This window comes from Leopardus geoffroyi, chromosome B1, assembly GCF_018350155.1.
Source record: "Leopardus geoffroyi isolate Oge1 chromosome B1, O.geoffroyi_Oge1_pat1.0, whole genome shotgun sequence".
In the NCBI taxonomy this organism is placed as follows: Eukaryota; Metazoa; Chordata; class Mammalia; order Carnivora; family Felidae; genus Leopardus; species Leopardus geoffroyi.
The window spans coordinates 72,383,842-72,455,930 of record NC_059327.1 but is presented as its reverse complement, the minus strand read 5'-3'; positions in this window follow the sequence as shown (position 1 = coordinate 72,455,930).

The window sequence follows — 72,089 nt, the reverse complement described above, 5'->3', positions numbered from 1 at the left end:
CCAGAAAAAAAAGTTGAGAAAAATACATATGTATAATATTAGACATTTGGAAGTAATCACCAGCAGAACTAAGGACAGAAAGATTAAATGAGCTAAAAGTTGTTTTCCTGGAGGAATGAGAAGGGGTACAAAGAATATGATTGGGGACTGCTTCTTTTGGTAAAAGCCCTTCTGTACAATTGGAGTTTCTAAACATGTGAATGTATTTTTTTTTTTTGTTAAAAATACTTATGTATTTTTTAAACCCCAAATTTAAAGTTTTAAAGTTCCCTGAGAACTGCATCATTTAACTTATCAGCTCAACCTTTGAACTGACCCCTTTCTTCAAAGTCCTTTCTTATTTGTAATATTTCTGTTTTATCATTATCCATTTTATTTTCTTTTTTAATTCAAACTCATTGAAGGCAGAGATTCTTCCTTATTTTCCTTACATACTCCAAGGGCCCAGTGTGGGTTATAAGTGCATTGTATAAGAGCTATTTCTAGATCAACACTAGTATAATCTTGAATGTCAAAAATATGAAAGGACAAGGATACCATTATGCCTACACAAAATCTGGACAAAAATAAGCTGTTCTGAGTGAGAATCTTGTCTGGATTTGAGTTTTAGACAGAGAAAATCTGAATTTGAGAGGTTTTCTGGGAATAGGAAAAATACAGTTTTTTGGAAAAAGTTGGTAGCTTTTCAGGATCCATAAGCTCTATGAACAGTATAATTTTGGTGAAAAAAAAAAAAAAAAGTAAATTCAAACTTCTTCCCTCCATCCCTAAGCTCATTTCTAACCTGTGGTATGAGGACTTCTATTTGGAGAGGGGACTTCTCAAGTTCTCTCATCTGTCTCTTTCTCCCCCTGTCCCTCTTTTTATTCCCTTTGTTGGTCCTCCAGAGTCAAAGATGAAGAGGGGAGACTAGTGAAGGAAGTGTAACTGTCTCTAATGTAATCAGTGCTGTAGGTAACTGGTTGTTGGTGCCTCTGTGGTAGTTACCAAATGCTGGCCCTCTCTTCCTTCCTGATACTCTGAGACTTTGTCTTTAATCTTTTCTCTATTTGAAGAAGTTCCTTCACTTAATCTTTAAGGGTTTGTCTGCTAGTGACAGATTATTTTAGATTTTCTCATTTGAGAATGTCTTCATTTTCTCTTCATTTTTAAACTTTATTTTTGAGAGAGAGACAGAGTGTGAGCAGGGGAGGAGCAGAGAGAGAGAGAGAGAGAGAGAGAAAGAGAGAGACAGACAGAATCTGAAGCAAGCTCCAGGCCCTAAGCTGTCAGCACAGAGCCTGCCGCAGGGCTCGAACCCATAAACCGCGAGATCATGACCTTAGCCGAAGTTGGACGCTCAACTGACTCAGCCACCCAGGTGCCCCAATTTTCTCTTCATTTTTAATTTATTTTTTTTTTTTCAACGTTTATTTATTTTTGGGACAGAGAGAGACAGAGCATGAACGGGGGAAGGGCAGAGAGAGAGGGAGACACAGAATCAGAAACAGGCTCCAGGCTCTGAGCCATCAACCCAGAGCCTGACGCGGGGCTCGAACTCACGGATCGCGAGATCGTGACCCGGCTGAAGTCGGACGCTCAACCGACTGCGCCACCCAGGCGCCCCTTCTCTTCATTTTTAAAGGATGCTTTCCCTGTATAGAATTGGCAGTTACCAGATCTTTTCCTTCAGTATTTGGAAAGATAATATACCACTCTGGCCTCCATGGTTTCAAATGAGAAATCTGCTGTCATTTTTTTCCCAATTTTTTATTTTTATAAGCAATGTATAGTTTCTCTCTGGATGCTTTTAATGTTTTGTTTTGTTTCTAGTTTCTAGAAATTTAATTATGTCTTTCCTGGCATGGATGTCTTTGGATTTACCCTGTTAATAGATTGCTCAACTTCTTGAATCAGTAGGCTTCTGCCTTTCACCAAATTTGGTAAGTTTTCAGCCACTATTTCTTAGAATACTCTTTCAGTCTTCTTCTCTTTTACTGGGACTGCAATGATGCAAATGTTAGGAATTCTTGTTATTGTTACACAGATACCTGATGCTCAGTTTCTTTTTCTCAGTCTGTTTTCTCTTTGTTGTTGAGATTGGGTGGTCTACTGATCTGTCCTCAAGTTCACTAATTCCATCTTCTGTCATCTCCATTCTACTTTTTAAATTTTTTTAAGGTAATTTATTTATTTTTGAGAGAAAGAGAGAGCATGAACATGAGTGGGAGAGGGGCAGAGAAAGAGAGAGAGAGAGAAAGAGAGAGAGAATCCCAAGCAGACTCTGCACTCTCAGCACAAAGTCCAATGTGGGGCTCGAACCACATTATGACCTGAGCCGAAGTAGGATGCTTAACCGACTGAGCCACCCAGGTGCCCCAAGCAAGCTTTTATTTCTATTATTTATCTTTCATATCTACATTTTTAAAAATTCTTTAAAAATAACTTCTATTTTTTTGAGATATTCCAGCTTTTTCAATTTTCTTAAGAGAATTGCTTGTTGAAGTGTTTTTATGACTGCTCCTTTACAGTCCTTGTCAGATAATTCCAACATCTGATTCATGTTGGTGCTGACGTTAAGTGATTGTATCTTCTCATTTAAGTTCTGTTTTTCCTGGTTCTTGGTATAATGGGTGATTTCCAGTTGCATCCTGGACACTTTGTTCATTATGTCAGGAGACCTGGTTTCTATTTCAGTCCTTTATTTTTTGTCAGTCAACCCTATTTAGGTCTTCACTCAAGTTCTGGACTACTATTGTGGACTGTCGTTCCAATGACAGTTTAATTTTCACAGTGTCATTGTTCTTGTCTTTGTCTGGTGATGCAGTGCCTCCTACAGGTCCCTGTGAGTGCTGCCTGAGGGGGTGAAAGGAGTTTCTTTAGACTGGGCACTCAGTGTCACTGGGTGGAGGAGAGGCTATTTAGGTTCATGAATACGAAGAGGCTTCCTAGGCCAGGAACCTATTGTGGCTAAATTCCTTTTTCCAGAACAAAGAGAAACAGGGAAAGATATTTTCTCACAAGGTGATAAGTGCAGAAGAAGCTGTGAGAGCTCTTTATCTCTTGGCAAGGAAATATTCCAGGCCCAAGGACTATTCTTATATAGTCTAGTGAGGAGCAGAAAACTGCACCTCCCAACAGTAGGAAACACAGCACCACATTAAAATACCATGACTAGTAAGTTCCAGAGAAACTGTACTGAAAGAGTGTGAGGGTTTAAGTCCACCTCATATGCTTATTAAGATTTTAAGGGGCACCTGGGTGGCTCAGATAAGCATCTGACTCTTGATTTCCACTCAGGTCATGATCTCACAGTTCATGGGATCGAGCCCTATGTTAGGCTCTGCACTGAAAGCATGGGGCCTGCTTGGGATTCTCTCCCTCTCTCTCTGCCCCTTACCCACTCATGCTCTCTCTCTCTCAAATTAAATAAAATTAAAAAAAAAAAAGATTTTAAGTAGTTGAAAGTTTCCCTAAAGAATGAAGAAGTACTTTCCTTTGGCAACGTTCTTGGATTTTTATTAAGAACATCTTACATTTCATGTTTAATTTTAAAAACTAGTAATAAGAAAAAAATTTCTGAAAATTTTTAAAACAAACAAAAATGAAAAAAATTACTTATGGCTGCTTGCAAATATAACTACATTTATATTTGTATATCCTCTGACATTTATTGTTTTCAGAAGAATTTTGAAATCCACAATCATTTTTAAGGTGGATTGTAGATTTATTTATTTTTTTCCAGCTTTATTGAGGTATAATTGAGAAATAAAAATTGTATTTGTATTAAGATATATATTGTATTGTGGTATATATAAGGTGTATATAAGGTGTATATAAGGTATTGTATTAAGGTATATAATGGGATGACTTGATATATGCATACACAGTGAAATAAATACCACAATAAAATTAACACATCTATCACATAATTATTCTTTGTGTGTGGTGAGAACAGTTAAGATTTACTCTCTTAGGAAATTTCAAGTATATAATTTGGTATCATTAACTATAGTCATCATGCTGTACATTAGATCCCTAGAACTTATTCATCTTATAACTAAAATGTTTGAACACTTTGGGGACCCTGGGTGACTCAGTCAGTTGAGAATCTGACTTCGGCTCAGATCATGATGTCACAATTTGCAAGTTGGAGCCCTGCGTCGGGCTCTGGGCCTGCCAGCTCGGAGCCTGGAGCCTGTTTCGGATTCTGTGTCTTCCTCTCTCTCTCTGCCGCTCCTCCACTCGTGCTCTCTCTCTCTCTCAAAAATGAACATTAAAAAAATTAAAATGTTTGAACACTTTGAACAACATCTCTCCAAATTCCTAAGCCCCTAGCCCCTGGCAACTACCATTTTACTGTCTACTTCTATAGGTTCAACTTTTTTAGATTCCATATATAAGTGAGATCACATAGTGTTTGTCTGTCTGTATATGGTTTATTGCACTTAGCAAAATATCCTCCAGATTTACCTACGTTGTCACAAATGTCAAGGTTTCCTTTTTCTATGGCTAATTGCTATACTATTGTGTGTGCGTGTGTGCGTGTGTGTGTGTGTGTGTGTGTGTGTTTACCACAGCTTCAGTGTCCATTCATCTGTCCATGGTGAGCCTGTTACCAGGTACTCAGGTGTGTGTAGATTCTATCTGATCCCTGGGCTGACAACACTGCCTCCAGGACCCTTGTCAGTAGGGCTGGTGCTGGGACAAGGGCCCCATTGAAGGCTCACAGTTGGATCTGCACATAGCAGGTCTGCTGCCAGGTGTGTGGATAATGGGACTCCTGCCAGATCCCTGGGAGAGTTCCTGCCGGGCCACTGGGAGGGTCCCTGGGCAGGTCAGACTAACCTCAGACTGCAGCTGTGAGGAACTAGAACTGAATCAAAGGACTGTTTCAGGGTCTGAAACAGACAGATGGTGCTGCTGACAGGATGAAGCCCAAACAGGTCTATTGCCCAGTCTACAGGGGGTTGGAACTGTTTCTGAGTCTGAAATTGGGATCGCAGTTGGTGAGCCCACCACCTAGACATGGATCTGCCTTCTCAAAATTGTCCTCCTTGGTTGTGTGCTCCTGTGGAGTTTTGTAACCTCCTGTCTGGAAACCAAGGCTCCCATAAATTCACTTTTATCCATGGAGGCCATGGGGGAATATGAGCGAGGGACTTCCTATTCAGCCATCTTGTGGACATCATTCTCAAAGTATATAGTCATTAGCTATAACCTTTTGTAGAACTTTGTCCTTGAATTTACATATGCACATGTATTCTTACAAAAACATAAACATGCTTATGCTATGTTTATTATTCAACTACTATGGGGATGGGGTCAAGTGGAAAAGAGAGGTAGACTTCCAAACGTCATTCTTGCTTAGGGGGTCGTAGAAGCAGTGTGTTAGTGGAATTGGCAGTTGTAGCATAGCTTCCAATTCATACAGCTTCTTGGCTGTTGTAGGAGCAGCAACTGTCTTGGTGGTGTGGCTCCCAGAAGCAGTGAGGTTTCATGGACATACCCTGCAGTCCTCCCACCAGTCCTAGAAGTGATTCCATAAACTGTTAATTCCCTGCAACCATTTTCCTTCATTAAACTGATTAGATTGTTTCCTACTCTTCTGTTGTGGTTGGACTCAGACTTATATACTTCTCTTCTTGCTGACATCCCTCGTGTCTTTGAGTGATTTTATTTTCTTGGACCCATCACCTTATTTTGGAGTAGGGCAAGAAGAATCCTTTTTTCTCCTCTGGTAAGGAGGAGGAAAAAGCCACACTACTTCCCCAAGGGTTGCTCTCTATGAAGGACTCTCTTCTCTTCCTCTTCCCTAGTCTTTTGCTTACAAGGATAAGGATAATGTTTGGGTGTGGCAGAATCAGTTCAGATGTCACTAAATAACTGGAAGGGCTGTCTGGCCCTCAATTATTTGTGGCCCCTTCTATCATAGGAGTACTTTACACCCTCAAGTTTTCATCTTTGGGCCCCCGTTTGCAGTGATAAGGCAATGATGAAACCCCTCCACACAACATCTGTTCCAGAGGCTATTGAAGAAATATTGACCAGGAAGTATTGTTAGCTGGGGCTCCTTTTTTTGCAGTAGAGGTGGAGAGACTGCACTGGTTTGAACTAAGTTCACAGGACAAGGTGAGAATTTGAGGGTGGAAGGCTTAAAGAGAGGGCTGTGGCAAACAAACAAACAAACAAAAACAAACAAACAAAAAACCCCACAAAACAAACAACCTTTTCAGGCCCCTAGCTTGAATGTGGCATCATTTCCTGGGATGGCGACTGTGGGAGGAATTGTAGTGGGACAAAGGTCACAATATGGTTTTGGACAAGTGTGAGATGTCTCTTGGGATGTGCAGATAGAGGTAACAATAGGAGAGCTGGTGCAGGAAGAGAGGCTGTGCTGGAGATGTAATGTGGCAGTTGTAGGGTTTGAAACTCGGTAGACAAGATTGTCCAGAGAGAAGAATAGAAGAAAGTGAAGGGAGAAAGTAGTTCCTTTTATTGCTGGTTTTATTTTATTTATTAATTTTTTTTAATGTTTATTTATTTTTGAGAGAGAGAGAGAGAGACAGAGAGACAGAGACAGAGCACGAGCAGGGGAGGGGGGAGAGAGAGAGGGAGACCCAGGATCTGAGCTGTCAGCACAGAGCCTGATGCAGGGCTTGAACCCATGAACCGTGAGATCATGACCTGAGCCAAAGTTGGACACTTAGCCAACTGAGCCACCCAGGCTCAGTTAAAAAAAAAAAAAAGTTTTTTCCTTTAAATAGTGTAAGTTTATCATGTTAGCATAGTGATGGGAAGCAGTAGTGAGGGAGAGGTCGAAGAAGAAGTGTTAGCCCCTTGATTGGCCAAAGGGCGCTTTAAAAAATTATTTATTTTATTATTATTATTGTTTATATTAAGCAGAAGGGAAGAAAGAAGCTTGGCTATAGATGCAGCTAAATTTGTAGCCACAATTATAGAACGTTGAAGGGGTTCCCATCTTAAGACTCAGGAGGAGTCAAATGTCTTTTTGGTGCCTAAGAATAATCAGTGTCACTGGTTTCCGCAGCTATGAAACAAGCAGAGTTCATATTTGTATGACTTTATGAGCAGAAATTTTATCAATTGTCTGTTTTTCTTTCTTTTTATTTTTAAAATATTTTTATTTATTTTGAGAAAGAGAGAGACAGACAAGAGAGTGAGCAGGGGAGGGGCAGAGAGAGAGGGAGACACAGAATCTGAAGCGGGCTCCAGGCTCTGAGCTGTCAGCACAGAGCCAGACGCGGGGTTCGAGCTCACGGACTGGGAGATCATGACCTGAACTGAAATTGATGCTTAACTGACTGAGCCACTCAGTCTCCCCAATTGTCCTTTTTTTTTTTTTTTTTTTTTCCTAAATTATCCCTTAGCCGTCTATATTTCCTGGGGGGAGGTGAGGAGGACTAGTATAAGTGAATCAAAGGGAAAAAAAAATCAAAGGTTGAAAAGCCTAGTAGGACATAACACTTTGAAACTAAACTTTCAGGATCAACCATGTACCTTTTCTGAAGGAGACAAAAGGATACACCCAATAGTAATAACCAGCAGGTTTTATTTTAAATAGGACCTAACATTCATTGAAGGAAAACTTAACCTTTCACAACCCTTTATTAATTTTTTTTTCTAAAGCCGCGCATTCTAAGAATACTGCTATTTTCTGGGCAGCTAACTACTGCACTTCTTTTACTGTAGAGCCCACGCCTAAGATTGAGATATAAAAGATCCGCTCCTCTGAAATTGTTAGAAGCCACAGCAAAAGGACTGGGGCACTGACCAAAAGGAGATGAGTCATTCGTAGGAAAGCATTTTTCTCAGGGACGTAGGGCCCAGAGGCTGAAGGCGCACAGGCAAGACTGGCGATGTACTTGCAAATTAACTGCGTGAAAGCCTCAGTCACTGTCATCATTCTCGGCACGTTCAGGCCCATGGAGTAAAACAGCATTTCAGTACTGATGTATCTGCTGCCATTTGAGCCACTTTGCAGTAGATTTAAAAAGATGAGGGATGCAATATTAACGGTAAAGAGAAGGGGAGGGGTGGGCAGGAACAAGGAAGATGACTTCACATTTCGCTGTATATTTCCAAACCACATTTCCTCTAAAGAGATTCTTGTTCATATTCTTATCCTGTGGTCAAATGAGCCCCATCCAAACACTCAGGCAGCATCTGGCTATGGGGGTCTAATCCTGACGAGTGTGCAATGCTTTCAAGAAAAGAAGACTTAAATAAGTGAAATGACTCAAGAAAAGTTCCAGGCAATAACTGAGTAAGTATTAAATTGTGAGGAAGTGACAAATGCTGCTGGAATTCAGTAAAAACAATGAAGCACAGTGGGTTTGGGCAAGAAGGAGAGGTTGTGGAAAGGATATGTCTTGAAGAAGGTGGCAGGGGTGAGAGGGTTAGAAAGGAGGAGAGAAGCATGCAGGAGGAGTGTTGTGACCAGGGTTCCCGGAGCAGGCTTCGGGAAGCATCGATGGTCATGATGCTGATGGAGATGTGATGTGGAGAAAGAGAATGAGGGATGAGTAGGATCTGAGGCAACACTGAAATGAGCGCCAGCCCAGGGGAGCCAGCTCCCTGGTCTAACCATGTCCTTTATGATGGATTAGTTCAGTAATTAACAAGTATAATTCAGTTCCTTCTTACTGGTTCGTTGTTACTTCGTTTCCTTTATTAACGAAAAATAGAGAAATTCTAGAATGCTGTCTGGTTCAATGTACCCGCATGCTAAGGCAGGCTGTTGATCAGGGCCTTTCTCTGAAAGCAGGTAACACAGACAAAGAGGAAAAAAGGTGAGACAATAAAAGATGTGCCCTTGTGAGCGATGGGGTGGCTACTATGCCCAGGGCTGACTGAGCTGGGGATCTGGGGTCACGTTGGGTGATGCGAGCCTCTCAGTTTACTCATTAGTTCTTAGACCGAACAGGAGAATTATGTCTCAGGGCTTTGATAAGTCATGTTCTTTTGGGGCACTGTAGTTCTGAGGATTTAATCAGCGATAGGTGGTGAGTGAGGCAGTGCTCTCCAGAGAGCTGCTGATAGTTTGCCTGCATTTACTAATTTCTCAGGGACACTCCGCTTCAATGAACTCAGGACCACAAATTGATCAGCTCCATCTGCTGGCATGATTTGCCCTCCTAGCAAAGCCAAGCCAACCTGTCTATTTCCTTACTTAAAAAAATTTTTTTTTTCCATGCACTTGCTTGAACATTTCTTTCACTATAATTGCTACGTATTCTTATTTTTGTAGTATTATATACATGGCTATAAGTCATCTCAAATCTTTTTTTGAAGGAAATAAAATATAATAATAGTTTTTTCTTTGGCTTACATAAGAAATTATGAGGGGAGAAAACCCCTCAGAGAAGCCATCTAGGATACTTACCTGTTATGAGGTAGGATTAAACTAACCCCTACAGTCTGTTTTTAAAGACTTTCTGAGAGAAGTAACTTGTATCTCTGTGATACATTTTCATATTTTCCATGGCTCAATGTCAGGAATTCCTTTATGTTTAACCTAAATTCATAGGTTACATTTTTTTTAAGTTTTTAAAGTGTATTTATTGAGAGAGAGAGAGAGAGAGAAAGAGAGCAAGTGGGGGAGGGGCAGAGAGAGGGAGAGAGAGAATCCCAAGCAGGCTCCGGACTGTCAGCACAGAACCTGATGTAGGGCTTGAACCCACAAACCATGGGATCATGACCTGAACTGCAATCAAGAGTCAGATGCTCAATAGACTGAGATACCCAGGCGCCACCATAGGTTACATTTTAATAAGAGTTTCTCTTTTACTCACCTTAGGGGTGTTCACTCCTTCTTGTTTCAGCTCTTAGTTGTCCCTTCCAACCTCAAAGTCATGCATGGGAGATGCACCCACCCCATCTGGTAGGTCCCTGGGGGCCTAGGCCCTGGGTGTGGTAGGCACAAGCCTTCAAGAGAAGGTTCAGTGATTGGTGTGTGTGTGTGTGTGTGTGTGTGTGTGTGTGTGTGTGTGGACTCATACCTGAGGACCAGGAGTTCTGCTCACCAGATGCTTGGCAGCTGGCCAGGAGGGGTCCTGACATTTGGGCGGGTAGGCAGTTTGAGGCCGGTGGGCCTCTGCTGAGGTGTCACCAGGCCACCACAGTACTAGAGTGAGCTCCATAGGACTTTTGGATCTTGGCGCGTTTCCCTTTCAGAGTCATGTGTTCCAGCCTGGCATCTGCTATGAGATCAGTCAGGGAGGGTGTCAGGACATGCTCCCACCTCCTACTCTTTCCCTCCAGCCCCCTTGGTGTTTTCACACCATTCGCCTCTGGACTTTTATCCTCAATCATGCAAAGCACACAAGACATGGCGACCCTCTGTCTACAGTAGAGCAGGACTGCTTCTTAGAAACACAGGACTAATTTCTTAGAAACTCTCCAGTAGGTGAGAAGAACAGCTTTCATTACGTGTTGGTGAGTCACTCCTTCTCAAGGAAGGAGAGAATAATTTTCCTGGAGAAGCAAAATGACAACAGATACCTCCCCCAAATAGGGCTTTTATATTTTGACTCCCAAGGAAAATGAGCGGAACTGAATAGCATTCTGATTTATTTATTTATTTATTTATTTATTTATTTATTTATTTAATAGCATTCTGATTTAGTTGTCACAGCACATCAGAAGCTTGGTGATGATTATTAAAATCATAAAATGGCCTCCTTCTATTTTCTGGCCACAATAAGAACAACCCTTTTATTCTTTCAAAAATTAATTATTTTCCAAACCTTGTCATCTTTATTATTTTCCTTGTGTCTTTCCCCAAATCTTCATATCTTTCTTTAAAATCAGGTCCTACTACTACTCGGTGCTCGGTGAAGGCTCTGTTTGATGCAAAGTCATATCAGGGTCTTAAGTGACACTTTGGTAGCCACTTGTCCTATGCAGATTTTAGTTTTGGAATTGTTATAATTATACTGCTTTGCTAAGTCATGCTCGCTTTACTCCACGTTATCTGGATAGCCAACCTTTGGCAAAGCAGCTTCTGGCGAACCCTGAGACAGAGGTCGTGGAACAGTTCACGTCTTAGAGAAACTACCTCCCAGATGCTTGGCCTCTATGCTGCTGCCTTGGGTCAGTTTGATGGCTTTTTAGTTTCTATCCTGGGACTCCACCTGTTTTAGTCCAAATATATATTAGGTGTAAGTTACATTAACTCTGTCTTGAAGATGGCATAGTCAGATAGAGGTTCATCTGTCTCCCATGACAAGAAGTCTGAGGTTGTTGCCCGGTAGCATTGGTTCAGCTGCTCATCAGCATCACCGGGGTCCTAGCTCTGCCCTTCTTACTTCTGCTACCTTTCATTCTCATATTTTTGGTCTCATGATGCCAAATGGGATCTACAGCTCCACACATGGTATCAGTGATATATGTGCGTGGGGTGGAGGAAGAGCTGAAAGCCCTCAGCACCCTCTTCTCTCGCCTAGAAATCTGAAGCTATACTTCATTGGCCACATCTTTGGCCACCCCTACCGGCACAGGAGAGTAGGAAAGAGATGAGGTTTTCTGGCCTTGATGGCAGAGAGGAGCACAAGAGAAAAGGGCTGGAAATGGCTGTTTGATCACCTAACCACCAGTGCTGCAAATCACACAAGAAAGAGGCATTCCAAAGTTGTTATTTAGGGTGGTCCCTGTACAGGAGCTTTGCCAACTTGTTGTTGGGGAATTCCTCAAATTAGGGGAGGTAAGTTCTGTCTTCACTACTGCAGATGAAAATACCAGAAACCCACTTTCCCAGCCTTCCTTGAACTAAAGTGGGAATCTGAGAAGGAGAGGTGGGGTGGGGGAGAAGCCCACGTCCAGTTGTACTTGAAGCCAGTCTTACCCCCATCCCTCTCCAAAACCATTCAGTTGTATGGGTCGGTATACATAGGTCATCACACTTTTTTCCTGAAGACAATTTGGGTTGAGGTTTCTGTCGCTTGAAAGCAAAAGCATCCGAGTTAATACATACTTAGAGTAAAATTCTTCTGGTATGAAATAATAAAACTACTTCACTGGTATAATTTTTGTTTCTAAAAACTTCGTCAGCTTGCTTAGACCAGTTAAAGCCACAAATCCTTGTTCTTTCTTCTTCTCATTACCCCCTCTTCCCACTCCACTGTAGCATGGTGTCTGTGTTGTCTTAAGGACCTTTATTCCATAAGATAAATCATAATGGACACAAATTCCACTTGCAATAAAGCTATTCAAAACTCTTCTTTCCCCATCCCCCATACAACATATATTCCCTTGGGAATATATATTCCCATATATTTACATTGTTTCAGAGAATATTTGGAGGTTGTAGTAGCCAGCTTCTAAGGCAGCCCCCACTCATCTTACCTCCTGATATTCATACCCTTCCGTGCTTCTGTCTCACATTGAACCAGGTTGGTCTGGTACAGCATATACCCTGATACGTTGCTAGTGGTGATCCACTGATTTGTCCTAAAGATTTTGGCAGTCAGCGCACAAAGAAGGAGACACAATTAGTATGATCCAGAAAGAGACTACTTCAATAGTCCTTAAAAAGAACATTGTGCAATATCATGAACAGATGTTTCAAAAACAATGTTTTCAGTAGAAATAAATTTGCTCCTATTTAGACTTATAGTGTCTAATAATCACGTCGGTTGTAAGAAATAGAATGTTTTCCTTCAAAAATGGAATAGGCTTAATTCTAGACCCAGCAAAGATGGGTTCAAGTATAAAGAACTCACCAGTATGAAGAAATTAATGAGAGTCGGAGCTCACAATTCAGACTCATCTTCAATGAGCTTTTTAAATTTTTTTTTTTCAACGTTTATTTATTTTTGGGACAGAGAGAGACAGAGCATGAACGGGGGAGGGGCAGAGAGAGAGGGAGACACAGAATCGGAAACAGGCTCCAGGCTCTGAGCCATCAGCCCAGAGCCTGACGCGGGGCTCGAACTCACGGACCGCGAGATTGTGACCTGGCTGAAGTCGGACGCTTAACCGACTGCGCCACCCAGGCGCCCCTTCAATGAGCTTTTTAAAAAATGGATTTTTTTTAAAGTTTATTTATTTATTTTGAGAGAGACAGAAGGAAAGAAGGGGCCAGGGGAGGAGCAGAGACGGAGGGGGACAGAGGATCCGAAGTGGGCTTTGTGCTGACAGCAGAGAGCCCAACATGGGGTTTGAACTCATGAGCTGTGAGATCATAACCTGAGCTGAAGTTAGATGCTTAACTGACTGAGCCACCCAGGCTCCCTTAAAAACTGAATTTTTAATTAATTGTTTTACATGAGAGTGCATTTAAAAGACTCACTGAGAAGTGGGATCTATGATCATTAAACAGTTGGATTTGGCTTATAAATCCCTGGAAAATAAACCTCCCAAATGTTCTTGAATCTGCTTTCATTTGTATATAAGACAGCTAGAAAAATACAACACTATCATGTTGTAAAAAAGACAACTAATCACATCCTGTGTGGATTTCTTAGATCTAAGTCTTTTTAAGGGTAATATACATTAGCACATAACTTTGGGGCACTATAATCAGGAGAGTGAACCCACAACAATGTGGATAAATTAATTCAGTGTTGTGCTGCAGTTGGCTTGTACCAGCTCCCTTCCCGACTCTGTGATCAGTGACTGCATGCTGGGAGCTTGAAATCAGTCAGTTGTTATAACTTCTCCAGCACACTGCTGGATGAATTTCTCAAATAGAGTGTTGAGCAAATGAAGCAAAACAGTATATATGGTGTGATCCATTTATAAATAAACTACAAAAATTGGCCAAACTAATCTACGCTTGTAGTGGCCAGGAGAGAGAAAGGGTGGTGAATGAAAGGGGCGTGAGGTGGGCCCTGGAGGTGTTTGTGAGATTTTATTGCTTGACTTGGGTGCTGGGATCATGGATGTATTCAGTTTTTGAAAATTCATAAGTATGTACCCTTCTGAATTGTACATGTTTCCATATGTACATTATCCTTCAATAAAGAGTTAAAAATAACAAAAAAGTAAGCAAGCCATTAGACTAAAAATGAGTCTTTAAACAAGATAAAGAGTTATAAAACAAAAACAAAAGACAAAGATGTATAATAGAAGGCAACAAAATCTGCAAAAAGCAAAACTCTTTCTGTAGGAATTGGGTGTCCTGGTATTTGACACATTGTATGTGTCATTGCATAGGTGTGGAATCAATGGACATTTCTCTTAAAATCCTCCTCCAGTCAACTCTGCAAATACATTATTTCAAACATTGTTATATAAACTCTTTTTTAATTAAAAAAATTTTTTTTGATGTTTATTTATTTTTGAAAGAGAGAGGCAGGCAGAGCATAGGCAGGAGAGGGGCAGATAGAGAGGGAGACACAGAATCCAAAGCGGGCTTCAGGCTCTGAGCTGTCAGCACAGAGCCTGATGTGGGGCTCGAACTCATGAGCTGTGAGATCATGACCTGAGCCGAAGTCAGACGCTTAACTGACTGAGCCACCCAGGAGCCCCATTAATTGTTTTTATCAACATAAAAATGTTTCCTAGTTAAGTATTTAAAAAGTTTCAATTCTCGGGATGCCTGGGTGGCTCAGTCAGTTAAGTGTCCGACTTTGGCTCATGTCATGATCTCATGGTTTGTGAGTTTGAGCCCCGCATCGGGCTGTGTGCTGAGAGCTCAGAGCCTGGACCCTGCTTCCATTTCTGTGTCTCCCTCTCTCTCTACCCCTCCCTGCTCAAGCTCTGTCTCTCCTTCAAAAATCAATAAACATTAAAAAAAAATTTTTTTTTAAGTATCAATTCTCTTTGTGCATACATTTTTTTTTGCAATCATACTTAACTTTGCAGCAAGTAACATGAGACAGGCAACAGGAATGATGAGATATCTGGAAATAATTTTATACAATGCATCAAGGAATGAAAGAGAAATTCCCTATTTATAAGTGAAAAAGGCTCAAAGAGCCTCTTCTTGTAGATTTACTTAGTCCATAGTGATACTTCTGCAAGTGACTGCTTATGGTGGGTGTTGCTGACGGGCAGATTCGACTTTTTATTCCCACCAAGCGTCTCTTATTTGGTTCCATGAAAGTTTGATAATTCAGTTCCATTGCAAGAGTAGCTTTTGTGGTTTCCTTGCAGAAAACCCTCTAGAATTCATCTGTTAATATTGGTAGCAGCTCTTCTATTATTAGACAAACAAAACAAAATAAAATTTTTTTATTTATGCCATAAAGTATCATGTAATAGCATATTATACAATATGATAAAATATATTCTTTTTCATCTATTTCTCTAAACTTCCTAAGATCTTACTACAATGAAAAAGGTGGTATCAGTAAGGAGTGGGTTGGACTCTATTAAATATCTTCAGGAAACCCTCTGTAAATGTTTCTTTCAACTAAGCTTCTGATAAATACTTGGATAGCAGCTCATGTCTATTGCTCTTTATTTGGATACCATAGGATTTTTTTTTTTTTTTTTACAATTGTAACTACTTATTAAGGACTTTTAAGTGGATAACTAAAAGAAGTTAATAGCTGAAAATATCTTTGAGGGCATCTGAACCTACTCACTTATTTATTTATTTTATTGAAGTATAAATAGACATAAAAATCCAATTAGATTCAGGTGTACATCACAGTGAGTCAATATTTTTATACATTACAAAATGATCCCCATATTTAGTCGTTATGATCTATTGCTATATGAAATTATTTTAATATTTTTTACTATATTCTCTATGCTGTACATTACATACCTAAGATTTATTTACAGTTGACCCTTGAAAAACACAGGTATGAACTACAGAAGTCCATGTTTACATGGATTTAAAAATAAACACAGCATGGAACTCTAAATGTATTTTCTGTTCCTTATGATTTTCTTAATAAGATTTTCTTTTCTTTAGCTTACTTTATTGTAAGAATAGAATATATAGGGGCACTTAGTTGGCCCAGTTGATTAAACGGCTGACTCTTGATTTCGGCTCAGGTCGTGATCTTGTGGTTCATGAGGCTGAGCCCTGCTTTGGGCTCTGCGCTGATGGAGCATAGTTTGCTTAGGATTCTGTCTCCTTCTCTCTGTCTCTCCCTTGCTTGCTCTCTCTCTCTCTCTCTCTCTCAAAATAAATAAATAAACATTAAAACAAATGATAGAGTATATAATACATGTAACATACAAAAATATGTGTTTTTTAATGCTTATTTACTTTTGAGAGAGAGAGAGAGAGCGAGTGGGGGAGGGACAGAGAGAGACAGAAACACAGAATCCGAAGCAGGCTCCGGGCTCGGACACTTAACCGACGGAGCCACCCAGGCGCCCCTACAAAATATGTGTTAATCAACTGTTTATGTTATCAGTAAGCCTTCTGGTTAGCAGTAGGCTGTGAGTAGTTAAGTTTTGGGGGACTCAAAAGTTACAAGCAGATTTCTGATTGCATGGAGAGGTCAGAGCTCCTTACTCCCACATTATTCAAAGGTCAACTATGTTTTATAAGTAGAGGTTTATAGCTCTTAGCCCCATTCACTTATGTCCCCAGCCCCTCTACCCTCTGGCAGCCCTCGGTTTGCTTCCTGTGTCTCTGAGTCTGTTTCTGTTGTGTTTTGTTTGTTCATCTGTTTTGTTTCTATTAGATTCCACATATAAGTGGAATCATATGGCATTTGTCTTTCTCTGTCTGACTTATTTCACTTATCATGATGCCCTCTAGGTTCATCTATGCTGTTGCAAATGACAAGATCTCATTCTTTTTTATGGCTGAGTAGGAAGCCATCTGATTTAACACTGAGAAACACTGGAGGTCAGACTGGCATCTAACTGGGAATTTTAAAGCACATGACAAAGCTCAAAATCTTATCTTAATAGGAAAGTGGCCCCTAAGTGCTGTGATAATAAAGCTAAATTCATGTACTCTCCATTTGAGAGTTCCAATATTTTCTCTATTGCTTCACTGATTTAAGTGATATGTGAGGAAGATACAATACAAAAACAACCCTTTATTAGGCGAGATTTAATTTCTTTCTAGGCTCAATATCCGTAAAGTGGAGATAATAATGAAAGCAAAGGAAAATTATGAGCTTAAATTAAAATATATCAGTAATGTGTGTTTGTATCTTGCAAGAGAGAGACTATCACCTCAGGGAAATGTCATTGTATTTTCATTGCTCCTGACTGGCATTTATTTGAATTTCATTCAGTTAAAAAATGTGTACAGAGTCTCTACTCTATTAAGCCCTCACATACTAAGGAGGGTATAAGAATAGTTGAGGTATAATTCCTGTGGCCAATAAGTTTCCAACAATTTGTGGGAGACAAGTGCACACATGAGAAATGAACATATATACCATACAATGGGTCTCCTGCAACAAGTGTACTATTGGAATTTAGCTGGTACAGGCATACCTCAGAGGTACTGTGGGTTTGGTTCCAGGCAACTGCAATAAATTGAATATCACAATAAAGCAAGTAAAATGAACTTTCTGGTTTTCCAGGGCATATAAAAGTTGTTTATGCTATACCATAGTCTATTAAGTGTACCATAACATTATATCTAAAAGGTAATAATGTACTTACCTTAATTTTAAAAAATAATTTATTGCTAAAAAATGCCAACCATCATCTGCGCTTTCAAGAAGCCCTAATCTTTTTGCTGGTGAATGATCTAACGTTGATGTTGATGGCTGCTGACTGATTAGGGTGGTGGTGGCTGAAATCCGGGGTGGCAATTTCTTAAAATAAGACAATGATAAAGTTTTCCATATCAATTGACTCATCCTTTCATGAACAATTTCTCTGTAGCATGTGACACTGTTTGATAGCATTTCACCCACAGGAGAACTTTCAAAATTGGATTCAATCCTCTCACATCCTGTTGCTGCTTTTTCAACCAAGCTTATATAATATTCTATATCCTTTGTTGTCATTTCAATAATATTAGCAGTCTCTTCACCAGGAATAGATTCCATTTCAAGAAATCACTTTCTTTGCTCATCTGTAAGGAGCAACTCCTCATCTGTTAAAATTTTATCCTGAAATTGTAGCAATTCAATCACGTCTCCAGGTTCCACTCCTGATTTTAATTTTCTTGCTATTTTCACCACATTGGCAGTTATTTCCTCCACTGAAGTCTTCAACCCCTCAACGTTATCCATGAAGGTTGGAATAAACTTTTTCCAAACACCTGTTAATATTGATATTTTGACCTCTTCCCATGAATTATACACGTTCTTAATGTGATATAGAATGATGAATTCTTTCCTGAAGGTTTTCAATTTATTTTGCCTAGATCCATCAAAAGAGTCACTGTCTTTGGCAGCTATAGCCTTATGGAATGAATTTCTTAAATAATAAGACCTGAAAGTTGAAATTACTTCTTTTATTTTTTATTTTTTTTGAGAGAGAGAGAGAGATAGAGAATGAGTGGGGAAGGGGCAGAGAGAGAGGGAGACAGAATCCCAGACAGGCTTCCTGCAATCAGCACAGAGCCCAATGTGGGGCTTGAACTCACAAACCGTGAGATCATGACCTGAGCTGAAACCAAGAGTCAGATGCTTAACTGACTGAGCCACCCAGGCAAAATCTTGATCTATGTGCTGCAGAATGGAGGTTGAGTTAGCAGGTATGAAAACAACATGAATCTCATCCATTTCCACCAGAGCTCTTGGGTGACCAGGTGCATTGTCAATGAGCAGGAATATTTTGAAAAGAATCTTTTTTTCTGAGTAGTAAGTCTCAACAGCTTAGAATATACAATAAACCATGTTGTAAACAGATGGACTGCCATCTGGACTTTGTTGTTCCATTTATAGAGCACAGGCAGAATAGATTTTAGCATAATTCTCAAGCCCCTAGGATTCCTGAAACGGCCAATAAGCAGAGGCTTCAGCTTAAAGTCACCAGCTGTTATTTGCCCCTAACAAGAGAGTCAACCTGTCCTTTGAATCTTTGAAGCCAGGCATTGACTTCTCCTCTGTAGCTACGACAATCCTAGATGACCTTTCCTTCCAGTAGAAGGCTGTTTCATCTACACTGGAAATCTGTTGGTTGGTGTAGCCACCTTCATGAATTATCTCAGCTGGACCTTCTGGAGAACTTGCTGCAGCTTCTCCATCAGCACTTGCTGCTTCATCTTGAACTTTGATGTTATGGAGACGGCTTCTTTCCTTAAACCTCATGAACCAACCTTTCCTAGCTTCAAACTTTTCTTCTGCAGCTTCTTGTCTCAGCCTTCATAGAAATGGAGAGAATTAGGGCCATGCTCTGGATTAGGCTTTTGTTTAAGGGAATGTTGTGGCTGGTTTGATCTTCTATTCAAACCACTCAAACTTTCTCCATATCAGCAATAAGGCTGATTTGCTTTCTTAGCATTCATGTGCTCACTGGCACAGCCCCTTTAATTTCTTTCAAGAACTTTTCCTTTGCACTGAAAACTTGACTAACTGGTACAAAAGCTTTCCACCTATCTTGGCTTTTGACATGTTTTCCTTGCCAAGCTTAATTATTTTTAGCTTTTGCTTTAAAGTGAGAGGGATACAACTCCTTCTTTTACTTGAACACTGAGAAGGCTTTAAAGAGTTCCTGGTTGGCCTAATTTTAATATTGTTGTCTCTTGGGGAATAGGGTGGTTTGGAGAGAGAGAGAGACAGAGAGACAGAGAGAGATGGGGGAACAGGCAGTTGGCAGAACTGTCGGAACACATACAACATTTATCAGTTAAGTTCACTGTTTTATATGGGTGTGGTCCCTGGCATCCCCAAAACAATTACAATGGTAACATCAAAGATCACTGATCACAGATCACCATAACACAGATAATAATGATGAAAAAGTTTGAAATATTGTGCGAATTACCAAAATGTGACACAGAGACGTGAAGTGAGCAAATGCTGTTGGAAAAATGGCTCTGATAGTCTTGCTTGACAGAGGGTTGCCACAAACCTTCAATTAGTAAAAACAAAACTAACAAAACAAACAAACACACAAAACCCAGTTTCTGTGAAATGCAGTAAAATGAAGCACAAGCAAACCATAAAAAGATGAGGAAGAGGCTCCTGGTCAGATATTTTTGGAAACACTATGTTGATTAAGTTAAAATTAACTAGATGCTTACATCAAGGATTTTCATAACATATAACATGCTAATGTTAATCATGAATTTCCAAGAAGGAGAGAGGGAATGTTGTATCCCAGACTTTTGTATCTTAGAAACCTTGGGTCAGAGAACATCTTGGTGGAAAATGTACGTTGATAAATGTCACAACTCAGGCTACAGAAGCAAAATGCAGAGAAGATAACAGAATTTGGATTTAGAAGACCTCTATTGAAATACTGGCTTTTCTGCTTTCTAGCTTTCTGAATTTGAAAAACATTATTGCTGGGATTTAGTAAAAGAATAAAGCTATTTTTGGTTTTATTTTTTCAGTGGTGCATTGGAGCTGGCTCAAAAGTTTTCAAGAATTTTTTACCTAGTTACTCAACATAGACATAATTAAAAGTAGTATATATGATATGTGTGTATAGAAACTTAAATTAATGATATGATTATAAAATGTATATAAAATTATAAAAGGTAATAAATATTCAAAATTCATCACTTTCTGGTTATTTTATTATATCTATTATATTTTACTATTTATTATATTTACATTTATTACCATATTGATGCAATGAAAATCCTATATAATTATGTGCTTCTGTACATCTCTTCCCAGCTCCATGTTCACTGATATCACAGCTTGAAATTAGCCAGGGTGGGCTATTTATACCATGGAAACATACAAATGCTACAAATCGGCCCCCTTTCCTCTCTGGTTGTTAGACAATGGCCAGCCCACCACTAGTTTAGTGACAATTAAATATGATATTGTGTCTTAACCTCCTTAAAAAATGCCTTAGTTGTGGGATAATTGGAAATAGTGTAACAGGATGCTGTGAGGTACCTCAGTATACAGTATAGGGTACACGGAAAACAGCTAAATTAAGGCCCTGTTGAGAATAAAATTATAAACTTTCAAAGTCAGCTTGGAAAAGAACCAGATCTTGACTGAGATGCCAGCTCTGCATGAGGTGTTAAAGAGGCTCTGACCCAGGAGGGTGCCTGGGAATTAGGGGAGAGCACCTTTTGTGAGGAGAGAAGAGCTCTTAAAGAAAAGCTATCTGTCCCTCTTACCACTCTCTGGGGCAAGATGATACTTGGTCAATAGACACCTTTGGTGGACTTGCAAATTTTGTGTGTGTAGAAAGAAGGTGCTGTTGCTGTCTGTACTAATTTCCTATTGCTGCTGTTACAAATTAAGACACAAACTCTGTGTCTTAAAGCAATACAAATTTATCATCTTACGGTTTTGGAGGTCAGAAGTCCAAATGGATCTTAGAGACTAAAATCAAGAGTTCAACAGAACTATATTCCTTCTTGAGAATTTAGAGGAGAATTCATTTCCTTACCTTTCTCCTTACCATTCCTTACCTCTCCAGAATGTAGAAACTGTCTACCTGCCTTGAGTTCTGCTCTTTATTTCATCCTCAGAGTGTGTAACTCCAGCCCCTGCTTTCATTGTCATACTTCATCTCACAGCTTTGACCCTCTTGCCTCCATCTTATAGGAGTCCTTGTGATTCACTGTATCTACTGCGATAATTCAGGATAATCTTCTCATTTTAAAATCTTTAACTTAATCACATCTGCTAAGTCTCTTTTGCTGTGAAGACTGGCATACTCACAGATTCTGAAGATAAAGATGTGAACATCCTTTGGGGATGCATTATTCTCTCTACAACAAAATTATACTATGAAGTGGATGTTCTCTTAGCTACCAGTCTTGTCTCCTTGTTCATGTGGTCCCAGAATTGCAGAAAGGGCAGCATGGTCAGGCAGAGATTACCCTTTCAAATTCCTAGTTCTCAAACAATGCAGATTACAGAGCCTACCTGCTCCCGCAGCTCCAGATTTGGGGTAATAAGGAATGAATGAGACCAAACTGTAGGTTCACTGGAACCAACACATGTGAGGCAATGTAGTTCAAATGCTAGAGGAATGTGGCAAGGGGGTGCTGGTAGGGATAGCTTGAAAATGTAGCTGATTCTTGCAAGGGCCCATTGATTCTATGGGATTGCATACCATGTCAGCAAGGTTTTGTTGGGCTTCCACTGATCCACATAAGTCTGGAGATAATAAGCCAGGTCAGTGGTGATTATCAACAGAATGAGAACCCCTAACCACCACTGACATAAAGTTGTTTATGACCCATAAAGAGAAGCATAGTCAATCCAAGAATCAAATGACCATGAAAGGAAAAGGCTTTTCCCACTCCCCTCCCCAAAACCAGAGTAATACACGTGAGAAAGAAAGGAGTATGAAAAAGTAGATCATTTTATACTCCTTCTCACTCTACTCCAAATTCGATCCTCCATAGGTGAGGTGAAGGAGGAGGGGATATGCAGTCAGATTGACTTAGATGTGGGATTAAAGCTTAAAAATGATCAGTACTGAGTCTTAGTAACTAAAATGCAATAGCCAGTACTAAACAGAAAGTGAAAAGTTGTAGAAGCAGGGGCGCCCGTGTGGCTCAGTTGGTTAAGTGTCTGACTTCAGTTTAGGTCATGATCTCACGGTTCAGTTCCTTCCTGAGGGAAGGACCCTTCCTCCCCCCCCCCCCCCATTAGGTTCTGTGCTGACAGCTCAGAGCCTGGAGCCTGCTTCAGATTCTGTGTCTCCATCTCTCTCTGCCCCTCCCCCACTCATGCTCTGTCTTCCTCTCTCTCAAAGAATAAATAAACATTAAAGAAAATTTATAGAGGCCGACTGGGATCTCATAAATAGAGTTTGGTATTTGGCAGAAGTTGAGGGGTAGGCAGAGCACAGTTGCTGTCAGTTGTTTGAAAAATAACATCTTAAACATATACCCCAATGTGGTGAGATTCCTCACTTAAACTGGTCACGGAAGAAGTCATTGTTATTGCTGTGCTCAACCGCCAGTGGGGTCATGTAGCTAGTAGACGCCGCTCAGAGTGGAGAAGCAATAAATAGACCGAAAAGCAGAGCAGTATCTGGGGAAATAGCACTGAAAGGAAGAGGCCCATGGGAATGGGCAGGATTTGGTTGGACAGAGCATTTATCTGCTTTTACTCTCCTAAAATATGAAACATTTGAAAGGATAGAGGAAAATATGAAAATTGTTTGAACTGAGAAAATGAAATGGGTTAGTGTTAGAACCTGGGCTAATTGTCCCACAACCTAGGAATCATACAAGGAACAGCCTTCCAAACGTTCTGTGACCGATGACAGCTGGGCTGTTCACCCTGGTACTAACTGATGCATCTTGGCACCACGTGAGCCATTAGGCTGTTGATAGTGAGCAGGCTGAGCTCATGCATTCTCATCACTCATGCAACAACCTGTCACAGTGTAGGGATGAACAGATAGTGTGCACAAGAAAATGGCCTTTTTTCTTTCCTAAGATGTGCATTCCAGCCGGAAATGCCAAAATTGAGAATAAGGAATAGCTATGGTTCATAAAGAAAAATAAATGGGTCCTGAAAAAGTCATACTTTAATATTTTACCAGTAGTAGTCTATTTTTCTAAATCGGCTCTGCATAGTATAACTCATCTCAGAGTAAATGACAGGGTGGAGAGATAAGCGGATGTCCCCTCTGCAGTACCTTCGCCAGGACGTGGAGGTTTGGTCAGCATTTTCCTCCTTGTGAGTCCAGGCAGGAATATTCCCTCTACAAACAGGAGACATTTTGAAGCATTTTGATCAATTTCAGTATCTGACCAACTGAAATAGCACTTTGGTGAACTGATGGTATGTAAACAGTGGCCAGGAAGAACCCTCAAGAGTGGCAAGGGGCTCTCAGGTTGCACTAGGGTCAGGTGTTGCCCAGAGAAATTCGGGCAGTCAGGATGCTGGCCTCTGTAAGCAGTGGAGGATTGTATCATTCAGCTGGTCATGCCTGTTACTGGATGGTTTTCAAATTTCAGACACTTCAAAATGGTAAGACAAGGAATTTTAGAATTTACATTTCACATTCTTTTCCTTGGGAAGATGAGGGTAAAATTATAAAAATTAGAGAACACAAATCACTATTTTCATACTGACAAAAAATCCTACTAGCTAAAAATCTCTCATATATGGGGGCGCCTGCGTGTCTCAGGTGGTTAAGCATTGGAATTTGGATTTCGGCTCCGGTCACGATCTCACAGTTCATGAGAGTGAACCCTATGCTGGGCTCTGCACTGACAGATCTCTGTTTGGAATCTCTCTCTGCCACTTCCCTGTTCTCTCTCTCAAAATAAATAAATAAAATTTAATAAAATAAAGTAAAATTCTCTCATATATGACATTTAACACTAATTTAACAATGCATTTTTAATGAATTCCAGGTCTTAAATTTCCAGCCATCTGTTGTTCATTTCTACCTCCAAAGTCTACAGACACATCAGACTAAATGTATCTAGAATTAAACTAGCTCCCTTCTCAAGACTAGTCTTGGCTTTTTATGTTCTGTAGTTCAACTAGAATTAGTCTCTCCTCTCTCTCTCCCCCATGTCTTTCTCTCTCTCCCTCTCTTTCTCTTTCTATGATACACACACATGCACATACATGTACACACCTATTCAAACTCATGCACACACACCAAGATAGGTTAAATGATGTAATTTCAATAGCTGACCCCAGAATTTATCTTAGGACTGAAACTGTTTCTGTTTATGTTAATGTAATGATAGGCTTCCTCGTGTCTGGGGAAGATTGTTCTTCAAGGGAATGATTCACAAGACCATGAAACAGAAAAGAACTAAATTTCTCTGCATATGAAGTGGAGGGAATTTGGAAATAGTGTATATCAGAGAAGATAGGAAAGCCAAGGAACACAGCAAAACTTTTATCTTTGGAGAAAGTTGGTGAGAAGTTTCTGGTGGTGTGAGTGGTAACTATTAAGAACAGGGATTTTAAAAGTAAGATCATGTTTCTCATATAAATATATCAGTTTATATGAAACATTTTATTTTACTTCTTTTTAAAATTGTATGTTATTGTGGAGAGAATATTTAACATGACATTCACCTTCTTAAATTTTTAATTGTACAGTAGGTTATTGTTGACTGTAAGTACAAAGTTGTACAGCAGATCTCTAGAGCAAGATTGAAACTTTATGCCCACTGATTAGTAACTCTCCACGTCCCCTTCCCCCCAGTTCCTGCCAACCACCATTCTGCTCTTTGACTTTATGAATTTGACTATTTTAAATATCTCAGGTAAATGGATCATGCAGTGTTTGTCTTTCCGTGATGGGCTTATTTCACTTAGCATAATATCCTCAAGATTTATCCATGTTGTCATATATCATAGAACTTTTTTTAAAAATTTTTTTAAACATTTATTTATTTTTGAGACAGAGAGAGACAGAGCATGAACAGGGGAGGGTCAGAGAGAGGGAGACACAGAATCTGAAACAGGCTCCAGGCTCTGAGCTGTCAGCACAGAGCCCGACGTGGGGCTCGAACTCACGGACCTGAAATCATGACCTGAGCTGAAGTCGGCTGCTTAACTGACTGAGCCACACGGGCGCCCCAGAACTTTCTTTTTAAATGCTGAATAGTATTTATTTATGTTTTTGTGTGTGTGTGTGTGTGTGGTTCGATACAAATTTTAGGATTGTTTCTTTCTCTTTTGTAAAAACATCATTGGGATTTTGATAAGGATTGTACTGTATCTGTGGATTGCTTAAGTAGTATGGACATTTTAACAATATTACATCTTCCAATCCTTGAACATGGAATGTCTTTTCATTTATTTATGACTTGTTTAATTTCTTTCATTAATGTTTTGTAGTTTTCAGTATATAAGCCTTTCATCTCTTTAAGTTTATTCCTAAATATTTTATTCCTTTTTACTGCTATTGTGAATAGGATTGTGTTCCTAATTTTTATTTTTTTATTTTTTAGATAGTTTGTTTTTAGTGTTTAGAAACTCAGCTGGATCTTTTAATGTTGATTTTGTATCATGCACCTTTACTGAATTAATTTTTTCTAACTTTTTTTTTTTAAATGGAGACTTGAGAGTTTTCTATATATAAGATCGTGTCATCTGTAGACAGGGACAATTTTACTTCCTTTTCAGTTTATGCATTTCTTCCTTCCTTCCATCCTTCCTTCCTTCCTTCCTTCCCTCCCTGCCTGCCTGCCTGCCTATTTGCTCTGGCTAGGACTTCCAGTACAGCTGCGAATGGGCACCGTTTTCTTGTTCCTGATCTTAGAGGAAAAGCTTTCAATTTTTCTCCATTGACATGATGTTATCTGTGGGTTTGTCATATATGGCCTTAATTATGTTTGAGTACACTCCTTTTATATCTAGTTTGTTGAGCATTTTTACCATGAAAGGGTGTTGAATTTTGTCACATTCTTTTTCTGAATTTATTGAGATAATCACATAGATTTTATCCTTCATTCTGTTAATGTAATGTGTCATATTAATTGATTTTTGTATATTGAATCATCCTTGCATTCCAGGGATGAATCAGACTTGGTCATGGTGTCTGACCTTTTAATGTACTGTTAAATTCAGTTTGCTAATATTTTGTTGAGGGTTTTAGCATATGTGTTCATTAGGGATATTGAACTGTAGTTCCCTTATTTTTGTGATGTCTATGTGTGGCTTTGGTATAGGATAATGATGGTCACATCAAATAAGTTTGGAACTATTCCTTCTCTCCAATATTTTGGAAGAGTTTGAGAATGATTAGCATTAATTTTTCTTTAAACTTTGGTAGAATTTGCCAGTGAAGTGTTCTAGTCCCAAGCTTTTCTTTCTTGGGAGGATTTTCAGTACTGAGTCAATCTCCACGCTGGTTATAGATCTGCTCAGACCTATATTTCTGTTTCCTCAGATATAAATTAATATGTTACATACTTCTACATATTTACCTATTTCTTACAGTTTGTTAGTGTAAAATTGTTTTTATAGTCTTTTATGATCCTTTTTATTTATGTGTAATTATAATTATATTTATTTCATTTCTGATTTATTTACTTGTGTCTTCTCTTTTCTTAGTCTTTTCTTTTCTTAGTCTGGCTTAATTTGCTATTTTTTCTAGTTCCTTGAAGTGTGAAGTTGTGTTATTTACTTGAGATCTTTCTTCTTTTTTGAATGTACATTTTTATTGCTATGAATTTCCTACTTTCTTCAGCTTTTGCTACATTCCATAAGTTTTGGTAAGTTGTGCTATTATTGTTCTTGAGATATTTTTTAATTTTTATTTTGATTTCTTTTAACCCAATGTTTATTCAAATTTATGTCCTTTAATTTCCACATATTTATGAAATTACCAGTTTTCTTTCTGTTGTTGATTTCTAGTTTCATTCTTGTAAAAAATATTTTTTAATGTTTATTTATTTTTGCGCGTGCATGAGAGAGACAGAGAGAGACAGAGTGCAGTGGGGGAGGGGGAGAGAGAGGGAGACACAAGATCTGAAGTAGGCTCCAGGCTCTGAGCTGTCAGCACTGAGCCGGACTCAGGTCTCGAACTCACAAACTGTGAGATCATGACCTGAGCCAAACTCAGACGCTCAACCGACTGAGCCATCCAGGCACCCTACTAGTTTCATTCTTGTGATCAGAAAATATAGTTAGTATAATATCATTGTTCTTAAGTTTGTTAAGACTTGTTTCGTGACCTAATTTTTCTACCTTAAGAGTTCCCCGGGGCGCCTGGGTGGCTCAGTTGGTTAAGCGTCCAACCTCGGCTCAGTTCATGATATCATGGTGTGTGAGTTTGAGCCCTGCATTGGTCTTCGTGTTGACAGTGCTGAGTCTGCTTGGGATTCTCTCTCTCTCTCTCTCTCTCTCACTCCCTAAAAATAAATAAATAAACTAAAAAAAAAAAAAAAAGAGTTACCAAAAAAAAGGAGAGAGAGAGTAACAATATCAAAAAATAATTAACCAAAAATTCATCCCTTTTCCTCTTATAAAACAAGAATCTAATTATACCTTTAATTTACTTGCAGTCTTTTATTTTCTGGCATGATTTTTTTTTTTTTTTTTGGTAAAAAATTCTTTCTTCATACTATTATTTTTTTTAATTATTATTTTTTTTAAACTTTTATTTATTTTTGAGACAGAGACAGAGCATGAACGGGGGAGGGTCAGAGAGAGGGAGACACAGAATCCAAAACAGGCTCCAGGCTCTGAGCTGTCAGCACAGAGCCTGACGCGGGGCTCGAACTCACAGAGCGCAAGATCATGACCTGAGCCGAAGTCGGACGCTTAGCCGACTGAGCCACCCAGGCGCCCCTCTTCATACTATTATTTTGATCCTTTTTCAGTAACTCTTAAAGTAGAAAAGTCCGTCTGCACAGGTATTTCCCAAGGCCAGGGAGCTTCTTCAGCCTCAGCTTCTATCGTCACTCCCAACCACCTATCCCTGCGCTTCCACTCTGGCTTCCAGTTATGCAGAGTGACTTTTAGCATACTGAGCCCTTCAAAGCTTACTGTCACAGAACTTCTCCAATACCCTCTATCCCTTCATTCTGGCTAAATTTTCTTTCCTTTTCTTTCTTTCTTTTTTGTTCTAAATTGCCTTTATGATGTTTATCAACCTCGGATATTGAATATATATATATATATATATATATATATATATATATATGATATTGCACATATCGTGTCTATGTATGTGTATATATATAGTTTGTCTTCCTTAACTATAAAGTGGCTCCAAGAGATCAGTGACTTTGTTTTATTTACTGCTGTATCTTCAGAACATAGAACAGCATCTGATAAATAACAATGCCCAATTAATATTTATTGAACGAGGGGTGCCTGGGTGGCTCAGTTGGTTGAGCATCTGACTCTTGATTTTGGCTCAGGTTGTGATCCCAGGTTCATGGGATGGAGTCCCACATTTGGCTCTGTGCTGAGTGTGAGGCCTGCTAGAGATTCTCTCTCTCTCTCCCTCTGCCCCTCTCCCTGACTTTATGCTCTCTTTCTCTCTAAAATAAAATAAAATAAAATAAAATAAAACAATAAATATTTATTGAATGAATGAATAATTGAATGGAACTTTGGAGCTCTCTGTGTTTTATTCCATATGTCTGAAATATCCTCCGCAGACCCTCCTTCACCTGGTTTACTACTATGAATCTTTAAGGTGTACTTTTCTTTTTTTTTTTTTCAACGTTTATTATTTTTTTGGGGGACAGAGAGAGAGGGAGACACAGAATCGGAAACAGGCTCCAGGCTCTGAGCCATCAGCCCAGAGCCTGACGCGGGGCTCAAACTCACGGACCGCGAGATCGTGACCTGGCTGAAGTCGGACGCTTAACCGACTGCACCACCCAGGCGCCCCTAAGGTGTACTTTTCAACATCACTTATTCATAAACCCTTTCCTGCTTTTTTTCTTCCAGCTTTACCTTTATTCCACAATTGATTGTTTGCTTGTATCTTCTTTTATTCCATGAAGACAGTGATAATGTCAACCCTGTTCACCTTAGTGTCCCCATTGCTAAACAGCATCTGGCACATAGTAGGTATCATATACATCTTTGTTCTTTTTGTTAGTTACTTTCTATTCTTCAAACATCACATGCATTTTTAACCTAAATTTCTATGTATGCTACTTCTTAGGCATAAAATACTGTTTCTTCAATTGATTTCTGTCACGTATTTTTAAGAATAATTTTTTGCCCATGATTCTCAAACTGTGCACCAAGGTACCTCGAGACACCATAGATTGTTCACAGGGAGCACTGCAGGATACTTAAATTAAAAAAAAAAATTAATTTTATTCACTTTTGAGAGAGAGAGAGAGAGAGAGTGAGAGAGAGCAGGCATGAGTGGGGGAGGGGTAGAGCGAGAGGGAGACACAGAATCCGAAGCAGGCTCCAGGTTCCCACCTGTTAGCACAGAGCCCAAAACAGAGCTCAACCCCACAGATGATGAGATCATGACCTGAGCCGAAGTCGGACGCTCAACTGACTGAGCCACCCAGGCGCCCAAGGATATTTTAAATTTTTGACAGAAATACAGCAGCATCGGTAGATGCCACATGAACTACTAGCATAAGGTAGTCCATAGTTCCACGTTACATTGTGCTACATTCCTTTCAGTGACACTATGTCTTTGTGGAGCTATGATTTAGTGGTTTCTGTGATAAAAAGCAAATACCATGTGAAATTTAAGGTGGAACAGAAAATGTGAATGTTAGTGTCTGTTGCTATTCCAAGTGTTGAGAGGTTGCACAGCACCCATCAGGCTCACTAATCTCCTAATAGGTAATGATGGCTGAGACTGAAATAAAAAAAAACTACTTTCCCCTTTCAAATTGTACGTATTATATTTTACACAGCTGCTAAGCTTTAGGACATAAAATCTTATTAAGCTGTTTGGATCTAAGTAACTCATATATATATTTTTTGGCCTGGGTAAGGAGGGTATAAGAAATTACTGAGATACTAAGGGCACCGTGAACCAAGAAAATTTGAAAACCTCCGTATTATCTGAAATCAGTATTCCAATTTCAACCTTTTAAGACAAATTCACAAAATCGAGTTCATTTGAATTTACTTCTCCAAATTGCCAGACATCTGTAGAGTTCATCCTTTTTTAAGTCTATAGCAATGCATGATGAGGTCTCTTTTCCTCTCATCCCTTTTCTATTGCAACCCTGCTCCCCCAGCTCTATCTCCTGCATCTCCCCTTCTCTCTTTGGTCTACATGAGTTTCCTTCTATACTGATTAGTGTGGCTGAGTAAAACAAATGCTGAGTCTGAGTCATTTCCCATTTACTAGTGAAGGGATTAATTGAGATGCATTTTCCCATGTGTTGATTAGAGCTGAGGCCACTATTAAATTAAGGAAAGGGTGCGTTTATCGCCTCCCCCTGGTGAGCTCTACCCTTTTATCTGCCATATTTCTGATGAATATATCATCACTGAATACTTCATTTTGATACAAAATGAAGAACAGGTCTTCAAAGAATTAGCTTGTTAGGGTCAATGAACAGAAATTTTAGTTCTTGCTTGACAGAAATTATTTCATTGAACTTAATCATTTGATCGCAATCATCCTCTTAGCACATTTCCAACAAGAGAACAATCGCCGTGTGTTTTCTTTTCTCTATATTCAAAGTGATACTTAATTAAGGTAAAGAAAACACTTTCCAGGGCACTCCTTACCATTGTTAGCTGCCTTTTTCCTCAAAGAACTCTAATTTGGATCCCTTTGTTTCTTCTATCCCTTCAAAATCTATAGTAGAAGCATCATCCACAGTCTTTGCCTGAACCCACTGGTCATCTGCACGCTTGTGTTATACCTAACTGTACCACAACACACTCACACATCATTCTCTCTCTGCCCATTGTGGTTGCCACCACATCCTCTAAATCTCTTAGAAAAAGAAAATAAAATAATAGGATACATTGAATAAAAAAGTTTTCTTTTTTCCACAAGACACCAGAGCGTCCTGGTAGACCAGTTTAGGAAGGAATCAAGAAGTGAACATGGGATTGTGTGGGAAACAGTCCAGGGAAGATACAGATAGGAACAATTCATAGGAAGCTAGTTTCACCATCATTCCACTCTGAGATTGGATTGAAAGGGGTTGGTTGTATTGTATGTTTCCAAATGGAAATGGTCTCTGGTTTTGTATAATGGCATCTTTTCTCTAGCTTGCAATGGTCTACTATTCTCCAAAAGTTCAGATTTTCGTTGTTCCCTTGTTTTTTGTTTTTTTTTTTTTTTGTTTTTGGAAGCCAGCCATTTGTTTACCTGACATATCTGGTCAGCAACTTATAATGACCATATCATCTTACTCATATTGAGAAACTTAAAAAATCATAAGATTAAGAAAGTGTTGCCCTTTCAGGAAAGTTGTATAATGGATTTCAGAAGAGTTTTTGCGAGTTAACTATTGCTCTTTTGGTCTGCTGAGTATTCATTTCCCCCAATGGCTGAGATGCCAAATGAATGGGCATTACATGTATTTGTTATACAGTTGACCCTTGAATAACACAGGTTTGAACTGCGTGGATCTACTTATACACAGATTTTTTTTTTTTTGATGAATACAGTATAGTACTGTAAATGTTTTTTTCCATTCCTTATGATTTTCTTTTGTGTGTGTTCCTTATGATTTTCTTAATAACATTTGCCTTTCTTTAGCTTACTTTCTTGTAAGAGTATATATGCATAACATATGAGATATGTGTTAATGTGACTGTTTATGTTGCCAGTAAAACTTTCGGTCAGAGTAGGCTATTAGTTTTGGGGGAGTTAAAAGTTATACACTTAAATGTAGATCCTTGACTGTGTGTGTGAGGGGGGTGTCAGTGTCCCTAACCCCCTCATTTTTCAAGGTTCAATTGCAATTTTGTTTTAACAAATAACTAGAAATTTACAATTGGATGAGTAGTCCCCAATGTTAACGTGGTTATGTTTTTGTGGCATATATTGGCTTTTCTTCTTATCTATTTTTTTTTGCCCATAGCATTCATCTTATTCTATGCCCATTATTCAAGAAGACTTTATCTCAACAGACCTGGTGTATAGGCCTTTTGTTTGCCTATCTGCAGAAACACAAGTGACCAGTATATTTTGAAGAGACACTGATGTGTTGTTGGAATTTTTCTCCTCTCCCTTTATCTCAACCTTTTCTTGTCTGTACCTTCGGGCTTATTTGCATCTGGCTCTCTGGTAATGTTAAATAACATTATTCTTATGGCCAATACATGAGAAAAGAATTGATCAGTGTTGACTTCTGTTACTTTCATTTTTTTCCATTCCAAAATAATTATTGGCTCAATGGTCTCCAAATTTCTTACCTTCTTTCTTTCCTTTCTTTCCTTCTTTCTTCAGGTTTTGCATGCCTTTCTTCTCCTTGATATCCTTTCTTTCCTTCTCCTCTTCTCCCTCCCTCCTGCCCTCCCTCTCCCCTTCTTTCTCTTTTTTTTCTTTCTCTTTTTTTCTTCGTACTTGACTATCACACTGAGCAACATCGTAATATTATTACTTTATAGTCATGATACACTTAAAAGCAATTTTCAGTTCTGTGTAACCAATTACCCAATTCTTCCTAATTGTTAGCCTTTTAATTTCTGGCATGGAATACTAGCAATGTGTTTGGAACTGAGGAAATCAGAGAGATTTTGGAGATTTTAGGTAATCTACACTAATGTATAAACTCATTCTTATGCTGATCCAGAAGTTTGGAGGTAACATATCTCTCATGTCAAACAACAAAGTTAAGAGAATAATACCAACATTGCAATCAAGTTCCACAATAGATTTTGATATAAATTATTTTGTTTTGGTTTAATTATTGTTTAATATTTTATGTAATTATGTGAACTTATTTTAGACTAAGACTTTTCTAGTTTTGTTTCATGAATATGTATCAGGTACCTTTTCTTAGCATTGAACATTTGCAGAAAATAAGTGTGTAATTTGTTCCTGTGCTGCCACAGTTGCAAAATTCCTGTCATAAAAGAGACTATATTGGCACTTTTGCCAAAATCTTAGCCACTTAGAAGTCAAAAGGGTGTGGAAATTGATAGCAGCTGACAGGCATGGTTTATGTAATGGAAGTTTTTACAAATAAGTTTTGTTTTTTTAATGACAGTTCTTCACCGAATAGAGACAGTATAAATCTGACTTATTTTTAATTTAAATGTGAGTTGTTAAGAAATGGTTGGGATAGAAAGGTGAAAGTGATACTTAATTATTATTTATGCTTTGAAATTCAGCTTCATTTTTTACTTATTTATTTTTTTCTTTTTAGACTGCATTCTCTCAATAATATCCCAAAATGTCCATGGCCCTTGGACATATACTTTAGGGCAAGCATCGTATTTGAGAGCTAGTTAAGAGAGATATATTTAAAAGCAAGACCCAACAAAGGGCACTGTGCCAGATATTGAGGACCTGTAAATCAAGGCTGTGGGGTTTGATGTTGTTAAGATGTGGTCAGGAAAATATGAGAGGTCAAATAGCTCTGGGCGAGGTAAGGTGAGGACGTGAGTGTTTATTTCTGTAAGTTTGGGCTACCTTAATATGATATTACCTTGGACTGGATGAAATCTGGTGAACTGCTCCATCAAACACCCTGGTTATGCTCTGCCTGCTTACAACTTTTGATTTTAGCTTTCCCCTTCCTAATCAAGAATCCATTTCCATAGAAACACAAATAGGAAGAGCATCATGAAAGCAATTTGTCTGCTTCTGCTTCCATTTAAATGGAAATGGAATTTGCAGGAGTTAAAAAAAAAAGAGCTTTAATAAGTAATATTTTCAAATGCATCCTTCCGATTTAACCCTCTCAACTTATAAGGTAGTTACTGACGGCTGAAATTTTGAAGCATAACAAGGCAATTTTATACCGGGAGGAAATTAAGGCCTGCACTTAAGTTAACAAAGTCTTCTGATCTTGACATGCATGCAGCTGTCAACTATTACTCCAAAATCTGTGCTACTTTTTCTATCCCAGGGGTATTTCTTATCGCTTCCTTCTTAGAAAGACCATAATGGTGGGAGAGTTACCATGGGAGGAAATAACTTTGGGTTCTGAGTTTTTGTTGTTTGTTTTTTTTAGTTTATTTATTTGTTTTGAAAGAGAATGAGAGAGAGAGTGCTAGCATGAATGAGGAGGGGGCAGAGAGAGAAGGAGAGAGAGAGAAATCTCAAGCAGACCCTGTGCTAAGCCTGACACAGGGCTTGATCCCATGACTGTGAGATCATGACCTGGGCTGAAATGGAGAGTCAGACGCTTAACTGACTGAGCCACCCAGGTGTCCCTGGGTTCTGAGTTTTAATTTTGTCTATTTCTAAGTGTCCCATAGAACTTTTCTACTATTTCTGCCCTGGGCAGAAATATATTTTTAAATATTATATTACGGATAATAATTATTATTGAATTATAAACTATTATTATAAAATTACTTATTAATAGTAAATGCTATATATTTTAAATATTAACTCAGCACAAGCCATAGGCAAGATAGACATAAGGTGAAAATGTAAGAATTTCATATTTTATGAGGAAATTTTCACATTCTGGTTTGCACAGTGCTGAATAAACAAAATATTTGTTGCTAATCCATACGGTAAAAAAAAAAATGATTTGCAATATGAATTAAGATCAGTTCTTGTTAAAAATCATTTAGTTCATTTTTCGTTTTTAAAAACATACCTTCTAAGCATTTGAAATTATTTCCAAGCTTTTATTTGAAAAGTACCTGGTGTATATTTTTAAGCTACAGAATTATAAGAAATTAATTTATGGAAAAAATAGGCAAAAATCAATATTGACCATGACTTATCCCAGTAGTTCTTTTGACTTTAGTTGGATGAATCAAATAGATTGCTGACTATAGTCATTTGAAGTGTCAGCATTTCCAAAAAGCCAGAATTCTATTTCATAGATGATGTGGGAGCGGTGGTGTGGGGAGGGAGAGATGACAGGGTTTGGGGGAAAACAAATAGAATTATAGCTTTCTAAGGTAATGGAGAAAGCTATTTGAGGAACAGTCAGTCAAAAAACATTCTTTTCTTCTTAAAAGGCACAGTGAAAGTAAAAGGCCCTGTTCCCCTGTCGCCCACAACACTGAGGTAGAGAGGAGAAAGCATTTGAGAAGAAAACTGCCACCAGGCACTTGGGAGGACACACAGTGAAGGGTAAAGGAGCTGCCTCACCTTGAACCTCACACTGCAGTCACCTGGGCGGTTGCTGGAACAAAGAGCTGAATTCAGTGAAAGGTTGTTGTAAAGTCTCTACCTTATGAAGGTGTAGTCTGAGCCTGTGAGGTCTTTGAGATTTGGATTTCTCTCCTAACCCAAAGGAAGGGTCTGATTCTAGACACTGAAAAGTACATTGTTTTTTGTGTTTTTTTTTTTTTCAAAAATTTTAAAATGTTTTCATTTATTTTTGAGGGAGAGACGGAGAGAGACAGAGAGAGACTGAGCACAAGCAGCGGAGAGGAAGAGAGAGAGGGAGACACAGAATCTGAAGCAGGCTTCAAGCTCTGAGCTGTCAGCACAGAGCCCGACATGGGGCTCAAACTCGTGAACCACAAGATCATGTCCTGAGCCCAAATCAGACGTCAAACCGACTGAGCCATCCAGGTGCCCCTGAAAAGTACATTGTTAAAGGATACAAAGCACAAGAAGCCCAGAGAAGAAAAGGACAATGGCATTTCTATTAACTAAAGGCTACATTTTAATAATATCTTAGAAATTTAAATTATTATTTATTACTTAATATATCGATAGCCATGTTTTGTTTATGGTTGTCTATATTTATTTATGCTTCTGTTAGCATTTTTACCTCAGGGTAACATGACAAAATTTCAACATAAGTATTTGCACCCCATTCATTAAATTCCATGTCAAGAAATTCTTTCTGGATTTTGCCCCAGTATTCATTTATTCCCCACAAGAAGGTGTATGAAGAGAGCGAGAGAGCACTGCATTGGTCATGGCTCTGTCCCAGAGCGTACAGTAGTGCCTGGCACATGACAAGAACCTCCTATCTGTGGAATGAATGAACAGGGTAGGTATTGTTAAGGAGACAATCTCAAACCAGGTATCCAGTATTTATGGACAACATGTTGGTTTCCACAGTGGGCGTAATAGATGAGCATGAATCCCTTAATGCTGTCTGCATAAGCTTTTTTAGATTAGCTCTATAGCACCTAGAAGATTCAGGGTGCAAAAGACATGGGCTTCAATATCACATCGACATGCCCATTAATTGTGTAACTTTGGTAAAATTATTTAATCTCCTTGAGCCACATGTTTTTAATTTGAAAATATGGAACCAACTTCAGTGACTTCCTGTAAGGATTACATGGCATGGTATATTGGTTGACCCAGGCCGGCAGCTGATATTCAACACAGACTAGCTGGAGCAAAAAATTGCTAAATCATTCTCATCTTAAGTTGTGTTAGTTTCCAATGTCACCATTTTCACTGATGTTGCTTCGTTATCAAGTGATTTAATAATACAGCTCCAGGGGCACCTGGGTGGCTGTCGGTTAAGCATCCAGATCTTGATTTCAGCTTAGGTCACGATCTCACTGTTCTTGAGTTCGAGACCACATCAGGCTCTGCACTGACAACGTGGAGCCTGCTTGGGATTCTCTTTCTCCCTCTCTCTCTCTCTCTCTCTCTGTCTCTCTGCCCCTCCCCTGCTCTCTCTCTCTCTCTCTCCCTCAAAATAAATAAATAAAATAATACAACTTCATTCTTCCTCTGCCATCTTAGTCCCTAAATTCCCCTTCTGAAGCTTTGTCTGACCAGGTTCATTCCTTCCTTAGACCCACAATGCTTGTTTGTGTTTACTTCCATGCCCTGCTCAAGCTACTTCTCTAGCTGTAATGCATTCCTTCTCTTCTACACCTACTCACTCACTATGTGTGATAGTTCATTTTATGCACCAACGTGACTGGCCACTGAGGCCCAGAGTAGACGTTATTTCCGGGCAGGTCTGTGAGGGTGTTTCTGGATGAGATTACCAATTGAACCAGTGAATTCGGCAAAATAGATTGCTCTGCCCATTGTGGGTGGGCATCATCCAATCCACTGAAGGCCTGAATAGAATAAATGGCAGAAGAAGGAGGTATTAGTCCCTTTTCTCTGATCTCATTGCTTGAGCTGGGACATCTCATCTCATCTTGTCTGAGTCTCAGGCTGGGATTTAAACCATCAGCCCCTCTGGTTCTCAGGGCTTTCGGGTTCTGACTGACTTATACCACTGGTTTTCCTGGGTCTCTGGCTTGCAGACAGAAAGAAGATCATGGGACTTCTCAGCCTCCATAATTATGTGAGCCAATCCCTCATAACCTCTCTCTCTATTTATTAATAAATAAATAAACAAATAAATAAATAAAAATTTTATATAAAATATGTAAAATACCCCACTGGTTCTGCTTCCTTAGAGAACCCTGATTAATACAGTATCTTTAAGATTTACCTTGTCCATGAAGATTCCTTAACTGCTTGTTTCACAATAATCTCTTCTGACTCTGGCTTCCTATGTAGTCTTTCCTTTGCTCTGACACTTAGCCCTCTGCTCTTTTTCACTGTTCTCTACTTACTGAGTGTGTAAATATCTTGGCTCTGAGGGTGTAAACACTTTGGGTGCAAGGGCCATGACTAACATTCAGCACAGTGTCTGGCACATAGTAGGTGCTTAATAGATGAATATTTGAATTTATGAGCTTGAATCTATTGGATATTTTTCTCCCTCAATAACAAGAACTGTTCGGGTCACATAGCAGGTGATCAGATGCTGAAGAGCATACAAGAATCTTACCTTGGTTGGCCTGGTTACATCAGTTGGCTGGAGCAGGTCGTGCATTTATGACCTCTCAAACAAATTCTCTATTTTCCTTCGAACTGGAATTGGATTGCAATGCGATTTTCCTCTACTATTTCCAGCAGACTTTGGAGTGCCTTATTTCAGTGAGTGGATGAATTGCTCCACTCCCAAAGAGAGCCGAAGCCCCCAGGAGCAGCCATTTTTCTTCCAAAGCATTTATCTGCCCTCAGTCATCATGGGATTAACAGAACACAGTGAAAAGATTATTTTTTATTCACACCCTGAGATGTCTCTGTTGAGACTACCACACATAGTTTGATAAATGACAATGGAAAATATGAAATGCTGCCCTTTTGGACAGAGTCTTTTTACAGAAAGGCAGTGGGAGGAACTGACATGGTAGGCAGCATTTTGCTGTGGTGACAAGTGTTTGGTCAACCCCCCACAGGAATGCCCCAAAGCATGGAGGCATCCATCCAGAAAAGCTAAAGTCATCATCTTTGGAAAAACGTTTTCTTTTTATATGGATAGTTTTTATCTGATTATAGCCTTACAGTTTGATGCCATCATATTTCACTATGTTTTGTGCCTCCCTTTTTTGCCTTCTGTCCTCGTTGGGACCTATTTCTCCAGCTTTTAACTTAGATACGTTAGTGTTAAGTTGCCATTCAAAGAGAACTGTCAGTGCATTAAATTATCCATTCAGAGGGTGTATATGTTTCGTATCCCAAGTTACCTCCAGTCAATTCGTAAGAACTGCCGGGTATGCTGGGTTGGGAACAGGAAAAGATGTCATGATTAATCAGAAGTATCTGCCTTGAAAGAGGGAGAGGCATCTTGATCCTCTGGAAAAGCATTTTTCTCTCATGCCAAAGACTAGTCACTAACTTTACTGAAACTCTCAAAACCCATTATTTTTCCCTTGCATCTTACAACATAGGTAGAATGCACCAAATAAATAGAAACTAAAAGTGAGCATATTATTCTAAAAACATTTATATATCCTTAATGGCAAAGAACAATTCTAACAGTATTGGAAGTATAGAATGAAAAGTGAAATTCTCTCTTCGCTGTCCTTTCACATACTGACTTCTGGAACCTCTCTTTAACGCCCATGTTAACCACTCTTTATATATCCTTCCAGAAAAATGCTGAAGTAAGATTGAACTAGAAAATTATTTTTTAAACCTCTTACAAGTTGCCAGAAGCGATGAAAACAAATAATTTGGTTTCAACCCTCAGAAAGCGTACAATCTAGCTGATAAAAACAACATGTTGAATGGGTTTGGAGGGAAACCTATAGAGAGTAGGGAAGCAGCATTTGAACTGACAGGAGTCTGAAGTCACTCCAGTGACCAAGTTCCTATGGTAACTCTGTCTTCACCCATGGATGTACTGACTTCCACAAGGAAACTTCCTGGTTTCTACCAGAGGTGAATGAGGAGAAGCCAAGGCCGCCTGGCACAGGAGGCTGGAAGCCTGGGAACACAGGGGCAGCTGGGAGGATGGGAAGACATGTTACTCTGCTCTGGGACTAAAGGGAAAGACTTGATTCCTCAGAGGTTTCTGAGAAGTCTGTTTGGGAACAATTAGCTGAGATATGAGGCCCTCAGATTTGAAATACATCTGTGGAGCCCCTGGAATATTCATGGAAAACATCCTTTTAACTTTGGCAGGTTAGCAGGCTCTGCAGGAGCCCCCTTCTCCCATCATGTGAAATTGGCGTCCTCCTTCCAGAGTCCAGTGGCCAAGATTTCTGCTGGTTTCTGGTGATGGCTGGTAGTTGTGCTCTGATTTTGTATTATTCTGAGAAGCTTTTAGGTGTTGGCATGCCCAACTTTGTTCTGTTTTAGGCCAAGACACCTCCAGTCTTTACTTCCTCAGAGAAGCTACCTTATAGTGGAGGAGACAGTTGTTTGCCCGTTTGACAGGCAGTCACCGCTAGGATCTTCACTGACTTTGTAAAGCTCAGAGGTATCATCGCATATGAATACCAGCAATGATAAGAGCACTGATCTTAGCCCTTTATCAGGGAGTTTTCCTCTTTCCTTTTATTTCCACTTAATCACTGGACAGGTCTAAAATTCTACCTCCTAAGAACAGTCTTTTTAGAATTAAGGAAGAGAAAGCACCTTCTGTAAGCACTTGTACGAGCCTGGTGTTGGCACGTCCTCATGTTCTGAGAAGAGCTACCTTTAATGCCAGCTCAGCAAAGCCCACCGGAGGAGTTTAACCTTACCTGGACTGCAGGCAAAATCTTCAGAAGTTCCTCAAGGGTGGTTATGTGGGGGCGACCTGACTTGGTGGAGACCAGGGGTGCAGGCAGTGAAAGGACTCACCTAAGACAGAACACAGGAGATAGAAGCTTGAATACACTACAAGGGAGCAATGGGCAGGACGGTAGAGGAGAGACTGTCTACCAGGAGGTGGTGGGTGGGGGACTATAGTTAAGGTGGGGAGTGAGGAGGTAGAGGAATGCATGGAATTTTCCTTTTTTGGTCCCTGTGCCCAGTTGGAAGTCGCCCATTGGTCAGCTAGGGTCTGTGGCTATTTTGAGGCTGGTGGCTTCAGAAGCCTGTTTGCATTTGGCCTGGTGGTCACTCTAGGCCCTTTTACCTTAATCTGGTTTCCATTGCTCAAGCCTTCTACCTAAAAGTGGCCTCTACAGTTTAGTATAAATAAAATTTACAGTGTCCTCATGTTAAATTCTATTTGCTTAGATATTTTGTTAGCAGAAATGTATGTTGAAGTCCTACTATGAAAATTAGTCAATATTGAAATAGAAACATTTGTTTATCTTACAGATCTTCTACTCTGAAGCACCCTCCTAAAGCCCCATTACTAGGAAGTTCTAGCTCTGCTCAGTAAGGTCCTGTCACCTTCCTAAGTGGATGCTTTGAAAGTAGAATACTTACTGTCTCTTCAGAGTGGAGCTGGGATCCAATGGAGGTGAAAAAGAGGGACGCCTAAAAGATCAAATCTTCCTGGGTACCCATTAGAGAACACTCTATGCCTAGAGAGAAGACCACAGATATAAAAGCTTAAAAAATGTTTTGCACTATGCTCTGGGTTTCTGTGTATTCACAACCATCTAGGGGCAAGTTGGTGTTATTTATGTTAGTGTGGCATTCCACAGGTGTTGTACATAAATACAGTTTCAGGATCATGACCTATGTGTATATCTAACCACCTTCTTGTTTTATAGGCATTTCCATTTCGTATATTCAAAACTGAACTCAGGATCTTTCCTACGTCCTCAAATACACCGTACTCCTACCTGACTCCGGGCCTTTGCACATGACATTTTACCTCTTTATTTTGCCCCTAGCCAATTCTGAGAAATTGTTCAGATCTCAGATCAAAGGTCATTTCCTAAGGAAGTCTCTCTCTGACATTGCTGACTAAGCCAGATCATCTTGCTAAAGCTCTCATAGCTCCATGTACATTTCCTACATAGTCCTTATCACAGTTTTTTACATATATTCATAATGTGATTATTTGATTAATGTCTGCTTGTATCAAGAAAAAAAATATGGTAAATACTTTGGGGGGTAGGATCATGTCTGCTCTAGTCCAACAAAAAATATTGGCTATACCACTCATTAATTGCTACAGTTCTTTCAGATCATGGCTTCTCTATAGGCTTGATCCTGTGCTATGCCTCTTTCTGCTAGTGCCTAGGTGGATGTTGCTGCATAGGATGATATAAGAAGCTGAATTAAATGAATTTCTATTCAAGTAAATGAATCTTTGTCATTCCTTGCAAATTTATAAAAACAAAAGGGTAAAACTTTGTTTAGATGGATTGAAAACTCTGTTAGTTTTTCTGTGATTTTCCCAATGACCTCCATAGGCTTATAGTCACTTTGTCTGATCTAGACACATGTATAATGTCTCATCCCATGATGAACCAAATTGTTCTTTATTATATTCTCCATCCTCTGCCTTACTGAGCCATCCTGCAAGCATGTAACACTGTTCAGAAGTGCAGTTGAGTGGAAATGCTTCTGAAGATCGATAAAAATTTACAACCATGACTATGACATGATTTGAAAAGAGTATATTACTGTTTGAAGGTCACTGTATTATTTTGGTCAATGTCATTTCTATGAAATTTAGGTTTTCACAGCATTACAAATTTCATAAAACAATAATCTGCTTAGTTTCTTTTGTAAGCTGGGGACACAAGAAAGTAGTCATGAGCCCTCAGCTTACTCAAATGATTTATTATTACTTCTGAGTCTAGCAAAAAAGACTGTCAATTCTTATATATTTCGTTTTGATTAATTATATTAATTATATTGCTGGCGATCACTTACCTAAGGCTATGCCATTTTTAAAAAATTACACTTCGGCTACCTGTGTAATGAGGGAGAAGAACACTTAACATTTTTCAGGCTTGTCTGATTGTTGTTTGTTGAATATATAAATATGTGGTTGGTCTTTCTTTGAGTAGAAAGACTTCTGTAGGATTATTCACCTAGTTTATGATATCTACTCCCTGATGCTGATAGTAGCTTGATTATCAAGTCAGAGTATAATGCTTAGATTATTTGTGAAATAGTTTTAGAAGTCATTCAGTGAAACAATTCTCGATAAAGAAGGATCTTGACAGAGGCCTGAGTTGTCAGAGAAGGGCAGACATGAAACAGCTCTAATGATTATTCATGTGCATCTTCTGAGCAACATTTATTAAGTTTGGTTTTATGTGGTTCAAAGTAGTTTGACAATTTGACCTCTCATTATTGTTTTGTTTTCTATTCCCAGAGTATGTCTGTGTGCAGAGAAATCATAATGCTGGGCTGTCTGTCTAAGGGTAATCACATGCACCAGAAGAACAAGAACACTGAATCAATAGAAGTCTTGATAATAGTTTCTCACCATTCCATCCCCTCTGCAGAGCTATGTGATTCTTTTGACGTACTATTCAAGGTACATGATTTTCTCAGGTCCCTTGAAGATGACTTCATAGTGTGAAGCTATAATGCACTAAGAAGTAAGGGAACAATTGATTTCCATGACTTTAAGACTTCAAAATTGGGAGGAAATAAATGAAATAAAAGATAGTTTGCTTAAACTTTCCCTCCCCAGATTCAATTTTAGCCTCAATCTGAAAATAAAGTCCAGATCAATAAACTTTAGGTCAGTAACATTCTTGATGGCGTCCTGGGACTATGCTCTGAGTCTTAAAAATCCTGATGAGAATCATTTATTCTCATTAGGGTTCATAATATAACTAAAATATCAGGGTTCTAAAAAATGTGCCAGGATTCTGAGCTTTGGGCTAATGTAGCATTGGTGATCTCTTGTTCATTTCATGTACTTTTATGTATTTTTATTTTATTCTTTGGTCAACAAAAATTGCAAAATAATTTTTTCTTGAAATGTATTTGATGGGCATATATTTCACATATGCAGGGTCCACATGAAGAAGTAGGGTCCATATGCAGAAATTTATTTAAAGGGGTCTTTCATCCTTCATGAGTAGTTGTTGAATCTTTGAGATACATTTGCTATAGTGTTGAATGATACGAATTGTTTTTGGTATCTGGCCAATTGAAAGGGCCACAGAGTTCTGGGCAGATTCAATTTATTGAGGGTTAGCTGCAGAGAGCTGATTGTATTTCAGGCTGGACTTTGAACTTGGCCTGTCAAGAGGAAGCAAACCAGGGTATAGCATCATCACGTCTGCATACCCTGAAAGGATTGAAGAGCAAAACTTAGTGGGAAATGTTGAGAAGCATTTCGGAGCCAGTGTGATGGCTCTAAGGCAGCTTGTCTTCTCTTATCTGGAGCTCCTACAACCACTGCAGGCCTCTCCCAGCTGAGCCCAGCCTCTGCACACACACACACACACACACACACACACACTCACATACACACACACACACACACACACACACACACACTTCCCCACTCCCATGGGCATTGTTCTGAGAAAACTGCCCAGTGCTTTGTGTGGCCAATTCCTAATCCTCAGACTGCAGCCACAGCCAGAGGTTATCAAAGGTGCCTCTGGCATACAGTCAAGCTTACATTTTATTTTAGTTGATTGAAGTAAAGAATACTGTGTCTTGGGTTACATAAAACTAATCAAAGTATTAGACACTTGCTTGTTAAACTGACAGCAATGCCAGTTGGAAATTCTGTCCTGGTGAAATTACACTGAGAACCATTATATACCACCTGCAGCTTCTGAAATTTGGAGTAGTAAAGCCCACCATATATAAATGATGAATCAGGATAGCTTTCTCACTTAGGCTCCTTTTATTTTAACTTAAATATACAGAGAAGTAACACAGAATTTTAAAAGAAAAGTTTTGCAATGTTACTTTTGACTTTTTACATAAAAAAATACCCAGAGATAAAGCTGAAGTCCTGTTTTCCTTCCCAGACCCATTATAATCATTTTATTCTCAAAGATAATCACTTTCAGGAATTTATAATATGTTCTTCCAGTCCATTTTAAAGTCTTTTAACTATTTTTTATGTAGAAATGTTGCTGGAATTTTTACCTCAATCTCCGAGATTCGTTGTCTCACCACTTTAAAGAATAAAAGGTGGGCACAAAATGAGCAGCAGGCAAAATTTTATTAGATTCACAGGTTTAAGCCTGTAGTGGGTGCTCTGGTGCGTGGCCCAGAGTCTATTTCAAGCATTGTCTTCTGAAAGCTTGCAACATAGTGTGTCCCTCAAATTAGACAAAGAGACCTGTTTTGTTCAAGATTCAGCTCCCTCTTCAGAGACAGCCTTGTGTTCAATTACAAGTTCCTGCGGAAGGACAAAAGCTGGGCTCCTGGATTCAGTTTGGGACTTCTGTAAAGGGCCAGTCCAACTTGCAGTCTCTCCATGGAATTGATTAAGGTCTCTGTTGCAATGCGTTACCATTTATTTAGCTTCTCTCTCTGCCCAAGTTTGCTTCCTTTCCTCCTTTACCCAAATTACTTACCAATAAAGCAGCTTCATGCCCATCTCCCTCTCAGAGTCTGTTTTCTAGAGACAACCTGGGACAATTGGCCCAAGAAACAGTGCTACAAAACATTCAAAAATGGGTTTTGGAGCTGAATCATCTACCACCTGGCTGGCTATGGCGAATTAGGCCATAGATGAAATAATGATAAACCCTGGCATGTGGTAGCTCAGTGACTTTTAAAACTTTCACTGAGGCTGGAAGAAAATACACTGGTGAGTACAACATCTCAAGTGATTGAGAGGTTCAGGAGAAGCAGTATGGATTTATAAGGATATTGAACTTGGATGGTGTTGAGTTTAGCTAAACTGCTCCATAATGTTGCTGCTCTGGCATCTGTTTTGTGTTAGCCAAGCAGCCTGCAGGGGCCTTGAACTTGAACTGACACCAGCACCTGCTGTGAGCTCACACTCTAGATAATAGCCACAGAGTCACACATAATGTAAATTTGTGATTTGGCTACATCAGCTGTCCTTTGTGATAAGCATTGTTTCCTCCTGCCTAGGGCTTTTCCCCTTTATGGCCCTTAGATAAGACCCCTATGAAGCTTACCAAACTCCTGCTCTTTTTGGTTTGAATTAGTGAATCTACCTTTAGTCCAGGAACCCTAAAGCACTCCACTAGCAGGCCCTAAGAAAACCATGTGCCCAGATTCTGCCACCAGGGTCTTTCTGCCTGCCCCCTGTCTTGACCTCCCATATGCTGAGTACCTCCTCTAGGACCTGTGAATAATAAACTTCTCTATTTCATTTTTCTTTGTAGTCTTTTGTTGAAGGGTTGCTCAACATCACACATACCCTCCAGGCTCTACTTATCAAATGTTAATTTAAAAAAAATCTCGATAGATGGCTGTTGCTGAGGACTATTGATAAATTAGAAAAAGAAAAGAAAAGCTGAAGACTTTTAATCATCATTTCAGGCTTTGTGATAACCAGAGGATGTCCTTGGCAGCATATAAGACATTCAGCTTTTGCAGCTGGAGGGCAGAAAATGCTGGTCTTATGCTGCTGGTTTCATGATAGTGGAACTCCAAAGAAACCTGAATTCTCAGTGCTGGGAAGTCTACTACACCAAGTTCAGGGTAGCATTTGAAGAGTAAGATTCCAAGATTTGAGTTAATGCACTCAAAAATCTTGAATTCCCATATTCTCCTAAATGTTCTAAGCCTGAATAAGTGACTCACTCCTTGCTGAGAGTCTAGTGCTCCTTGTTTATATTAAGATTATGCAGAGTCCTCTTCACTGTGTGAGAACAGTTGCCCTCCTTAAAATCTCTCTGGTTCCCCACCCTTTGAACATCCTATCAGTTACTAGGGTTAAGTTGTAGGAGAACCTAGCCAAGGGAAGTACTGAGCCTGCTAAGGGGAGAACAGGGCTACACCTCAGAAGAGCTACAGGATCTACCCAATTTATTCATTTTCTTTCTTTCTTTCTTTCTTTCTTTCTTTCTTTCTTTCTTTTTTTCTTTCTTTCTTTCTTTTGAAAGAGACAGAGAGTGTGAGCAGGGGAGGGGAAGAGAAAGAGGAGAGATAATCCTAAGCAGGCTCTGCACAGAGCTGACAGCACAGAGCCCAACATGGGGCCCGATCCCACAAACCGTGAGATCATGGCCTGAGCTGAAACCAAGAGTTGCACACTTAACTGATGGAGCCACCCAGGCAGCCTCAAACCAATATATTCTTACAGGAGATGGGGAGTGTGTTTTGGACTATAATATCCTGAGAGTTCTAGATTAAAGGAGTTGGAATACAAAGTTGGATAAGGGAGTCTTTAGTGATATGGGACCAGTTATCCACGATAAAACTTTAACACTCTGACAAGGGCCTCAGGAGTCAGTACTAATAGGCTGTTTAGGTTAAAAGCAGAAAGAGTTAGGGATCCCCCAAAAAAGAAGACAGGCATAGCTTTCTTAACACAGGAAAAGTCATTTTGGGCTCCCAGTCATCTTATGAAAGAATATAAGAGCAAACAGCTACTATCAGTCCAGGAAATAACCTAATCATATTTAAAAGTGAAGACTGACCTGATGTATATTCATGAATTATCTTTGCAGAATCTAAATCATTTCGAGAACTCAGATACCCTACCAACTGGAGCCAGAGAATTGAGGATGGTGACCCTTGCCAGCCCTCATGACTCTGACCTGGACTCAGCCACCGTAACATGACTTATGTCCCAATTCCATACTATATTCCCCTATGCACAAACTTCTTCATGAATATGCATGAACCCTTAGCTTAAAACTTGCCCAATTTTGTTGTTTGGGGAGATGCTGCTTTGGGAAAGATACCTGCTGTTCCCCTTTATTTGTTGCAAGTAAAACCCTTCCTTTTCCTGTTCTTTGGCTTGGTTGTGTACTTTGGCTCAGCACCCACCAAGAAGGGAACACAGTTTCAGATACTAGGATGACTTAAAAACTTGGAAAACGTGAGGTACCACATCATGTGAAGCAGAAATGCCAGAGACGTTGCGGAGAGTGGAAGACCAGATTAAAAGAAAGAGAAGTGAGTGTGCTAGAGAGAATGTACTATACAAGGTTGGAAAAATAATGCATATAGCTGGAAACCTATCAGCAACTATGTTCTATAGTAGGGTCCAGTGTATACTCCTTTATTAAAGCAATAAAGAATGAACTTATAGGAGGGGCCAAAGTAATATTGAGAAGCCCAGTGGAAACTGTCCTTTCTAGACCACGGCTGATGGTAAGATTGGGCTCCTTGATAGCAAAGAAGATGATATGATCCTAAAATAATTACAGGTCAGGTGCTCAAGCCTTGGAAGAAAGACGGAAACAATTGTATAACGAATGAGAGTGTTATAATATTTGTATCGTATCATTATGACCACCAAAGAATATCCCTCATGTAATAGTCACTAGACAACCAAGTGGAAAGATGTAGTCAGTTGACATTAACCTTTTTTTGTTGTTGTTGTTACGCCATACCTGAGAGCTAGCACAATGGATAAAAAACTGGAGTTATCATTATCATAGGGATAGATAATAACCATAGGCCCAAAAATATGGACTCTCACCTACCCAGGTTGATTTAACTATGGCTGCTTTCAAGTGTCCAACTTGTCAATAGTGGAAATCAACAAAAGATGAGCTCTCAATGTGGTACCATCTTTCTAGGAAACCAAGCAGATTTTGTAATAGGTTGATTATATTAGACCTTTTCCATCCTGAAGGCGCAATGGTTCCTTTTAAAAGGAATTGAGTTGTTTTGCCTTTCTTGCTTATAGGACTTCAAGCACCATTACTGAAAGACTTACAGACTGTCTCAACCACTGCCAGGGATTACAATTGCTTCAAACTAAGGGACTAATTTTATAGCAAAGGGGGTACAGCAGTAGGCATGTAACCATAAGATCCAGTGGTCCTATCACATACTATACTACCCAGAAGCTTACAGCCAGATGAAGGAATAATATAGCTTTTAGAAAGTATAACAGATAAGCCAGCGTAAAGATGTTATCATTTAAGAATGGGCATGATCCTCCAGGACATAGTATATTAACTAAATCAGTGAATAGAATATGGTGGTATATACTTAAAAAAACCTCTTTGATGTTTATTTATTTTTGAGAGAGAGGGACAGCGTGAGTGGGGGAGGGGCAGAGAGAGAGAGGGAGACACAGAAGCTGAAGCAGGCTCCAGGCAGCAGTCAGCACAGAGCCCGACGCAGGGCGCAAACTCACGAATTGTGAGATCATGACCTGACCTGAAGTCAGATGCTTAACTGATGGAGCCACCCAGGTGCCCCTGGTACTATATATTTAATAGGGAAAAATATGCGGTCTAGGAATTAAGGAGAGGAAGTACGAATGGTCCCAATGCCTTTCTTCCGCTAGGCCCACTTGGAAAATTTAGATTTTTGGTTCCTGAAGTTTTAGGCTCTTCATGCTAAAGATATTGTTTTCCAAAAAGATAATACCTCCACCAAAGGATACAGCAAAAGAACATTAAACATTAAGCTATGGCTATGGCTATGACCTAATCATTTTGGGCTCCTTATGCCACAAGATTAGTAGACAAAGAAAAGAGTCATCATTCTGACAGAGTTTGATTGACCCTAACTATCAGAGTAAGCATGCAAAAGCCACAGTCTGAAGAGGGCATGATCACCCTTGGCGCAGAACCCTGGGAAATGAAGGTCTAGATTACTCCACCAGGTGATGCTAGCTGAGAGTGAAGGGAATAAAGAATGAGTACTAGAATTAGAGTAGGCAATTAGCTAGGTTCGAAAAGGATACCTGGAAGCCAGCAAGGAGGAGGTCATGGCCAACTATTAGGAAAGTCAGAGACCTATCTGGGCAGCATTCCACAAAAAGCCAGATCAAAGCAGACAGACCCAAGATGGCAGGTGCCATGGCAGGAAACGCCTAACCAAATAAGGAAGGCACAAAACCCTGTTTCCCCACCCCAAGTAGTGAATATTCTATCCCCTACTTAAAAATTATGGACGTGGGGCGCCTGGGTGGCACAGTCGGTTGAGCGTCCGACTTCAGCCAGGTCACGATCTCGCGGTCCGTGAGTTCGAGCCCCGCGTCGGGCTCTGGGCTGATGGCTCAGAGCCTGGAGCCTGTTTCCGATTCTGTGTCTCCCTCTCTCTCTGCCCCTCCCCCGTTCATGCTCTGTCTCTCTCTGTCCCAAAAATAAATAAACGTTGAAAAAAAAAAATTAAAAAAAAAATTATGGACGAAAGATAAAAACCCAAACCCCAGGGTTGTAGCTCTTTATCTCTCTTGAGCTCACCTGCTCTCGCATCTCAAGAGTGTACTTTTTGCCTTAATAAACTTTCATGCTTATGTTGCTTGTCCCCTGTGTTGCCTGTATTTCCTTAAATTCTTTCTCATGACAAGACCAAGATCGTTTGATGACTCCTTTGGTATAGGCTGGGTCAAGGCCCCAGGGTCCAGGGTCTTCTCAATTCACCCAGCAACAGAAGAGGGAGATAACTGTTTGGTAATTACACTAGTTACAGCTAGGAGGGCTGTCTTATCAGTGCCCCCCAAAAAAGAGACCAACAAGAATCCTAAAGGAGTTCTTCCCAACTGGGTGAATGTGTACAAAGCAATTAGAACTGAGCAGTGCAAGGACTAGACCATAGTGAATGCTACACTTTACTTCTCAGATCTCGCCTTAAAAAACATGACACTTATTTCTGAAACTACTGGGAGTTTTGCCTGATGAGGTTTCATAGCTGGATCCTTCCATAGGCCAAAGGGTGCTGCGCCTCAGAAGTTTCCTCCTCTTCCTGGGGGCAGACTGCTTTTCAGTTCAGGATGTCTCTGAAGAGCCTTCCTATGTCCAAAGCTCCCTATGCGGTCAGCTGAAACCTGTTGCAACTGAATTATAAAGTTTAACTTCTCCTTTTGTCTGATTCTGTTTTTCTCACTCCCATGAACACTCCCCAGTGACCCATTGGCATATAAATTTTGGAATTGTTTCCTGGGGAAACTGACCTACAAGAAAATCTTCATTTAGCATTTATTTTTGTGTGACTTGTTATAAGGATCTAATATTTTATTCCATACAGAACACGTAGTGTTCCCAAGGTATTTATTGAAAAATTAGTCAAAAGATGGAAGGGCCCATTGACATGTAATACTAGTACTTTACATATCAATTCTATATATATTCCTTTCCCTTGTCTTTTTTTATTCTATTGATCTATTTGTTTATTCCTGCATTAATACCACATTGCTTTAATTCCTATATAATTATAATAAATATTATCTGTTAGCGCAAATCTTCTGCCTTTGTTCACTTATTTTAGATTTATTTTGGATATTCTTAAACCATTATTATGCCATATGAAGTTTTAAATCCTAGTTTCAAGTTAATAAACACATTGTTTGGGTTTAAATTATGAATGAATGGAATTTGCAAACTAGTATGGTAAAAATTGACAGCTTTTAATATTGAGTTCTCATCTATTAACATATTATAAATATATAGATAGAGAGCTTCCTTTCATGTTTTCCCTTTGGTTCTTCATAACTTTTTTGATATTCCTACTTACTTTAGTATTGCTATTAATTATTAGTGCTGTTCCTTTTTTTTTTTTCTTTCTGGATTTTTCATCCTCCCTTGAGAATTCTGTACAAGATCTTCACCCTGGCTGTTTACCTTCTTAAAGTACGCATAGTGGACTTACTTGACATTTCTATATTTCCAGATATCCTCTTTCTCTTCCTAGTGAAGAGCAGTCAAATTCTGGAGGACAGTCAGGTTCATCACAGGCTGGCAGAGTGGTGGGATATAAAAGGCACTATGAGTTAGATTCACAGAGCATGAAATGCCACATCACTCAGCATTTTCCAGCAGCTGTACTGAATGTAAAAAGATTACATTACCTTGCATCCATCATGGTTCTTGAATATTTTGCTGTATTGATTTGATAGTTGCCCATTTTTGATTCTGCAAAAAGAAATTACTGAGCAAAGAAAACTTACATAAAACCAGAGAGGTGTCACCTGCAGTGAAATATAAAAGACTTCTTCAGAGATCCTAGGTTCTATGCAATTTTAGAGAAGCTGACATTGTTTAGAATTGATATGCATGGAGAAAGCCACTCACTACCACTCTTTTTGATTTGGTGTTAAAATCCCTCAAAGGAGTGAAGATTAGCATGTAAAACTGCCAGGCCAGGATTTAGTGGTGGATGTTGCAAGAAGTGAAAAGATTTTTTTTTTCCTATGCCATTATGGAATTAACACATATGGTGTTTAAATTCAGACCTAAAGTATCATATGTTGAAGTAAATCTTGAGTCATTACTGATGTGCTGATTCAGAAAATATTGTTGTCTTCCTTGAGATGAGGAAAAAGCCTGAGGTTTTGAAATGCATACATGGCTGTGTGAATCCTGTCTTAAAAGTTATTTGGAATTTTACTTCTTGTTATTATGGAATATAAGGGTTTGTACTTTATTATCAAAAATGACTAAAAAACTGGGCACTGTAAGTAACAACTTACTTATTTACATCCAAATTAGCATACAGTACAATAATGATTTTAAGAGTAGGTTCCAGTGATTCATCCCCTATGTATAACACCCAGTGCTCATCCCAACCAGTTTCCTCCTTAATGCCCCTTACCCATTTAGCCCATCCCCCCACCACGACCCCTCCAGCAGCCCTCAGTTTGTTCTCTGTATTTAAGAGTCTCTTATGTTTTGTTCCCCTCCTTATTTTTATATTATTTTTGCTTCCCTTCCCTTATGCTCATCTAGTTCATATCTTAAATTCCACATGAGTAAGGTCTTAAGATATTTGTCTTTCTCTGACTAATTTTGCTTAGCATAATAATCCTCTAGTCCTATCCACTTAGTTGCAAATGGCAAGATTTCATTCTTTTTGATTGCCAAGTAATACTCCGTTGTATACATACACCACATCTTTATCCATTCATCTGTCGATGGACATTGGAGCTCTTTCTGTATTTTGGCTATTGTCCATAGCATTGCTATAAACATCATAGTGCATGTGTCCCTTCAAAACAACACACCTATATCCCTTGGATAAATACCTAGTAGTGCAATTGCCGGGGTTCCATGCAGATTAGGATTGTTTTCTAGCTCTGTGAAGAATACTGGTGTTATTTTGATAGGGATTGCTTTGAAGATGTAGATTGCTTTGGGTAGTATTGACTAAGTAAAAACTCTTTTAAGACAGGAGACAAATGCCAGTTCAAGACTGTGCTCTCAGAAAAGGGGAAAAAAAAGGTTAACCTTATAATTTTATTTTCCCAGATTTCTTCTTGGAAGTAGCACAAAGAGGAAACCAATAGTCTTGCTGAGTTAAAATAGACAAGTATAGGAATTAAAGGACTTTGAGGCAGCTAGAATTTTCAGGGATGAGTGCTGTAAAGGAACAAACTATGCAGAGAAATAGCTCCAGAAATGTACGAAGACATCTCATTGAATCTTTGGATTGATACCATTTTGCACACGCATAGGGCATGAAACCAGGTAAAGCAAAGCTTCTAAAAAAAGAATAATTACTGAGGAAACGTGAGTTAATCTATTTCCAGAGTTTATACATAATTGGAAATTAAATTTCCATTCTGCAGAATAGAGAAACATGATTGAATATACAAGGAATTCAGTAAAGACTCCACATGGTCTTACCTTAGTCATGGGCTAACCTGAATCTAGAGAAAAGACTAGTCTGGCCCCATTCTAAAATGTGATTAATAGCAAACTTCAAAAGACCAAAATGATATTTAAATAACTTAACCACCTTCTAGAACAAAGCCCAACACTTTTTAAGGAAATACAATTTTATCAAGCATTCAACAATGTAAAAAAAATACAGTGTCTACAATACTAACAAAAATTTCTAGATATGCAAAGAACTAAGAAAATATGATCAGTAAAAAATGAAAAAGAAAAAATCTTTCAATAGGTATGGTATTTAAGTGACAAAGATGATGGAATTAGCAAAGACTTCCAAACAGCGATTATAAATATGTTCTATCTACTTAAGAATTTAAAGGAAAATAACATGATGAAAGGAGATATGAAAGATATTTTAAAAATTTCAAATATAACTCTAGAGATAAAAAAAAAATGCCCTATCTAAAATGAAAATTTTTAGATGGCTTAATCACAGATTTAGAGGTTGTAACAGAAAAGACTACATACTTGAAAACAATAAAAATAAATATAATGTACAAAACATTATACATTTTGTATTGTAACAAAAGCAATATGATGTATCAACAATGAAGGATGGAGACAAAAAAGATGTAAAAATTAAAAAAAATACAGCTTCAGTGATCTGTGGGAAAATATCAAGAAGTCTGAAGAGCAGGAAAAATATATTTGAAAACATAATGGCCTCAATTTTTCCAAATTTGATGAAAACTATAACACAAGAACAAAATTCAAAGAATCCCAATGAAACTCAAGTAGGTAAGCAAAGAAGAATCACAAAAAAGTGCACTGCAATCACATTGTTTAAAATGAATAATTAAGAGAACATCTTAAAACCAGCCAGAGGAAGAAAAAGAAAATTGAAAAGTTACAGAATACAAATAACTGCAGAATTCTCATAGGAAATTACATATCAGAAGACAATGAAATTAATCCTTTGAAATGTTAAAAAGAAATAAAAAGACCTATCTAAAAATTTTATTAATCAAAACTATCATTCAAAAGTCAAGATGACAGGACAACAGGATTAAGTAAGATCATTATGTTGCTATGCTCTGCAAATTTGTTACCCCCCAAATGCAATGGAGAGCAACAGAACCCAGCAACAGTGATTTATATTTGAATTCTGAGCCCTTCTGCAAAATGTATCCCCTTTGGCTTGCATTTGTATACTAATGGCAATAAAAATGTCTGTCTTCCCCATTCTAGTTGACTGTTGTAAAGAGAACATTAGATTATGTATGGTAAAGCATCTCACAAAGATAAGATAATCTGATGTAGTAATAATAATATTAAAAATAACTATAGTAAACACAGAGCACTTGTTATTTGCCAGGCACTGTCCTAAACATTTATATTTATTTTTTCACTTAGTTCGCATGATAATCTTACATTATCTCATTTTATAGATAGGAAAACAGAGCCACAGAGGCCTGGAGTAACTTGCTCAAAGCTAACCAATAAGGCTTGGTGCTAGGATTTGAACCTATGTAGTCTGGCTCCAGAAGTTCATGCTTTTAAACACTAGGGTTAAAAAAAAAAAAAAAAAAAAAAAGAAAGAAAAAGAGAAGAGAAGAGAAGAGAAGAAGAACGAAAAGAAAAGAAAAAAGGCATAGACTCTTAACTAAATGAGAAGACCAGCATTTGAATCCTGGCTTCATGGGCTGTGTTACTGTGGTCAGGCCTCTTAAGCAGTCTCAACTTCAGTTTGCTCATCATAAAATAATACCTACTTTTAAAGTTTATTCATTTATTTATTTTGAGAAAGAAAGAGGGGGTGAGAGCAGGACAGGGACAGATAAGAGGAGAGCGAGAATCCCAAGCAGGCTCTGGGCTGTCAGTGCAGAACCCGATGCAGGGCTTGAACCCACGAACTGAGATCATGACCTGATCCGAAGTCCGACACTCAACCAACCGAGTCACCCAAGCACCCCAGAAACAAAGATGTATTTTTAAACATTAAAAAATTAATTTAAGGGGCGCCTGGGTGGCGCAGTCGGTTAAGCGTCCGACTTCAGCCAGGTCACGATCTCGCGGTCTGTGAGTTCGAGCCCCGCGTCAGGCTCTGGGCTGATGGCTCAGAGCCTGGAGCCTGTTTCCGATTCTGTGTCTCCCTCTCTCTCTGCCCCTCCCCCGTTCATGCTCTGTCTCTCTCTGTCCCAAAAATAAATAAAAAAAATAAAAAAAAATTAATTTAAAAATTAATAGTTTAAAATATTTTTAAAGAAATACTCAGTGCAAAAATAACATTTTACTGTGGAGTTCATAACAACCATACATGTATACAAATAAAATATATGGCTATAATAGTGGATGAGGGAAATGAAAGTATATGACTGTAAAGGCATTATACATTATTAGTTTAAAATTATTATTATTATCTTTTAATTTCTTAATGTTTATTTATTTTTGAGAGAGAGAGCATGAGTGGGGGAGGATTAAGAGAGAAAGGGACACACAGAATCTGAAGCAGGCTCCAGGCTCTGAGCTGTCAGCACAGAGCTTGACGTGGGGCTCGAACTCACAGACTACGAGATCATGACCTGAGCTGAAGTCAGACACTTAACCAACTGAGCCATCCAGGCACCCCAACTTTAAGATTATTTAATGGTAGACTATGATAAGTTAAGTCTTTGTATTGTAACCCTACACCAAGAATTTAAATAGGAAAAAAAAAAAAAAGAGGGAGAGCACATAAGTTGATAATTGTAATAAAATGGTAGGAAAGGGGTGCCTGGGTGGCTAGGTCAGTTAAGCAACTGACCCTTGGTTTTGGCTAAGGTCATGATCTCAGGGTTCATGAGTTCGATGGAGCCCCATGTTGGGCTCCACACTGCCTGCTTGGGATTCTCTATCTCCTTCTCTCTGTCCCTTGCCCCCTCTCTCTCTCTCTCATTCTAAATAAATAAATAAATAAATATTCAAAAAATGGTATAGGAAAAAATATGCAATTAATTTTATTTTATTTTATTTTATTTTTTTTCAACGTTTATTTATTTTTGGGACAGAGAGAGACAGAGCATGAACGGGGGAGGGGCAGAGAGAGAGGGAGACACAGAATTGGAAACAGGCTCCAGGCTCCGAGCCATCAGCCCAGAGCCTGACGCGGGGCTCGAACTCACGGACCACGAGATCGTGACCTGGCTGAAGTCGGACGCTTAACCGACTGTGCCACCCAGGCGCCCCTGCAATTAATTTTAAAAATATAAAAAAAGAGTAAAGAAGGCACAAAGAAGAGATGAAATAGAGTATGCACATATATGGAGAGAAAGAGGGAGAGAAAAAAGAGGGGGGTGGGAGAGAAAGAGAGAGGTTTGTTCTAAGAAAGTGGCTCACATGAGTATAGGGCCTGGGATGTCCAAAGTCTGCACAGCTGGCTGGCAGTCTAGAGACTCAGAGGAGTTGCTATGGCAGCTTGGATCCAAAGGCAGTCTGGGGCACAGTTCCCTCTTCTTCAGGAGACCTCAGTTTTTGTTTTGTTTTGTTTTGTTTTTTTCTCCTAAGGCCTTCAATTGATTGGATGAGGCCCATTCTCATTATAGAAAGTAATCTGCTTTACTCAAAATTTACTGATTTAAATGCTAATCTCATTAAAAAAATACCTCTACGGAGACACCTAGACTGAGGTCTAGTGCTTGTGTTGTCAGTACATATACTAGACTGATGTCTAGACTAGTTATCTGGATATCGTGGCCAAGCCAAGGCGACACATACATTAGTTATCCCAGACACATTTATACCCAAACAAAGTGATAATTACATAAAATGTAAATTGGCTAAATACCTCCAGTAAAAAGGAAAACTGTCAGATTGGATAAAAAAAAAAAGCACAACCCAACTAAATGGTATTTATAAGATACCATAAAGATACACTTTAAATATAAAGAAACAGTCTAGAAGTAAAAGGAAAAAAAAAAGGAAAAAAAGGAAAAAAAAAAAAAAAAAAAAGGAAAAAAAAAAGGAAAAAAAGGAAAAAGGGTATGCCATACAAATACTATTTATAAGAGAGTGCAAGTGACAATAGTAATATCAGATAAAGTCAACATTAGAATAGTAAAAAATATTTCCAGGGATAAAGAACATTTTATAATGATACTTTATCAAGAAGACAGAATAATCTCAAGTGCATTTGTACCTAAAACAAAACATCAACATACGTGAGGCAAAAAAATTGAAGGGAGAAATAGACAAATGCACAAATATCATTAGAAATATTAATACTTGTTTATCAGTAGCTGACAGAGCAAGTGGACGGAAAAACAGATATAGAAGACTCGAATAACACTATAAATCAGCCTAAACTGAAGTATAGATGAACACTTGTGGTAACATACGTAATCTTGACCTATTGAACCACAGTGCTTATGCCTTAATCCTATATTTTGTGATTATCAGATGTATGGCATTAGCAGTACCATGATTACAGGGCAGTGTTGTCTACTAAGAAGTTAGAATTTAAACCAACCCGAAGTGGGAAGAAATGGGTAAGAAGATTTAAAAAATGCAAAGTGCATCATAGTAAATGGCTCCCACCATTCAGCAGGGGGCGTCTTATTTCATTGGTCTTGGGCAGAGGTAGTTTTCCCCTGGTATTAGAAATTTAGAGCTAGCCATTTACTAGGTCTTAAATTCTGTGGCCTCTGCTTCTGGAGATTCTCTGAGAATTTCAGCTTATGGCTTTGAATAGTGCCATCTTCCTCGTTTTTAGAGTTGGGAAAAAGATAATGTCTTTCCCCAGAAGCATGATTCCAAGGGTCAATCCCTTGCTAGGTCTTGTCCAACAAACATATGCAGTCTTTCTCCCATGCTGTTTTCAAGATACCCAATCTTTTGGTCAAAAATCATGTAGAAACTAATTAGATGGTTTCTTGGGATGGCAGTTTGCCTGTATGGATAATACCAGATAAGCACTGGCTAATTTATTATAACAATCATAGTTATGAGAGCAGAGGAGGGTGAGATCCTTTGCTGAGTTTTGGCATATAATTAATTTGTTATCAATTAATGGCTTTTGTGAGAATAAGAGGATGTTATGAAAACTAAGAGCATTAATAAAACTTTTGGATTTTAACTTTTTTCTATTAGGTATATTCTGGTTGTCCTTGATTGATTGATTGATTGATAAGAGTATTTTACTGGAAAACTGTTTATAGACAGATCTGTTTATAGACAGATATTTCATCATTCTTGAGTATGAGTATGATTTTTTTTTAAATCTGAAAAGTACACAATCATTGGAACATATTTTATTAACACATTTTATTTATGGCTAAGCTAGGAAGGCTGAACCCTTTTAATTTTTCAGATTATTATTTTTTAATAAAGTTTATTTATTTATTTTTGAGAGAGAGAACGATCAAAGGAAAGGCAGAGAGACAGGGAGAGAGAGAATCCCAAGGAGGCTCTGCACAGTCAGTGTGGAGCCTAACACAGAGTCTAACCATGAGATCATGACCTGAGCCAAAATCAAGAGTCGGACGCTCAACCAAGCTCCCCAGGAGCCCCCAGATTAATTTTAATCCTAAATTTCATAAATAAAAGAAGACTCACAATAGTGTTTGAAATAAGCAAAATTTGGACAGATCAAGCAAACCTAATTATTCCTTTTGTGTTCTTTTTATAAAATGAAGATACAAATGTTTTGGTTACTAAGAGCCATTTAGGAAAATGAAAGATATTTTGTGTATTAAAAAAAATAAAAATTCTGCTTCAGGTTTGGGGTAGGCTCAGATGATTCATTTTCTATGGGAGGTGTATGAGCTACGAGGTGTGCAGTTGTGCCTTCAGAAGACTGTTGTCAAAATGCGAATATGGTATCTGGGAAAGGTAAGATAATAAACACCTGCTATTCCATAGATACTAGTTCAATTATGAGCTTACTATCTTTCCTGTGGGCTCTGACCCATTGAACCCAACTGTGAGAATTTTAGGGGCAAGAAAATAAAATATGGTTAGGATAAGTGACAAATTATGGGGAGGTGGGTAGGAGGGTCCTAGGAGAGACACTCTGTAGGGAAAGGGATTCTGGGCAGACAGAGGTGCCCAGAGCCCACTATTCCTAATCTAACCTGGCTCCATCTGCCTCTCAATTTAAGAATTGGAGAAAAATGAGATCTAATGTGTATTAAGCACTTATTTTGTAACAGGAAATATTCTAATTGGTTTTTGTGTGCTCATTTGACTTCTTACAAAACCCATGAGATTGATACAATTTTTATTCCAGTCTACAAAAGAGAAAACTGAGGCACAGAACGATTATCATGTCCCAAATCACATAGTTAATGCATGAAAGAGCCAGGATCCAGACTTTACAGTTTTGCTCTAGAGCCTTATAACCACCACATTATGTTACTGTTTTAATGCTAGCTAGCAATCACCAGCCAAGCCAATGGTAGAAGGAGAGGCTGTTAGTTACTTTACCTGTGGCTTCTAGAGGCCTTGACAAGGCTGCAGGTACCTTAGAGAGGTTGGGTAACACAATGTGGCAGTGGAAACAAGCATTAAATTTGATTTGGATCATCTTGAGTTTGAGTTCTAACTCTGCTATTATTGTCTGGGAGATTGGGGGCATTTGACATCTGTAGGTCAGAATTGCTTCATACATGAAAGAGGAAAATAGTATCTTCTCTGCCTTCTCCACAGCCTTGTGGTGAGATTCAAACTCAGACAATGTATCTCAAAAAGCTCTGTGAACTTCAGTGTTGCATATTAAGGTAAGGTGGTGGAATGCCAACAATAACAGACTAAAGCCACAGCAGAGACCCAGCTTCTAGATTATTCCTGGAGTCTCTTGGTTTGATTAGCAATCCAGGAAAGAAATTCTGTCTTTTCAGACCCATTATTTTTTTTTTAATGTTTTATTTTTGTTTTGTTTTGTTTTGTTTTGTTTGTTTTGAGAGAGAGAGAGAGAGAGTGCACACAAGTTGGGGAGAGGCGGTGGGGGGGGCAGAGAATCTGAAGCGGGGTCTGCGCTGACAGGCTGACAGGCTGACAGCAGCGAAACCAATGTGGGGCTGAAACTCATGAACCACGAGATCATGACCTGGGCCAAAGTTGGATGCTCAATCGACTGAGCCACCCAGGTGCCCCTTTTCAGACCCATTCTTAATGTTGAAAGATCTCCACTGTAGTTTGCGGATTGCTGGGTCTCCTACTGGTGCCTGAGGAGAAGCTAAGCTCAATTTCAAATAATTTCAAATAATTGAGATTAAAAAATTCTATCTAAAATATTAGTATTAGATAATTTGTGAGAAAAGTTGGTTTGAGTCTACTCAGCCAGTGGAGCTCTCCCCTCCATCTCAGGTCAATGGTTCTGCTGAGAATCCTTCAGAAGCCTCCAGATTCTCTTGAACCCTTCAGAAGCCTGGCTCTGGCAGCAGCTGTTGCTTGGGTGAGCAAACTGAAAAACGCACCCAATTTGACAGCTCACTTCAAATTGTAATATCACTCTTTAGTCAGGTGGGGGTCCGTCTATTATGTCTGTTATACACAGTTCAAGAGGGAAGAGGAGAAACGGTTTGATTTTGATTTCAGCTTGCACTGATTAGGGGGTGGAGGAGGACTTTTTCTGAATGCACTATCTGAATGCTGGCAGATGTCTTCTTAACATTGGTACTGGAATTGAGAGTATTTGGGAAAGTATTTTCAATGACTTTCTGGTAGCTGTGGGATTTCATAAGTCCTGAATGTGCTAGTTTAACATTTGTTTAGTTTGACTAGTCTTGTGTTAAAATGGTAGCAAAGAAAGCTCCAAGGATCATTTTGAAGGAGAGTTGTTTTGAAATGTCGTGACAGGCTCATAAACTAAAGGTCATAACTGTGACCAGTTGATCATTAATTTGTTTTTCTGCCTCTGAGCAGACCAGATCCTGCGTATTCGCAGCAGACCTTAATGCTGATGATTGGAACAATGAAAAATGCCTGTGCTTTTAATGCTGCATTCAGAGGTCATGATGTATAAAGGAAAAAATGCTGAGCTGGAAGCCTGGAACTTGGGGTCTTACCATCTTTCTACTCTAATGGGCCCTGTGACCCCTCTCTGTCTATCTTTTTAACCTTTACAATAGAAACCTCTAGATAGAATTCTGGGGCTAGTTGAGGAAATGTTTTTTCCAAAAGTTTTTTTTTTCTTTTTTAATTTACATCCAAGTTAGTTAACATATAGTATAATAATGATTTCACAAATATAATTTAGTGATTCATCACTTACATATAACACCCAGTGCTCATTCCAACAAAATGTCCTCCTTGATGCCCCTTGTCCATTTAGCCCATCCCCCCACCCAAATCCCCTCCAGCAATCCTCAATTTGTTTTCTGTACTTAAGTCTCTTATGGTTCATCTCCCTCCCTGTTTTTATATTATTTTTGCTTCCCTTCCTCTATGTTCATCTGTTTTATATCTTAAATTCCACATATGAGTGAAGTCATATGATATTTGTCTTTCTCTGACTGACTTACTTTGCTTAGCATAATATATTCTAGTTCCATCCATGTTGCTGCAAATGGCAAGATTTCATTCTTTTTTGATGGCTGAGTAATATTCCATTGTATGTGTGTGTGTGTATATATATATACATATATACCACATCTTCTTTGTCCTTTCATCAGTCGATGGGCATTTGGACTCTTTTCTTACTTTGGCGATTGTCAATAGCGCTGCTATAAACATTGGAGTGCATGGGCCCCAATATAGCACTCCTGTATCCTTTGGATAAATTCCTGGTAGTGCAATTGCTGGATTGTAGAGTAGTTCTATTTTTAATTTTTTGAGGAACCGCCATATTGTTTCCCAGAGTGGCTGCACCAGTTTGCATTCCCACCAGCAGTGCAAAAGGGTTCCTCTTTCTCCAGGATTTTTTTTAAATTTAGGTTTTATATTTTCTGCCTTGGCTAGTTCCATTAATCGTTAGGTGGATGTAGTTGAAAATAATTTGAAGAAGTATTGAAAGGAACTCCTTAACATTAACTCAGATAATGTAATTAAGAGTTTGGTTCAAATCAATATATCCTTATTTTTGTGAATAATGAGGGTGTTAATCACATTACTGCTTTATAGTAATCCAGTATGTTCAGGATTACCTCTTTAAATAAAGATGATGCTTGGCCCCTGTCCTTGGAATCTTGTATCCCACATGTGATTCCAGCCACACTATTGGGGACAGTCTCTTCTGCTATTCCTCCACCCACTCTCTTCTGACGTCTCCCAAGAGAGGGCTAATTATCTATTAAACTAGGCAGATCTGGGAACATGGACTGGATTCTGTTTTATTGGCTGGGATGGGTGCATTGCTGTGGCTCCGTGATTAGTACTTGTGTGTGACTCTCCTGCTCTTTGAGGGATACCCAACAAGGTTGCTCTCTTTCTCTTTCTTCTGCTTATATAGCTGAGCATCCAAGAGGATCCATGTTCCATTGGTTCCTAGCTCTTCATGCTGAATTAGCCTAGTCCTAGGCATACTGAAGATATACTTTTAGAAGAGTGAAGAATGTAAGAGTCCTACTTAGGTTCCTGTCTGAGTCACATACTCCAACTCAGCTTTCACCAAAAGGTCCTACTTTGACAGTCTGTAATACTGGCTCACTTGTAAATAAATACTTGCTTCACCATATGACTAGTCTTACTTTCCCAAGTTCCCTGGGACACATAAGGATGAGTAATAATAGCTCAGCACTCAGATATTCCTGATTCTCTGATAGAACATTCTCAGAATAATATCAAACATTTTTTTTTTTTTTTAACTCACAACAGCAAGTGTTCCACACCTTGCTTGTCTGACTGACTTTTGCTTTTGTCTATATTACAATGGAAAGCATACTGACTTGGCTGTCCTTCATTCTATTCTCTTCCAAGCTAAATCTCTTACTCCTTCTGTATCTTTGGCCCTTAATTTCCTTAATTGTAGAATGAAGAGGTTGAGCTGGATCCTTTCAAGGTCATCTTTAATCTTTGACATTCTCTGCTACTGAAAATGTCCCTTTTGTATGTTCAGAGCCCATTTAGAACATTTATTTTTATTTTTAATCTTTCCTCTGAGTTTCCTTTTGAGTCTCAGTCTCTCTTATTCAATCTCACTCTCTCTGTATTTTTCTGACACACTCACTCTTAAATATCAGTGAATTAAATACATTTTCTGTGAATGGAGAGCAAAATTTACATGACATGAAATGCTCATGGGGAAATGGAAGAAAACAGCCAGAGTAATGCAGGTCTCACCATATTTAGGAGAGCTTTTAAAGAGCAGCTTCAAGCCAGATCTCCTGGTGCCAGAGGAAGTAGATCAAGCAGCCTCTAATAGGCCTCATTTATAGCTTTTTCACATAACCCAAGGTATCATATTCTTTAAAAGAATGAGCCATGCTGCACTCTGAAAAGAGCTTAATGTTTCTGTGAATAACATAATTAAAATGAAGATTCACATCAATGACTGGGCCATTGCTTTATGAAGAAGTTCAGCAAGAATAATTTATTCAGAAGGCCTGTGGAGAGGGGAATAAAAATGAAAATATGACTTGGCTCTGGAGCTGGAGGTTACAGGGTCGTGGAAGATGGTTGCTGCATCCAAGTTGGATGAAACACCTCTGCTTGGAAACATAGGCCAAGTGGACAGGAGAAAAATTGGACAAGCAAAGAAGAGCAAAATCTAAGACAGGAAATTGAGTATCTCAGCACCGGTCCATTGGGCTCCACCTCCATACCTGTAGAACCCAAGAGGAGAGTTGGCAGGAGCTCAGCACCTGTGACATAACAGAGAACAGAGCAAAATAAGTGGAAACTCAGCAACTATTCTATGTGGGTCTATGCTATAAAGTCTTCTTCTCCTTTTGTCTTTGCATCTTTCAGCCAAGTAGTATGAATGCCATCTTTCAGACAAGGAAACCAAAACTTGAGGACATCGTGTGGTACCCCAACGTCACAAAGTATTTAAGGAACAGAAACAAGGTTGAACATTTAGGGTCTGACCTCAAAGGCTCCTCACTTGACATCACTTTCTGTGCATTAGAGGGATGGCCTAGCTAGAGGCAGAAACTGTCCTTCCTACTTGGCCAAGAAGAGTATGAGAATTTGATTCTAGAAGGTCTACTTTTGTAACACAACACCATTACAAGGGCTAAAAGTAGAGCTACTAGACAACAGGGATTCATGTGTGTTTAACCCAAGAGCTTTCAAGGGATTAGAATTGGTGGTAGTGTTTGTGTAGATATTCAATATTATCTTCATACCCTGGGGGAAATATCATTTGCTCTGTCAAACCCTTATTTTTTTTTTTTTTTTTTTTTTATTTATTTTTATTTTTTTTTTTTTAAATTTTTTTTTTTTTTTTTTTTCAACGTTTTATTTTATTTTTGGGACAGAGAGAGACAGAGCATGAACGGGGGAGGGGCAGAGAGAGAGGGAGACACAGAATCGGAAACAGGCTCCAGGCTCTGAGCCATCAGCCCAGAGCCCGACGCGGGGCTCGAACTCCCGGACTGTGAGATCGTGACCTGGCTGAAGTCGGACGCTCAACCGACTGCGCCACCCAGGCGCCCCTGTCAAACCCTTATTTGATTTCACACCACGCTCTCTGTTGAGTACCTGGTGCTTTGTGTGTTTTGCTGCATCACCTCATGTGGAGGAGAAAGGTCAATCAGAAGTGGTACAAAACGAACCAAAGTTATCACCAACTTTTATCATCCCAGAAGAAGTTCTATTTCATGCACAAATTGCTTGGCATACATACATACATTTATGTAACTCCATACATACATACATACATTTATGTATGTATTATGTATACATTATGTAACTCTATTTCATGCACAAATTGCTTGGCATACATACATACATGTATGTAACTCCATACATTTATGGAGTTACCCAATGAAAATGACAAACTCAAAAACAAAATAATGACTTCTATTCACACACGGAATTTATCTTCCAATTCTAATTATTATTTGGAGAATTTAAGGGAGTTTTGGCCCAAGTCAGTAGAATGTAGTTTTTTACTAAATTCTTTTGCATGTTTGGGAGATCATTTTCCATGGATCACTCATATTTCTGTGTCTTATGACAGAGATACTAAATGCCCTCTCATTGTTAGCTATCTTTTACTGTTTGTATAGCAAACAGCCTTGAAAAAAACAGTGTCTTTCTCCAAAGGCATACTGAACTATAGAGGGAAAAATAAAGTCTTTTTTTTATAAATAGAGCAAAGGACAAGTATACATACTGCCAATTATATAAGGTTAAGGCTCCTTTTCTTTAATGCAAACCACTCTGGGCACAGCCGTGTATTTGGGCCCGTTTGTGTCCCTTCTGGGGGACTTGGAACAAGGGGGGAAATGTAAATATGCTAATACTCATGCTGTCTGCTATGCCATGAATAAATAGAGTCCTTTGCCTCTGACCCAGAAATCTTATTTCTTCTGCTAGCATCCATGAACTGCTAATAAGTTGTGGCAGCTTTTTTAAAAATGAGCACTAAAAAAATATAACTTCTCGAAGCAGAAGTTTTAAAGATTTCCATTGCCTTCCATTGTGATTATTGAATTTGAAATGAGCTCTGTGCAGATGTGAAAGATCAGCTTATTAAAAGTGGAAACAGGTAGAACTACACAAATGCAGAAAACACTGAAGTCCCAGGGAATATCTGAGTGGCAGTGTAAATTATTTAAAGAAATTCTGCAGGGCCAAACCCTTACCTAAAGCTCAGTTTGATCTAATATGTAGTAGAAATATCACTGATGTTTGTTAAACTGAATGAAATAAAAGCCATTTTGCTTACCTCAGTACACACATGATACCCGTGGCCAGCATCTAGTTAAACATTTACAAAATTTGTCAACTTCATTGATGGAAAAAAACCTAGATTTTAGACATGGAGAGAGAGACGGGGAAAAAACAATATTGCAGAAGGACTTTGAAAGGCTGGGAAAATACAATTCTGAAGAAGGACTTCCAGCACAAATATGATTTAACAATAGAATAATCAATTTTCTCAAAGAACATGAAACTTCTCTGAACTATTCTTATCATTTAACAATAGGAGGAAGAGGGTGATGCTGTAAATAAACCATATATGTGCATGTATATCTACCTACATATGCTTCACATTTGCAGAACTAGACTCAGACGTGTTATCTAGGCCTGGAGTTGAGGCTGAGAAGCTAGTGTGCAGGCAGCTGGGCTTGCCAAACCTTTAGGTTAGGGCTTTTTTGCAGAGCCTGTTTTTATTTGTAAATGTGTACCTTTGCTAGGAGTCTGACTGCTTGTACCCAGAAAAGGTTCCTTCCAGCTCCATTCCCATCACTCAGTTGATGCACCCCAAATTGGTCTCATTCTTCATGCTCCAATAAGGCTATCCATATAGTTTAGGACTTTTATAGAAAGGGCTTCACCTTATTTCAGCTGCTGTTTATTATTATTTTTATTGTCCTTTATGCTAATGGATTTATTATTTTCTTCATTAACTTTTATGCTTATTAACTGTCCATGTCCCAGGTCTCTACCTTATTTTTTAAACTTTATCTTTTATAAAAATATAATTTCTCACACACTCACATGTATGCATATATATATGTAACATGTTGTATACAGATGCGTGCCATAAAAATGTCTGTGTAGTCATCAAACAGATCAAGAGAATTCTGGAAAATTCTAGAAGCCTCCTTTATACTTCCTTCCAATAAGTACCCCTCCCTCCTCTCAAAAGTAGTCAGTATCTTGAGTTCTTACATCAGAGAGGAGTTGGTCTTTTTTGAACATGATGTAAATGGAATCAGACAATATGTATTCTTCTATGTCTGGTCTCTGATTTAGAATTATATTTGAGATTTATCTGTATTATTGCATATAGCCATTGTTCTAGTACACACACACACACACACACACACACATACATACACACACACACCATGCTTTTTACAGTCTATTGTTGATAGACTGTTGGGTTGTTTCCAACATTTGGCTAGTATGAATAATACTGCAAGAATAACTTTTACACATCTTTTGGGGTACATATGTATATCATTCTGTTGGAAATATAACTAGGAGTGGAACTGGTAGGTAGGGTACATACATGTGATGTTAATTTTATGTTCAATTTGACTGGCCATGGGGTGCCTATATTAAATATTATTTATGGGTGTGTGTGTCACAGTGTGGATGAGATTAGCACTTGAATCAGTGAACTCAGTAAAGCAGATTGCTCTTCCCATTGTGGGTGGGTGTCATCCAATCCACTGAAGGCCTGAATAGAACAAAAAGGGACCTAAGGAGGAATTTGCCTGGCCTTGCTTCCTGTCTGCTTAAGTTGGTCATCTTATTTCATCTTCTCTGGTTCTCAAACTGGGGTTTAAACTGCCAGCCTCCCTGGTTCTCAGGCCTACCTATAAACCTGGACAGAATTAAACAACGGGCTTTCCTGGGTCTCCAGTTTGTAGAAGGTGGATTTGGGAACTTCTCAGGTTCCATCATCATATGAACCAATTCCTTATAAATTTCTCTCTCTCTCTCTCTCTCTCTCTCTCACACACACACACACACACACACACACACACACACAGAGTTAACTTTGGCCAAGTTTCTAACCTCTGCTAATTCTGGTAATATGTAATTAAATACTGGAAAATTATAGAGATAATTTGAGGTTCTAGAAGATTTTATATTTCTCCAGCAAGAATTTATTTTTCCTTCTATGAGGCAAGTGTATATTACTTTAATGCATTTAGCATTTGAGATGATCTAAAGCTCTTTGTGAGGTCTGGCTTGTTTTTGCTTCATTACTACTCCTAGAGTATAGATTTTCTGAAGTCTTATCTAAAAACCTTGACTGCTTAGCATAATCCTTCCTTTTGGAGCTGCCAGAGTTCATAACAACAAAAAAAATGATAAATAAACAAACAAAAAGACTGCCCAATTAATTTTGAACTTTGAATTTTTAAAAAAAATTATTTTTGAGAGAGAGAGAGAGCACACACACGTGAGCAGAAGAGGGGCAGAGAGAGGTGGTGGGGGGGGGCAGAGGATCTGAAGTGGGCTGTGCCCTGACATTAGAGAGCCTGATGTGGGGCTTGAACTCAGGAACTGTGAGATCATGACCTGAGCTGAAATCAAGACTCAGATGCTTAACTGACTGAACCACCCAGGTGCCTCTGAACTTTGAATTTTTAATATTATATGAGACATGCTTATACTATCTTATACTTATATTATCTCATGATTTTTTTAAATCTAAAATTCAAAGCTAGCTGGTATCTTGTTTTATACCCAGCAACCTTACCTCCCCTTTTTCAATTTCCCATTAGCCAATGAGACTTTTGAACGTTCTGTTCAGCTTCTCTCCTACCAGTTTCTATTTAGTTTCTGAAATAGTGTGGAAATAGCAACTACCTCAAGGGGAAATGTGGTGCTGAATATTGGACTCATTCGTGAGCTTCCCTTCTTTCTTGATCTTAATCTCTAAAGTTCTCACACAAATGTACAAATGTAACTGCTTGATATTTTCTAGAAAATGTGTAAATATTTTATTTTAGATACCAGCAATTGTAATGCAACCCCCAGGTTGTCCACGATTCAAATTTTAAATATATTTACTAAGGTAACTATTTCTGGGGTGCCTAGGTAGCTCAGTCAGCTAAGCGTCTGACTCTTGATTTCAGCTCAGGTCATGATCTCACGTTGTGAGATCAAGCCCCGCACTAAGTGTGGAGCCTGCTTGGGATTCTTTCTCTCCCTCTCTCTCTGCCCCTCCCCCACTGTCTCTCAAAAATAAATAAGCTTATAAAATAAAGTTGCTATTTCTGATTTATGGCTATCGTTAATAATAGCAATAATAATAATAACAATAATAACAGAAGATAGCATAGTAAGCACAAAATGTGTGTCTGTCAACATTTTAAGTATTTTACATTAATTGAGTAATTTTCATAAAACTCTTTGAGGCAGGTACTGTCATTGTGTCCATTTTTCAGTTAAAGTTTTTAGCAAATCTGCATCTGATGTCTGTTAGGGACCAATAAGCACAGCCACAGAGAATTTATAAAACATTTACTGCTCTCACTTGGAGCTTGGCACAGTGCCTAGTATTCATAATCACCCCATAAGTAAGAAATTACGGTCACTGGACAGTATGCTACTCAGGTGGTACAAATTATGTTAGCTAATTGAATTTAGTTGGCCTTAGGAATGCCCACCTCATTTAGGATGCTGGTCTTTCAACATCATTATACTTTTGTTGTGTGTTTCCTCAGACAATTTTGGAACTATGTTTTTCATACCCTGTTTCAGCAACAGTAACCCAATATCCCGACCACATCAATGTTATCTATTCTGGGTGAAGAATGTTAGAGTGACAGAACCAACTCAGTTATCTTTCTTTCTCTCCTTTGTGAACTTAAAACTGTCTAGAAATCTCCAGAGCTCTGGGGAAGCATGAGTTTTTGAAAAATGTCCACTCTGACTCCAACCTGATTGTTCTAGAAGTTTCATAATAGTAAAATATGATTCCAGCCCATGGGCATGGTTGATTGATCCAGTAGTGGAAACCTGGCACAAACTGAGTTGATTTGAACTCTTCTTTAACATTTTGGGAAAATCAGTTGAGGAAGAAGCTGAGCTTTAAGATATAAAGGAGCCATTTCTTGGTCCCATTGCAGATGGCCTGGAGTTTTCTCCTAAATTTGGGAGTTTCCTGTTTGGAAACATTGAATCTTTATTTATCCTAAGAGAATTTAAGCAGAACTCTGTTATGAAGTATTTTGATGGGTTTTAAGGTTCGTGAGGGCCTTGACCATGACATTTTGCCACTCACACCCTCTGCAGTGATGATCATAATTGCACTCATGTTTGTTGAGGACAGAGCAGGAAGTTGGAAGAGGTGACTTTGTATGGCTTACTTAGGAACAACTGGTTTAAACACATAAATTCTTCTTCACCAGTGCACTGGTTCTTCAGTTAACTTCAGAGGGTGTCATGTAATCTCTTTGGACAAAAAAAAAAAAAGAAAACAAAAACAAAAACAACCCCCCCCCAAAACCCTCTTTTTTCTTTGCACTTATTTACAATGTAGAAGAGAGATGACACAAAATCAAACAGAAAACAATATAGGTTCACAGCTGCAACAAGTCAAAAAAAATCTCACCAAAACAGTGACATAAACAGGGACGACTGAGGGTTTTTACAAGAACCATAAAAAGAGTGTACATAGAAATCTGAATCTGTCATGAGACCCAGAGCCTCCATCCAATACAATTTTTCTTACCTAAGAAAGTCTGGTCGCTGAAAAAGAAAGAAAGACAGAAGGACAAGAGAAAGAGTGACAGAAAGGGAATGGAGGCAGTGAGGGAAGATATACAAGTCTTATAAAAGTGTCATGCAGAGAACTTGAGAAATCGTCAAAGCAGAGGTGACTTGAAGTAACAGGTGATTCAAGCAGGATGGTTTCAACAAACAGTAATATCATCAAAGTGAGGGACACAAGTAAAAGTCAGAAAGAAGACAGCAATTCTGCTCTCCATCAGAAAGTCACCTTGGGTACATAGATCCAAAAATGCAGAGGGCAGAGCTGAGGAACATTGCTCATGGATCAATATGACTGCATCATTTAATCAATGACATTTATAGGTGACATTCTGATGGCCATCAACACGAATTTGGAGCCAGAGAGACCTGAATTTAAAACCCAACTTTCTGCATGTTTTCTTATCTGCAAAATGTAAATAATAAAGTTTATCTATTTCTCCGTCTCCATCTTCATTTTGTGGTCAGGAACCAGAGTAACCAAAGACATGAACCTGTCTTGAAAACAACATCCTGGGAAGCAAGGGGTGGATCTTTGATGCTGGATGTAGTAGGGTCCCATTCTCTCTGCTGGTATTGGGGATATTGAACACAGTGTCCCTTGGTCCTTAAAGACTTCACTTCTAATAGTAATATTATGAGATTCTGATCATACAAAACTTTTCATATATGAAGTATATATGTTCTGAAGCATTCAAAAACTGGATATAAATAAAGATGATGGGATCTATCAAAATGCAACAGTGCAGACACACCTGTGTCTAATGCTACCTTTTTTTCATGCTTTTCTATTTCTAACTCAGTAGAGCATTTTAAAGTCAACTGCATCCAAACAGTACCATTTCATGTCAGAGAGGCTAAGTCAACTCTCTAAAATAGAGAGTGCCACCTCAGAAAAAAAAAAAAAAAGCTATTTGGGAGAAAGAATAATTCTACTTGAAGAACAACGGACTAAAAAAATCAGAAACAAGACCAAAAGAAGGTAAATGTATTTCCTCAGGCAGACTCTGTAGTGCATTATTTATTTTACTTCCTCTTTCAATAAATAAGGAACTTGCCAAAGAAGAGATCTGCTTTTTACACTTGACCTTAAGGACTGTGTATACATTTAAAATGAACACACTGCCATCTTCTTGAAGGAATTCCAGTATGATCGTCATTTACAAATGTTTTGCTTAGAGAATAAGGCATGGAGTGGTGTTCTGTTCACTGAATAAACCTTTGTTTATTTCTGTTTGGTTGGCTGGTTGGTTTTCCCCCATTGCTTCTTCCACAACCACCTACCAATTGTAGTAGAAATGTTCATGTTGCATTTGCGCCTACAGAGACTTCCTGTCATTGGATAGCATGGAAAGTCAAGAATATTAACTCAAAATGTTACACTTCTACAGCCTATTCATTTCTCAAATT